Source organism: Pholcus phalangioides, unplaced genomic scaffold (genome assembly GCF_987345545.1).
Source record: "Pholcus phalangioides strain wild (caught in Gottingen) unplaced genomic scaffold, Ppha-v1.0 ptg000024l_1, whole genome shotgun sequence".
NCBI classification, from domain to species: domain Eukaryota; kingdom Metazoa; phylum Arthropoda; class Arachnida; order Araneae; family Pholcidae; genus Pholcus; species Pholcus phalangioides.
Genome location: NW_028301616.1, coordinates 22,415,970 through 22,488,058, shown reverse-complemented (window position 1 = coordinate 22,488,058; position 72,089 = coordinate 22,415,970). Strand labels below are relative to the sequence as shown.

General features: G+C 39.2%; 1 protein-coding gene across 1 annotated transcript; it reads right to left on the bottom strand.

Moving 5' to 3' along the window:
- Window positions 1-39,922: 39,922 nt before the first annotated feature.
- LOC149068999 (uncharacterized) lies at window positions 39,923-70,429 on the bottom strand. Its single transcript, XM_089250333.1, has 5 exons — window positions 70,083-70,429; window positions 51,503-51,802; window positions 47,523-47,629; window positions 46,726-47,036; window positions 39,923-40,515 (listed from the first exon to the last, which is right to left on the bottom strand). The coding sequence occupies exons 1-5, from the start codon at window positions 70,137-70,139 to the stop codon at window positions 39,923-39,925; spliced, it is 1,368 nt and encodes a 455-aa protein (XP_089106459.1). The 5' UTR covers window positions 70,140-70,429.
- Between the last annotated feature and the right edge of the window lie 1,660 nt (window positions 70,430-72,089).

Genomic DNA, 72,089 nt, shown 5'->3' with positions numbered 1-72,089 from the left:
GAAAATACCACTAGCCGTCACACAAGGACTTGTGGAAAGTATGCCCCGGAGGGTTCACGCTGTAATTGCCTCTCGTGGAGGCTCTACCAACTATTGATTTTGAATAAAGTTAGTTTTGCTTTTCTATCACAGGTGTCCAAATACTTATTGGTAGATAGTGTATATATTTTGTTTTTCATATCTCTAGCTTGCAATGAAAGATTGATATTTGGAAAAAATATCAGTATTACCCAAACATCTCTATTAATTTATTAAATAATCACCATGCGGAAAAAATAATCGATATTATGAAAATATTATGAGTAGAGCCCGGATTATATTCACTAAAAAAGAGACGAAATATGCTCTAAAAATATGCACTTAAAAACGTCAAAATATCCACTTAAAATGCCGAAATATGCACTCAAAAATGCCAAAATATGCATTAAAACCCAAATTATATACTAACAATTCATGAAAAAGTTAAAAATAAGAAATTATGCATTTGAAAAAATCACTATGCAAAAAAAGCAGATATGCTTTTAAAATGAATATTTTCTATTTCTTAGTGCGTCTACATTTACAAAAAAATATCCCCACACATATTCGTGCATATGAAAGAAAACTTCTACATATTTTTTATTTAGGCATTTTTGATTTCTAGTTTGTTGTAGCTGCTCAGAAAAACGGAATACCGGTAACAAAAAAAAATTTCAACACTATTTCTAAAAAACTTGAACGCTTTTGACATATCTCTAGAAATTGCCTTAATAATAGAACACTTGAGATGTTTAGAAAATATAAGAACATCATATAAGAACATCTAATGCATATGAGCATTTGCATATAATCCGGGCTCTAATTATGAGCAATATTTGTTTGAACAATTATTTTAGAAAAGTAATTGAGTTTTAATAAACCTGCATAAAATGTGCACTTATTCTGAAAATTCCTTGTTTTGAGCATTTATATGCTAAAAAAAAGGCCTAAATAGGCGAATGCATATGCACATACGCATTCGCATTATCCGGGCTCTAGTTGTTATAATCAATTTCTGTTGATTTCAACGCTATTTGAAAGCTTATAACTCGAAATTTCTCTTCAAGAAATTCCTTAGGCTCCACCCAAAAGAAGCCTTTTTGTGCTCCCTGCAAATGTTGATCCTGTGTGCGCCCCTGATTGGGATTGTCTATCGAGAATTGTGAGTACACTATTCAGTCAGTAACTCAGGTAAATTCGAATTCCAAAGTCGCTGGGGGAAAAAAAGTTCGAAACATCCAAAATTCGAATTATCCAATTAATCTATCCTTAAACTGACTGCAAATTTCGACTTAATCATCAACGTTCACACAAAGGATAATACTTATCAGTTATTAAAATTTTATCATCAGTCTCGAAACTGTTTCAAATAATTTTGATAATTTATAATCATAATTTAATTGATCTTAGTTGCTACATTATTCCTGCTACTCAGGAATCAGCATCACTGTAGAATTTATTGACCATGTTCAAGGCCTGATGTACAGGGTGATTATAAAAAAACTATCCCTACATATGGGCCCCTAACTATCATACCATTCACAGAAACTGAATGAAATTTTGGCATAAGGTATTTTGATGTATGCGCTCAAGATTGGTATGGAAAACAACATTGTCACTCTAACAGTTACGGTTACAGTGAGAAAATTTCGAAAATATCAAATGGCAACACCAAGTTTTTTGTATTGGAATGTGACCTCCATTGTGAAAAACCCTAAATAGCGTTCGAACGGCAACTGTAGCATGAAAATCACCGGCGGTAGATAGGCTAAAAGTGAGGACAACCAATAAGGACAGAGAAGCAGCATAAAATAGTTTCACAAATTTTCCACATGACCTTGTGGAGGACTAATCAGGCTGGGATCTAAGCCGAAGAAACGGTGTGACGAATGAAACGAACATTAATGCTCTGGTGCACGTCCTTTTTACTTTTTCCTTGCCTAGCTCCGGGGATTTTCGTGCTACAGGTGCCATTCCAACGCTATTTAGTGTTTTTCAATATGGAGATCGCATTCCAATACAAAAAACTTGGTGTTGCCATTTGATATTTTCTCACTGTAACCGTAACTGTTAGAGTGACACTGTTGTTTCCCATATCATTCTCGAGCGCATACATCAAAATACCTTATGCCAAAATTTCATTCAGTTTCTGTGAATGGTATGATAGTTAGGGGCCCATATGTCGGGAGAGTTTTTTTATAATCACCCCGTACTTAAACAGCTCATGATCAGCAATTGCGAAATTGTATTCCATATTTTGCTTATAATCATTCTTGTACTATCAAGCAAATGTACTTTCATTAACGTATTACACAATCTGTGAACTTTCTGACACTTTCCATTCCCTTAATCACGTGAAAAACATTCAGATTTTGAATGTTATACCTTATCTATAGATTAAAAAGCACATAATCGGTATTAACTATTAAGTCTCGGTGCACTCCAGCAGAACAAGGATAAAATGAGCATTAAATTATAATCAAAGAAAAATTAGAAGAAAACAGATTATTTGAAACTTTTATTACCATTTAAAAATGCGTTGTTTAACAAGGTAATCTCGAATAAAGCAAAATCTGAGTTCTTGTAGAATTTTTCCGAACTAAATTTGCTCTCATACAAAAATCATGATTTTTTTTCCCCTCCAACTTCGAATTATTCAAAAAGTTCGAATTAAACAAGAAATTTTAACATTAAATTACATGTAGAACTCAAGGGGAGTTCGTAAAAGTTCGAATTATCCAAATTCTACCGTATATGAACGGGCATCATTCTTCATATGTGTGATTACACAGACTGAAAACACTATATTTTTAGCTTGGGGTTTCAGTTTTTATTAATGGATTAATGGATTGGTATTAGACAGTGAAGATGTCATTAAAGAATACTTTTCATATTTTCATAAAGGGTAGTTGGTGTCATAATCATCATTCAAGCACCCCACCCCCCGCACAACTCCGTCATCAAAAGTAAGCAAATCCGAACCCCTTTCCCCAATGCTGACGTAATACTTGAATAGTCCCTCTATCGCCACGGACAATTTACTACCGAATGAGCTGTGAATGAGAAGCGAGTTTTACCTAGGGTTACCAACCGTTCTCCTTTAGGAGGACAAGTCTCCCCTTTTTTGATGTCATTTCAAGCGTCCTCCCGCGTTTCGGAAAATTCGTCTTTTTGTCCTTTTCAAGTTTCCGGAATTATTATTTTTTTTTTGGGATATTTTTTTCTCCACTTTGATACAAATATTTCTTCATTGATATGAGAGTTTATGGTTCTCCCCCCCCCCCACTCCTCCCCACACATTCACCAATAGCCGTAAAAATTTCCATAATTTTTGTCTGTTTCCGCTTTCTTTTAGCGGTTCTGTTTTAGAGTTAGGGAAAATTATTAATGTGGCCGGTTTCATTAGCCGGAATAGTGGCGCCATCTAGTAGGAAAATTGGGATAAGTGGCGTCACTAAGGATGAGTGCGCAGACGTCCTCTTTTTTCAGTCTTCAGACCTGGTAACCCTAGTTGTACAGGAAGTGTGTCCTTGTATACCCAACAGTCTGAGTGCGCACCTAGTGCTGCCACCTATCTTTCAAGATATGAGTGAAGTTTTAATATTTGTACCGTTGTAGGTCTGTTGCTTTCTGTGGAGAAACTTGTGGAGAAGATCGACTTGCGCATTCGCGCTTCGATGTTGGGATCATAGAAAACCAACTTGAGCCGACCAAATTCAAGGGGGACAATTCAAGTATTACGTCAGCATCGGGGAGGGGCCTCAAGGAAATAAAATAGCAATAGACCTGCAATAAATACTCTCAGTCAATCTCTTCTCTTCCATAGAGTTTGCCACCTTGACCACATCCGTTCAAAAAAAATAATAATCCCAGAATCGTCGTCCGTTTTCAGTAACCAAAAGGAATGGCAAGAAAATGTTTTTGGGAGAGATAAATTGTTCGGTCTCCTATAATAAGTCACGTTGGAGCCAAAAACTTGGTGAAAAATGATGAATGATATGTAATGCGATTTGCTGATTTGGTCAACGATAACGTTGAGAAATGAAAATACGCGCTATCAAGTAAGTACAGAGTGGGCACGAAATGCCTTTGCTGATATACGCAGCTCCTAGCAGCCACCAAAATCAGCGAATACGATTCAAGATATAAGTGTTTCACAACACCAAGAATGAGATGAAAAATAAAAACCTAGCTCTCGCGGTTAAAGTTACAGCAAGAAAGTTCCGAAAAATTCAAATGGCAACACTCACTTTTATGCATTTACAAAGTGATCAACGCAGTAAAAATTATAAATGACGTTAGAACGGAACAGTACATCCAGTTTGACAAACCCCGGTGCCAGAAGCAGACAAAGAAGCATGTCCAGCAATCAGTGCAGATCGCGTCACTGTCGCAGTAAATCCCCCACCGAGGGGTTAGCGCACCAACCTCTTCGGTTTCTTCGTCCGCATCCCCTGCTCTCTCGTTTATAGTGATAAAGGTACCGTTCCAACACCATTCATGGCTTCTCACTGATCACTTAGCAATGCATAAAACAGCATTGCATTTAGAATTTTTTTGCAATTTTGATAGTGATCGTAACTGTAAGAGCTGGTTTTGTTTTTCTCTTCATTTTCGATTGCATACTTTGAAACACCTACGTCTCGAATTTCATTCGCGTTTGTTGATTTTTGCGGCCGCTAGGGGGGCTTCGTATATCGACCAAGCTATTTTATGACCACCCAGTACCTCGCCATGTAATCTTGTAATTACCGTTCGCGACTTTTCCCCCTAAGTAATAAGACAACAGGAAGCAATCCTAAACATACACGAACTCGTACATGTAAACCGATGATAAACCATAATAGCAAATAAAAGGAGTCAGACTCCATCATAGGAGCAATAAAAGATCATCCATTGAAAGAAAAAAAAAACAAAATCTACTTCATTTATTGTAGTAACAATAATAAAAACCACAGGATTAACAATGGTTTCGAATGTATAAAACATGTATGATCAATATACGCAGTATAATAAGAGTGTTCTCCTTCAATAGAAGGCATAAGCATTATTCATGTTGCGAAAAGTACACGCATGTAATCACGAAAATCAAACAAGTGCTCGGAACTGAATTGGTAATAGGCTAGAGGAGAAATCAAGTATATATATAAATACGCTGCCTGTTGCTCTCTTGCAGACAGTTAACACTAGTAGTAGTAGTTATGATGATGTGGCATCACAAGAGGAACAAAGGGGGCGTGTCCCGGATGATTTCTGGTTGTCCCGTGTTGTGTAAATAACAGGTTGTATTTTTTTTTTTAACCTTTACTTTACGATAGGAAACGCCTTCGCTATCATATATATCTCATGACGTCTGTTATTAACTTTAAGCCCCTGATCACGGTTTAAAAAAAAGAAAAGCTAACAATGGTTTAAAGCCATTAATTCAAATCATGACCCCCCCTTTCTTATGTGTTTGTTTCTAGTGGGCATTATTATGGTTATATATGTTTCGTACGTGTTGTGTGTTAGGGGGAAGAAGAAGTAGAAAATGTTTTTTTTCCTTTTTATATATGAGCTGTGATTCATAGGAAAAATTGTTTCTTAAGACGTTTACACCTGCTTGCTTCTTTTTCCCCCATCTTGCAGTTGTTTCCGCTGTGTTTCGGATTGAGGAAAAACCCTCACTTCCGTGGAGGTTTTTGTTTGGTGTAAATCTATGGTTCTCACAGGTTTTTGGAAGCCCGCGGCCCGGTAGGATTGTTATTTTGGAGTGGAAGGCCCTGTGGTAAACTGGACTAATGGGGAAGATGAAATGATGAATCGCTCACGGCCCGGTTCGAGTGATTCCAGGGCAAGGCGGTTGAGATACACTGGTATAAACAGTCAAACTTGGTTATAACGGAACCTCGGCTATAACGTTAATAATGGGTTGATTCTCAGGAAAAAATAAGGTTAACACGTTCACTGCGGGGCCTAAATTGCTTGTCGAGTCCGTGGGGCGCATTTTTTTTTAAGATTGAAACTAGTTTTGTACATGACACCACCATGGCGTCATGAGCCCCCTAGCACAAGTTCTTCATGACGCCACCATGGCGTTATTAGGGGCCATTCAAGTATTACGTAAGCAGATTTTCAGCCATTTTTGACCGCCGTCAGCAGCTTAGAGTATTTCATATCTTCAAAAAGGGGTGGTCGATGACGTAAGCAACCTTCAAACCCCCTCCCCCCCCCCGATGCTGACGTAATACTTGAATGAACCCTTAGCAGTGAACGTGTTAATGAATCTTGATTATAACATCCATGAAAACGCAACGACTTCGGATATAACGATTCATTTTTCGTCGCTTTCGCTTCCGTTTCTATGGCATTTTCTTGAGAAATTCTGAGAGTTACAGCTAATCACTTTTAAGTAACGTTTGCCTGTTATTCTACCGCCATCTAACGATGGAAAAAAAGATTCATTACATGCTTGATGCTCTAACTTGCTAATGTGACACGTTAACGGACATTACACACACGAGCCTCGTACATATTCCTCTGCGGAATTTCAACGGATCGGTATATGACGGATCCCTTAAAATTTTTTTTTTTAATTTTGTTTTCAGAGTTGGGGTTTTGTTCCGTGTTCTTGCTTGTGCTGATTTCCGACTTCCATATTTTGAAGTGAAGTTGGTAAATGCTTGAAATCGGATGTTTAGCGAGTCACATATTGGAGGTCTGCCTACTCTCTGCGCCAGATCTGTCTCAATATATTTTAAGAATAATATTACATAGAACATATTAATTAGGACAGTGATTATACTGATGTTGTGTCGCGTGGTTGCGCAAGTGTGTGGCACTTTTAGGTGCCTAGGAGAAAGAAAATCTCAAGTGGCACTCGTTAATCTATATTTCCATTCCCGAGGTGATCTCTCACGAAAAGATTAGTCCATGGGAAGGAGGGGGGGGGCATTCAAGTATTACGTCAGCATCAAGGGAGGGGGGGTTCCAGATTAGCTGACTTTTGATGACAAGGGGGAAGGGGAGGGTTGAATGATTATTACGTCATCTATCACCCCTTTATGAAAATATAAAATATTCCTAATGACTCTAGAAATACCAAAATGAGTCAACAAGAAAAACCTTTACCCCCGTATGTAGGTACGCACCCGAGAACTGACACTCCTATAGATAAGTAGAATCTAGAATTAGGAGAATGTGTAGAATATATATGATGAAAAATCTATTGATTCATCCTTACCACCAAGAGTTCCCTATGTTGTGGAACAAACACCTCCTGGTCACTCGTATTTCCTCAAAGGCACAGTGACTCGTATACAGAAGATGCAATGGCTTCATTTCACAGAGAATGCACTATGGGCCCTTTTCTACAAAGAAAACGAAAGCAACCATCTTGCCATTTGCTTCTTTAACATTTCTGGAATTTAAAGAAACCGCGATGAGTAAGACGAGGGCTCAATGCTCGGCAGTTCTCAACAAATCGCAACAGCGATCCATACCTCTACATTAATTGATGGTCAAACGATTAATTAATAAATTTATGACACAAGCTAAAAATACAGAGCGTTGCGTCTCTATAATTATGTGAAAAATGTTCCCCCGAATATATAGCAAAGTTCACAACAGCAGTGTCTGACGGTGGTGGTCAGATTCACTATATGCTGTATATTCTGGGAGGGCAATTCAACAGGGACGTACGCAGGACCGACCAACGGGGGCAGAAAGCTGAAGAGGGGCGGCACAATGAATTTCTCAAACAGAAATATTGAGCTACTAGCCTACAAATGGCGTTGGAATTCAAAGAAATTGGTTATAATGACAAAAAAGGGCATTTTCTTTCGATATTTTAATTTTAAAAAAATTTATGCATTGAAAATAAATTTTTGATCGTCTTGGGGAGGAGGGGGACACGAGCCCCCCCCCCCCCCCGCGTAAGTCTCTGATCCCAATATGCGCTAAGAAGCATATGCCCCCCCCCCCAGCGTAAGTCTCTCATCCCAATATGCGGTAAGAGGTGGGGTGGGGGGACTAAAGAAATTATGCTGACAAGTGGGGGTGTGGGAGAGTCAAAATAGCTGAAAATCTGCTGATGTAATACTTGAATGGCCCTTAAAGGGGGAAGGATTTGGGGTCGCTCAGAACATGATCGCACTGAGCACGGACCGTTCAGAACGCGACGAAACAGCCTGACACTCACTTTTCATCACACTGTCCTCTTCTCCAGAATTCGGTCTGTAGTCTACTATTCAACGTAAGTATACAGGGTGATTCAGGAAAGATGTTAAAAACTTTAAGAGGTGATAGCGCACACTAATACAAATACAACGCCACAACAGGCAAATTGCCCAACGAGGTGGCTGACTTAAGAACATCATGGATCCCCGAGTCATTTTTTGGAGGCCCTACCTGCTACTGCTACACCAAACATGCCAACCACTAATAAAAAGTGGAATTTTCTACTGACCATTACACCGTTTCTACATATCTTCAAGGGACCATTCAAGTATTACGTCAGCATTTTCCAGCCATTTTTGACCTCCCTTACCCCCCCCCCCCGTCAGCAAAACTCTGACCCCCCCCCCCCTTCTGTCAGCAAAATTTCGTCATCTCTGCCCCGCTACCTCCTATCACGTATTGGTGAGATCAGAGACTGTACACGAGAAGGGAGGGCTCCTGTCCACCCCCCCCCTCCCCCGAAACGATCAAAATATAATTTTTTAAACACAAAAGAATTTTTTTTAATCAAAATTGCGAAAGAAAATTGCTTTATATGTTATTATAGTCAATTTCTGTTAATTTCAATGCTATTCGAAGGCTAAGAACTCGAAATTTCCTCTCAAGAAATCCATTGTGACCCACCCTCTAAGCCATATAATGATAAATCCTTGGACCGCGGACCAAATTTTGCTGCTCCCTCAAACGTAATTTTGTAAAAATGAACTAAACGACACATTTGCAGATTGCTTCGGTGACCGGTGGCACAATTCCTGAGTATTTAGGCGGCCCGTGGCGCATTTTCAGATCACTGAAGTAGGCCTGTGGCACATTCACAGATCACTTAAGTGACCCGCGGCACAGTTCCAGAACACTCAAGTGATCCGTGGCAAATTTAGAAATCCCTTGAGTGACAGTTGGCACAGTTCTAGACCACTTGATCTTTCAGGAAAATCATTTTCCCCGGGGCCTATGACGCTTACGGGTCGGTAAATGTCGTAAAAGCCTTATGACAATTTCATCTGGTTAAAATTCTAGAGAGAGAGTAAGTGTGCAAATTGGTAGGCGCAGATATTTATAACTAAGGAGGGGTGGAGAAAAATTTGTTTTTCCCGGCGGGGCCTATAATGCTGCTGAGACGGCTCTGGGCTTAATTTACGGAAATTGAGCGAAATCTCAACCCGGAAACTGAGCAATAACGTGTGAGTTCTTGTTCGCAATTAGCTCAATTTCTCTCCTTTTGTGTCACCCTCAGTGATGTAACTAGAAACGAAAATTTACATAGTGGCTTGGGAGGGGGGAAAGGTCTGTATATATTTTACCACCCCTTTCACGTAATTTTCAACGGGAATAGAGTGAATTCACCGCCTTTCCTGGTCCAGCGCTCGGAGCACCTCAACCTCCTACCCTCCCTTATATTGCGGGGCCCTGGTCAAACTTTTGATTAAGATTTTCTACTGCACAATCAAGTGCTCTCAAAATTTTAGGATATTTCTACCGGATGGTTGATGCTGAGGAAAAATGTGCTTTCAATCCGAGAAATCCATTCCTTGAAATTTGCGGATTTCTTGATTATTTTCTTTGTTGTGCCCACTTATAAAACAATCGGATATAGCGAATTATCGATTAGTACGATGCTTTTTCCTTCATGAGTCAACGTTTTGAAACTTGTTGTCCGTTGCAATGTATTTCGTAGTGTTTATTCATTAAGTTTTTAATGTAGGAACTGGGGCTGGGCAAATCTGTTGCCCGGGACGGGAAAATTTCGACCATCATGCATTTTTTTTATATGCCAATCGTTCGCTTCGCTCGATATATAAAATTTCCATGTATACAGGGTGCGTAGCAAACAGGTGAGAGGTATGGCATTTTACTGGCGGACCGTTGATCCTAGAGGCGTACGTCCAAATAACGTGCATAAACGTACTCAGATATTCATTCGAGTTGCAAGGGGGTTGTATAGTTATCAAAAAAAAACCCACATTATACAGTCCCCTTTTGAACCTTTGATCCAAGCATGACGCATACTTCATATTAGCAAAAGTTCCCAAATGACGTGTAGTACTCAGATATGTTATTCACGTTTCAAGGGGTTGTAGAGTTACCAAAATAAAAGAAATTAACTTTGCAGTCCCCATATGCCCCAAAACCCAATCAGAAAGTGACTCTCCTGTCTTTCCTGATGCCAACAAAAACAAATTCCATATTTCTAAGTGCAATATTCAGTGAGGTATTCGAATTTGAAAACGGAGGAAATTCAGTGAAAAAAAAACAGCGTTAAATGCGGGTAAAACGGTTTTTCCGCATTTAGAGCTGGTTTTAACCAAGTTTCCTTCTCTTTTCGAATTTGAATATCTCAGTAAATGCTGCACTTAGAAAAGTGGGAATTTTTTTTTTTTTTGGTGGGGGGGGGGGGAGGGGGGTCAGCAAATACAGTGCAGTAACTTTTTAATTGGGTCTTGGGAGCACACGGAGACTGTATATAATTAGCTATTTTTTTATTTTAATAACTATACAACCCCTTGGAACATGAAAGATATCTGAGTTTCTACACGTTACTTGGAAACTTTTTCTAATTGGAAGTACTATACACCTCTAGGATCAACGGTACTCCAGTAAAATGTCATATTATGCTCCTGTTTGCTATGCACCCTGTATAAATACTGCACATTCCTAATCTTTAACAGTGATATTTTCGGAATGACGGGAAACACCGATTTGATTTTTGATGATTTTCCAGTGTTCGCTTTCAGTGTTTCATCAGTGTGTTTATTGGAAACAAATTAATACCCAGAGAAATAAAACGGCGGTATTTTCTTATGGAATATAAGTAGAATTCTCCAAAAAATAACTAAAACTTATCTCGGAAGGAACTTGATCGGGTCACTTTGAATCAGGGATGGAACTGCACAGGGCGGGGGGGAGGGGCAACTGCTCCGGGCGGAAAAATTTAGGGTTGAGCAGTTTTAGGTAGGAACGAAGAACACCGTTACAAAAATGATCGAATTTTAAAAAGTTGTGGGGGTGGCGGAAATCCTAGTTACGGACCTGCTTTGAAGCATTATTGTCATTTTTTTTATGTACAGGGCGGGCAAAAAGTCCGTAGAAACTTTAAAAATTAAAACCGGAAAAATAACCGAAATAGAAAATGGTTTGTAGGGTTAACATAGCTAGGTCACGAGAATTTTTTTAACACAGGGGGAAAACAGCCGATAGGTGGCGCTGACGTACACAAGTCAAAGAAAAGATACGCAAATAACGAACAGAATGCCTCCAAATCGATTATTACAGCAGTGTGTGTTCCACATGACCACCACCACAGGGGATAACACATTGCAGGCGAGTCACAAATCTAGCAAAGTATAAAAAATCGCCGTGACCTAGCGATGCTAACCCTGCAAACCGTTTTCTATTTCTGTTATTTTTCCGGTTTTTATTCATTTTCAAAGTTTCTACGGAATTTTTATTAAAACACGATATATTCAAGAAAACACGATAATCACAGCATTCCCGAAAAAAAACGAAAGCAATCCGTTACAAAAACAGGGACCTTCCTCAAGTGTTACCACATCTACGTACAGTATGTTCATGTAATAAAATGTAACACTGTCGCCACAAATGAGTTTTACTTAAAACAAAATGCAAGTGTTACTTCCAGACAAAAAGAAACGCCGCTTTTTTTTCTTCATAAGCCAAAAATAAAAAGCGTTTCCCGTCGCCAAATCCCGCGCCTCCGTAATGTTCATCATAAATGTTACACACACACATACATACATACATATATATATATTTTTTATCAACATTATTCTACCCGGAATGGGCACCAACATCGTATTGCGATACACCGTCGCAATGCGTCACGCTACGTGATGGATAATTTTGGTGTTCCCGAAACACACACACACACACGCGCAAAAAAAGTGTCGCCTCCAATAACGCCGCGGGGCGCCCGCGGCGTAAAATTGTTATGTTACCCCTGATGGTCTCCTTACATAAGTCTCTAAAAATCGTTTACAAAAGCAATAACCCTTGGTATACAATATAACACAAGCAAGAGAAGAAAAAAAACCCCCAACTAAATATACAGTGGAAAGTGTTGTCGCGGCCGTGTTTTTGCTCCCGCTTGAGCTCCCGGAGGATTAAGTTTTGGATCCAGGAGTAGAATACACGTGTTTCTACACATTCCAGGCATTTTTTTTTCTTTTTCTCTTTTTTTTTACAGTGTTGTAGTGTCGCGTTATTAAATTGTCGTTTTTCTCTGTGTTACGAACCTTCTCCTCCTCATTGTACGCTCCTGGATATGTGGATGGATCGCGTATGTTATTAAATCTTGGCTTCTCTCTCTCTCTCTCTCTCTCTCTCTCTCTACATCATTAAAAAGAAAAAAATCGGATACATAATATCTCCGGGAAGAGAGAGAGAAAAACGTTGCATTTTTTTCGCTGTTTGCGAAGATATTTCGTATTTCTCGATTCATATTTTTGAAAAATTCGTACATTTTTTTCGATCTCGAGATGGGTTTCCCCAAGGTAAGTGAAGACGAACAAGAGTTCCGTCAGATATTTCGGGAATAAAATTTTTCATTGTATTATCGGCTATTTCTGTTGGTCTATGCCAGTGTTTCCCAAAGTGGGCAATATCGCCTCCCCTGGTGAGCGGTGGAATGGTCCAAGGGGGCGATAGAACCTACGGATTTAACGTAGTTGGGGGGAGGGGGGGGGGTTCGCGATGAAAGAGAAGCATTTCTGAAGAAGGAAAGGCAATGGAACAGAGAGTTTTTGGGAAACTATGGTCTATGCCAGTGTTTCCCAAATTGGGCAATATCGCCCCCTGGTGGGCGATGGAATGGTCCGGGGGGGGCGATAGAAGATACGGATATAGCATAGGATCCTATGGGTTTGCTTGAGTTGGGGGGCGATGAGAGAAAAAAGTTTCTGAAGAAGGAGGCGATGGAGCAAAAACGTTTGGGAAACTATGGTCTATGCCATTGCTGGAACTAGGGGGGGGGGGTGAACTGCCCCTGGCGGAAAAATTTAGGGTGGGACAGCTTTAGGTGAGAACAAAGAACACGGTTATAAAATGATCGAATTTTAAAGTTGTGGGGGTGACAAATATCTTAGTTACGGTCCTGCCTATGCACGGCAGTGTTTTTTAAAAGCATGATTTTGGCGACCTGTCGTGTTTATTTCAGTTTATCGATCTAAGGCTGGGCGCACACCGGTTAGACACGACTGCTTGCCCCGGGGTGAAGGAGGCTGCAAGTTCCTCCGGACGTAGGGTGCCCGGGCCTCGAGCCCCAACCATAGGGATCGAGGGCTGGGGGCGACGGCATCCAAGCCTTCCGGCCCGGCGCATATTTTAGGGACACGCGGTATGTCGTATTCAGCATCCGATCATAATTCTCATGTTATCAATCAAAATACAGGGTGCATTCACCAATAGTGCTTTTGCACAATTAGCACATCTGATTTGCATATTGCCAGTGATTTGCTTCCGTGCAGCGCTCTCTATATGCAAAAATTTAAACTAATTTTTTTTTTTCTGTACCAGAAACAAAAATCCTCCCTCTGTGTGAAGAACATTTTCGCAAACCGCATTAAAACGCTTTCAGCGGCAATTATATATAGAAATCACTATTGATATAATATCAATTCCTTCAGTTTTTTAATGGACTTTTTAACTTATTTACGAATTTATTTCACAGTCAATTGAATGAACGACGTTATTTGAACCCAAAATTGCAAAAGGAACCAGCCAGCTGCAACAACCATTTTTGCAAATTTGGGTTCAAATAACGTCGTTCATTCAATTGTTTTATCTAACCGAAAAGGTTATTCATTTTGCTATTATTGAACAGTGTTGTACATTATGATCTTCCGGTGATGGAAATGCACTGTATGCAATGGAAAGCTCTTTTTAGAGACTCCAACGTGATGTAACGCTCATGTTCGTCGCATATCAGGTCTCATAATGAACTGCATTCGATGTCGGTGATGATAGATTTCTTTCCCTTGAATTTCTGCAGGAGCCTTAAATTCGTCTTAGGCTGATTGGAGATCGGTCTCTCCCCGGGATTGGACCGTTGAAGAGGACATTCCATCATTACTTGATGAAAATAATTCCTATAAATATTTCTTTTATATAAACGTATCATGAAAGAAATCGACGACAAAAAGCAGGAGAAAAATCGTTAAGAACCGACTTTTCACAAAATGTACAGAAAAATTTCAAATATCATCTCCTGTGACGAACTAGAAAAAGGCGGCATTTTGATAGGTTTCGAGAAGGCATTGCGATAGCACTAAGAGAGAGAGAGAGAGAGTGAAGAGGGGCACAGATGCCCTCTCTTTCCCCCCCCCTTCCCTCTTCGTTCCCCTTCTCCCCCTCAAGTCCATTATTTTCCTCTCTCATTTTTTATACATTATATTCTGGAAAACAGAAAACACCGCCGAATATCGAATAATACAGGGTGGGCAAAAAGTCCGTAGAAACTTTAAAAATTCATAAAAACCGGAAAAATAACCGAAATAAAAAATGGTTTGCAGGGTTAGCATCGCTAGGTCACGGGAATATTTTTATTACTGGGAAAAAACTCAAAAAACTGCCGATAGGTGGCACTGACATACACAAGTCAAAGAAAAGATACGCAAGTAACGAGAACAGAACGCCTCCAAATCATTTATTACAGCAGTATGCGTTCCACATGGGATAACATATTGCAGGCGAGTCACAAATCCAGCAACGGCAGAGTGCAGCATGTCCGGATGTATACATGATACCTCTCGGCGGATCGCATCTTTGATGCAAGGTGAAGCAACTAGTCACACTGCTACTCCGGTCAAGGCATTCCTGATGCAGACGTCCGGGGAGGACAAAATCATTAGCAGGCGTTGCAGGTCTCCAGATTTGACACCGGCAGACTTCTGGTTATGGGGATATTTGAAATCCCGGGTGTATCGATCCGGTCCATCCAATCCGTCGGAAATGAAAGATGCGATCCGCCGAGAGGTGTCATGTATACATCCGGGACCTGCTGCACTCTGCCGTTGCTGGATTTGTGACTCGCCTGCAATGTGTTATCCCCTGTGTTGGTTGTGGTCATCAAAGTTTTTTTTCCCTCGTCTATCGGTCGATAGATTGCCCTCAAAATTCAAGGGGTTTGGATTCCCATCGTGTTCCCACAACAGGTCGATTACCTTCAGTCAGGACCATCATTTCAACTTTTTCCAGGGGGGGGGGGCAAATCACATGTACTCAATGTATGTATATATACAATTTTTAGTGTATTTTCAAAAGCCGGGGAGGACAAAATATGCATCAAAGGGGGGGGGGGCAATCCCCCTCCCTAAATGACGGGCCAGCCTTCAGTCTAATTTTCGTCATTGTAGGTGATGGAGGGAAGGTTTATGGAACTTTTCAAGCATGATATTCAAGTAACCAGTGATCACACGTATAAAACTTATATACAATTTGGTTGAGAAATTGGAAGAACGCGATCAAAAATGTGTTGAGATGCGCGTGCTAGAAAAAAGAAATGTTTCAATAGCGTCCCCTAGTGTTGATTATAAAAACTAATTTCTGAATAAAAGCATATTATAAGAATACGTTTTCTCTTCTTTTAGGAAAAATTAATGTTACATGTTATTATTTTGATCAAGTTCATTACAATTGGACTCAATTATAGATGAATTTGATGCATTCAATTATTGGTTAATATATATATAAGTACATATTATGATTTTGATTTAGTTGTAGTTTTACATTTTTTCCAGGATTTCTAACTCCGCAGCTACCGAAAATGTGTGTGTGCTGTGTTTGCCTGTGTACACGCGTATACATTGTCGTAAGCATAGGGGGGGGGGGAGTTCCAATCCCCCTTGAGCTGAGATTATAGTGTTATTTTGCAGGACAAAGCGTAAACCCCCTCGAGAAAATTCTGCTTACGCCTATGTACGTATATATCTGTAATCATATGGGTGGTTATATTTTAAGACAAATCTCACGACATCAAATGTGTGACAAACTGGTGGATAAGACAATTTTTCGCAACAAAATGTTATTTTCAGGGCTGGGAATCGATTAAAATTTTCAACTGCTTAATCAAAAATTGTTAATCGAATATTTTTCGTAAGTATAAAATATTAATTAATGCTATAAAAATGCAATTTATTCATTTCAAGCACCTATTCACTAGATGTAAATAAATATGAGAGGTTGGGAACCTATGGTTTAGATTGTGTGTGTGTGTGTGTGTGTGTGTGTGTGTGTGTGCGCTCGCACAAGAATTAAACGCTTTGTATTCCCTAAGACAGCGTTTCTCAACCTATGGTCCGCGACGAAGGCATAAGTGGTCTGTGCTGGCAGACTTGATAAAATTATTCACCCGTTACAATTGATATTAGTAATATCTGCATAGGGTTCAAATAAAATTACTTCCATACTTACGTTCACCATACCCCATCGAGGAGAATGCAGGAAATTACTATTCTAAATGCGGGACACCACTAAATTTTTCCAAAAAAATTTCAAATTTATTGCAAATGACCGTATTTCATTGAGAAAAGTAAAAAAAAATTCGGTTAACTGGGATCTAAAATAATAATCCGTAAAATATGGGGCAGTGTCATCAAAAACATTTTCAGAAATGGGCGCAGTCACGAATCGTAATAGAAATTGCGGAAAAAAACGTTAAAGCTGACAGATATGTGAGACGAATATCATTTGTGATTTTTGCCACGATTATTATACACAATTTATATCAGGAAAACGCTGTGAATTACGACTTTAGTAATTATTACAAATTCAAATAAGTATGGCTTAAAAAACGGGACTAATGTATAAAAAAAATCGAAACAACGAAAATTACTGGAATGTCCCGTAATACGGGACACAAGTGGTCCTTCAAATTGTTTCAGACATTTTGCTGGTCCTTGTTTTCAGAAAGGTAGAGAAACACTACCCCAAGATAATGTATTTGAGTCAGTCAGAAATTTCTTTTTAATTTACGAAGACAAATTACTTCCGTTCATCATCCAAATCTATCTTTGACTTTAGATGACACTTGATTTTACACGTACAAAAATTTTGGAGATATTTTTTTTTGCTTTTTTTTATCATTTCTTTTATCTGAAAAATCATTTAATTGAAAATTTACGGAATATTTGATTATTTTCATAAGTTGTGCCCACATATAAAATAATCGGATACATTGGTTAATACGATGTTTCTGCTGCGTTCATGTGAACTGAACTTTTTTTTACTTTCAAACCGAGCACGACTCAGGTATATCGCAATGGGCAATTTACTACCCAGTGACGTGTGTCTGAAGTGTAAGTGTGTGTACCTAACAGTCTGAGTGCTCTGAACACGTGCTCTGAAAACATTGACTCTTGTTTTTAATGCATTTTCTACCAATCATTAATCAATCATTTTTATATGAAATTATGCAAAAACTTCCAGAAAGAGAAGTCGAGGTACATCTTAACACAGATTCCACGGTGGGCATGCATTAATCGGGCTCGAGCGGCAGTAATTATGACAATGTACGAAAATTCGGCTTACAACATGACTGTGTTAGGTTATCATGCACATCAATATCCATGAAACTGTTCGTAAACCGAATCCGTAAGCCGAGTCAGAAAAATCACTGAAAAAAAAAACTTCGTATTATCTATCACTGTATGTGATTACGGGTACCTTAGCATCATATCCAACTATAGTCGAATCCCGTTATAACGAACTCCAGAAGACCAGAGAAATCACTTCGTTATAACGAATTTCCGTTTTTTAAAATTGTTCCTATGTAAACTTATCTGTGAGGGATTGAAAAAATTTCCGTTGAAACGAGTTTTTTTTGCTATAACGGTATTTGTTAAAACGGGAATTGACCGTATTTCCCGGGCGCTTCTTTCATCACTAATGGACTCTGTACGTGAGATTTTCCAAAAAATGGTAAAAAAAAAAAAATTATATATATTTCCCATGGATATCAATCAGCAACATATAACTAAAAACTGATGAATATTTCATGCAAATATCTCTCAGTGGAATTTCATCATCGGAAAATGATACCTGGAGGACGATTTACCCCTTCGATATCCGGGAGGAGAAAAAATCATCCTGCAATTGAAAACCCTGGAGAGAAAAAATAATAATAATTTTTCTCCTATAGGAAAAAAAAAATTATTATTATTATTTCCTGCGATTTATTTCATCTTAGGGCAGGTCTCCTATATCTTCCACCATTCTCCGTGGCTTTTAATTTGGGAGTGAGTAGTGAGATGCCATCCGTCAGCGATGAGAGAGAAGAGAGTATATATATATATTCTGTGGGGGGAGATTGTGGTCACCACCACCTCGCATGCGGTGCTATAGCTGAGCCCTGATCAGAAACCCCCCCCCCTCCTCCGATATCTCCTCTCAAACTGTGGTGGTGATGTGGTATATACGTGAATATATATATATACGTATACCATCAGCTTACGACGACGTCGACGACACACGCATTCGCCACCGTCGTCCACCATCGAAGAAGTCAGTGGCGTAGCCGCTGGTTAATGATCAGATCCTCCCATTCTGTGTCGTTCGCCTGATTGGTCTACGCCTTTTCCTTGCTCGGTGACGTCACTATGGGTGATAGATGACAGTGGGAATTCCTCCCTCCCCCCCCTCCTCCGCTCCACCGCAATCTCCGGGAACCCACTCTCTCCATCTCCTATCCTGGATAATGTGGTGGCAACTTTCGTGGAAGACAGACGGAGAGAGAGAGAGAGTCTTTTACTCTCCTTCACTCTCTCCATACCATTCTGGGAGAATCCTCTATGATGATGCTGAGTTTGTGTGTGTGTGTGTGTCTCCTCTCCTTTTCGAGTATTTAATCAATGTCCTGGATGCGATCATAACTCCTACCTTTGGTTTTCATCAATCGTTTTTGTTTTTTTTTTGTTGCCCGATCTCCCTCTCCTTGTTTGTTTCCTGATGCCTTTTCCTGGAAAAGATTTCGAGAGAGCCGTGTCTCGTATTCTCTTCTCTCTCTATCGCTGGTGTGAATGCCGATTTTTGTATGGCTTGTCTACTTGTTGTAGTACCTCAGCCACGGGTTCAACTCGCACATGTTCGACTAGATTGCTGACACTCGTGCTTTTGATAACGTGGATACTGTCGGAAACATTTGCGTAGAGAACAGTACATAGCATCAGATTTTAGTATGCAGAAGGCTCTCGACTATACGGACTCCGCACTATACAGCCGAGTTAAATACGATATAACCTACAATTCAATCGTTACACTTTATTTGTGAAGTTTGTTTCATACACGCCCGCACGCACACACATTCCAACATGTACTGATTCGTTGGAAGTTCCGCAGAGGCATACGGACGAGGTGCATGTCTGGTTTAGTAGTAGCCTAGCTAAATGCCGCTGTGGTGGTCGAGTGGTCATAGTGACGGACTCGCATCGCGAGAACCCGAAGCTCACCATGGGCCATGCTCTGTCCCCATAGGGGGATATAAGCTGGTCACCCACAGGGTTTGGACCACTGTGGAAAAGCGATGCAACGTCCGGAGCACTAAGCACCGAGATACCTCCATCGGGCTAGAAGACAAAAAGTTGAGGTTGCATGAGCAAATGCATACGCACGTCTAATGGCGTATGCACCTGCCGTTATGGCCCACGAATAACTATAGACACACACATACATATATATATAACAGATATATAAACATATATATATAACAGATATATAAACATATATATACAAGACAGGTGGCATTGTCCATTGACAGCAACGGGAATCAAGGAACTTCAGTGTCTGTCAGAAGCTTCGCACAAAGACATTGAGAGATAGCTTTAAAATATCTCATCTCATGCCAGAGGATCACAGTCTGAGTCCGATGAAGGGTTGTTATCAGCTTGTGAGGGAACTGAAAAATTCATACTTTGGCACTGTTTTGTGACTTTGATTTTGTCTTCGTTTCAAATGACATATCTAATGAGGTGCTTGATTCTTTCGATTCTGGAGTGTTTTTTCAGTCACTGTTGCTTCCAGGTGGTGTAATTCTGTGGCGTAGTAGAGCCAAAATGAAAGTCCCTGGTATACTCGCATGCCGTGGCATAGTAAAAGACGGTTCCCTCCTCTCCACATTTACACATGCTAGAAAAACCTACTCTTATGAAAACGATGAAGATAGGAGGGGTTGGGCCCATGCTCTGAAAAAAAATGAAATAGCCTGTCTTAACCAGCCATAACTAGAGCATTCAACATGTGGAAGAACTTCATAGATCTTACGACCTGTTTTCGTGTCATTTGACCATCGTGATTGCCATTTCTGTAACAAATCATTTCGCAACTTCTTCATCGCCCACGACTACGGAAGAAAGATAGAGAAATCTGTTCCTGGTCTTTTGGTCGCTCTTTTGGCTAACCGATCAGCTGCTTCATTCCCAGTATTTCCTCTATGCGGTCTGATCCACGAGATATAGATATGCCTATTTGGCAGTAATCTTCCTAGCCATCATGTGGAGTGATGGGGGGGGGGGGTCTAGAACCGTTATAACGAAGAAAGTGCACGGAATGAAATGGAAATGGCGCTTGCCTGTTGCGTAGCTGTGAGCAGCGCAAACAACTCCACCTGAAATACCGTATTTAGATCGTTGTTCCAGTTACTTATCTCCAAGTCATCCTGAAAGGTAACCATGACCGAAGCCACTCCATGCTCAGTCTTGGAGTCATCAGTGTAGATCTTATATTTAGCCTGTGGGTGTATTTCTCCTTTTAGGTCAATGCGGCATTCCTCCACACATTGTGAAGGATGCTGGGACCATCCTGTGATTCTCCTTTCCATCTGGGCGTAGGAAAGTGTCTCACCGTTCCCCAGCGTAACAGGAGTTTTGAAACTGGTCAAGAGGCTGAATTTGGCTTCATATTCTACCAGGAGATTGAGTGGGGGCAATCCCTGTATTACTTTGAGTGCATTTGTGGGCGTAGGTGAGTAGGCCTTAGAGATATATAGCAGATATCCACTCTTAATTGAGTCGAGGCACTTCTGTAGTGATACGGTAGTATTCACGTGGCTCCCCATATGGAGGCTCCATATACCAGAATATGTTGTGCGACCGTAATGTAAAGAATCCTGCGCATCCCCAATTCCTGCCTGCTATGCAGTGAAGCCTCGTGAGTAGCTGATTGGATCTTGTGTTCAGCTCTGCGATATGGTCTTTCCAGTCCAATTTGTCGTTAACATGGATACCCAGAATTTTAATTTTGTGGACTCTCTTTATGAAGTTGTTTAACGAACGAATTTGTGGAGGGCGTTTCCCTTTGGGGGACACCCATACAAAGTTTGTTTTGTTGGTGGCTAATTTAAGGCCGTTCTCAGTTAGCCAGCTGCTGATATCAGCCAGGACGCTGGAGACGTTTTTACCAACTCCCTCTACCGTGGGTTCCGAGACCAATACGATAATGTCCTCCGCATAGGCCTGAACCCGTACGTTATTTGGCCACTTGAGCTGGAAGATGTTGTTAAGTACCAGATTCCAATATAGTGGGCCAGAGCAGGACCCCTGCGGGCAACCTTAAGTTGGTTGTTTCGATACTGCTGCACTGCCACTATTCATTGAAACTGCAAGATTAGAAGGATGTCTGCAGCTATTTTCTTTAGCTGGAAGGAAATTGGAGCCTCATTTAATCTGCTGCGGATAACTGGATATTTAACAGAATCGAAGCCCCCTGAACGTCAAGAGTTATGATTGCCATGTCATGTTTTCTTTTTATGTGTATTAATTTCTTGCTGAATGGTAACCAGAGTGTGTTCAGTGGAAACACTATGTCTGAAACCAAATTGGTGGTCATTGACACCAGTAAACTTTGTCTAACTCAAATACAATTCATTGTGTAATTATCTTTTCAAATATTTTTCCTACAGCCGACAGCAGATATATAGGCCTATACGACTCAGGTAGGCTTGAATTTTTATCTTTTTTCAAGTGGTGGTCGGCTGAAGTTGGTTTTCTGTGGTTCCCAACTTCGACGCACAAATGTGAGCCGATCTCCCCGTTAAAAAGTCGCACCGCAGAGAGCAACAGGCCTACAACGGTATACTATTTCATGCATAGTTAGAAAAATTGATGGCAGATGGCAGAACTACGCAAAACAAACATTACACAGAAACAAACTTCACGGAAGGTTCACTACACGCACGCATTCCAACATGTACCAATTCGTTAGAAGTTCCGCAGAAGAATATGGGCGAGGTGCAAGTCTGGTTTAGTAGCCTGGTTAAATAATGATAATCTTCCTTGATAGAATGAAGAATAATTTACTTTGCCAAAGCGTTTCAACTATTATCAATTTATGCAATCATGAACAGTAAAATAATTTTAAATAGTTTTTTGTAAGAATTCAGCTCATATCTGTGTCTGTAAACATGTAGATCGAAAAGATAGCTCCTACAATGTCCAGTCTGTTTAGTTTGATGTTCAGAGCCTTGCACTGAAAGAAAGCGCGCTCTGAAATCATGTGCGATAACACGTGCTTCCATATCTACAAAAATGTTCGTCAGCCGAATCCACATTGGTTAACAGAGGCAGAAAAATCGCTAAAAATCTTCGTTAGCCGAGGTGCGTATCACTATTTCGCAAGTGCGTCGTTTGCGACAGTGCGGCGTTTCTTCCAGAAATTACTGAAAATCGAAGCGTTTGAGTATCAGCATAGCCCCCCCCCCCCCCACATTTTATACAGCTTCAGTCCAGGAGTATTTTTTTAGGCATATGATATATAATATTCTGCTTCATCTCCTTTCTAGAATTCAGTCAGTCCACCAATTTCGGGGACAGATTATACCGGACAAGACATCCTTCAATCGATCGACCGGTACAGTTATGAATGAAGCACGAATCTGGGATTGCCAATCGCCGTGTTGGGATCGAAACTAAATTACGAATGATTTTCTAAATGAATAGGTTGGTAAATGACTGGAGTTCCTCCATCACGGAGAACGCGAAATCAGAGCCTAAATTGAACTTTCCATTGACGAGAGGAAATTACTCGAGATATAATCGAATTATATATGCATGTTTCAACAGCATAAACCACTAGACATCATAACCAAATTCCCAATTACTATTCCATCCACGTATTTTAAGCTTTCCAATTTTTGTACGGGTACAGTCTTTTTCTGTTATCCCCGCGATTCAAATTACATTTTTATGAAGTGTGATCATTGAATTGTCCGACTATTATGCACTGATTATCAAGGAAATCGACAAAGGTTGTACCGTGATATGTTCTTGCTGTTTTTATCCACGTATCACACGTCCCAATCATTCGAGCAATTTTTTCGGGCTGTTTTGGAGTCGTACGGGGCATATAGGTAGAGCTACCCAACCTATAAATGTCTTACACAGATGACCGAATCATTTCGACGCCGGCGTTTCCTCCAACATACTCGTTTCGTCCGTGGCAAATTCAACCATCAAGGGGACATAATTCATGGTGGGAGACGGTGGTGGTGGTGGAAGAAAATGACCACTGTCCCTCTCTCTCTCTCTCTCTCTCTCTCTCTCTCTGTTAATACGCCGCTGTTACTACTGACTTAACAATAACGGTCTCGGGGCTCTGCGTTAAGTAATATGTATCCCTCCGAAAACGCGGCAATAAACTTAACTCTCAATACCCGTTTTCGGGTAATAGGCCAACTAATCGCCGTGATAATAAAACGGAAGACCACAGAGGCCGCAATGTCCGACCCGGTCGTTACTAACCAACCATGAAACATCATTGAGTTAAAGAGCGGAGAGAGAGGTTTGGAGACTGGCCGGAATCTGACTCTTCGATGGACAAACGATTCTCATGTTAATTGAGCCCCCCCCCCCCCACAACCTCCCATGGACTTATTACTGTGGTTTTTTTTTTCATTTTCTTCTATACTGCCATTATGGAATTAATACAAGATTATCATTTTAAACGTGAGTAATTCATTAGGATTTATGTATTCTGTGTGGTGGAGGTGATTGCTAGGAATCACGATTATTTGATAACAGTTATCCGTCGTGTTTTTTTTTAGCTAGTGACAAAGCCGGGGGGAGAAAAATTATCCAATTAATTAATTGAACTCCTTTTACTTATTGAAGTTTATCGTTTTTCACAAATTTTAACGGAAATAAAAATTAACGAAAGTTAAATGAAAATGCAGAATTAATGAAAGAAATAGCAATAAAAATATCCAGAATTAATGAAGGAAGTAATTTCCGAGATGAAAAATTTTCAGAGTTAACGGAAGAAGTAATTTCTGAGAAGTTAATAAAATTTCAGAATAAACGAAAGAAATAGTTTTTCAGTTGATTAAAATTCAGAATTCACGTAAGAGAACCAATTTCCGAATTGATAAAAATTCAGAATTCATGAAATAATTCATTTCTCAGTTAATAAAAATTCAGAATTATTGGAAGAAATGATTTCTGAATATTAATAGAAATTCAAAATCACAACGAAAGAAATAATTTCTGAATCAATAAAAGTTCATTCATTAAAGATTTCTGAAGTAAATTTACTACGAACAAAATTTTTACAAATAAGGTCGGTACCCAGATCGCTTCGGCTAGAGTCCAGTGACATTCTCTCTTGGGGTAGACCTATGCAGGACCGTCTCAACATCATGGGGGCTCCCGGGAGAAGAAATAATTTTACGAGGCCTCCCCGTACTTTTCTGAAAGTGATTACTTGTATATTTACACACTTACGCTCGTCTATAATCATAGAACACCAGATCTCGACATGAGGTCCACGGCCACGTCGGTATAGGGCCATGCGTTAAAAGAAGGCCCTGGTTTTACTGGGGGTTCTGCTGAATCCTGTAATTAGAGTGGAACCTCGTTTGTACATCTCTGTTTCTCGACTTTCACATTTATGAGACGTTTGGCTTCGGTCGCGATTGGTTCCTATTCATTTTAATGTAAAAATAATTCATTTATTCGATGCAAAACGTATAGGAATTTTTAAAAAAATGTATCCTATGCCCTCTCGAAATTTTCACATACCCCTGGTAATAGTCCAGCTCTGGTTCCTGCATTCAAAACATGACACAGTGGATCCCGCTCATAATGTATTTTAAAAAACTGTCGGGCAAAAACGTTGTAAGCGGGAAAACGCTTTAAATGGAAAATCTAAATAGGAATTAGAGTTGAGAAAACGAAAATAAGTCGTACGAAGCGGGAAAACGTTCTATGCGGGGATGTTACAAGCGGGATCAACTGTAAGCGAGCTCTACGAAATACAGTGCAAAGGGAATGGTTTTCAAACTGGTTCAGGCTCACGAAGGCAGTAAATTAACATGAACATCGTATTAACCGATATTTCCCTTTAACCGATTATTTTATAAGTGGGCACAACTTATCGGAATAATCTAATATTCTGTGTAAATTATTAAATTCATAACGAATTCATTTACAGCATTAAATATCTCTACAATTAGACTCAATTGTTATAAAATTTAACAAAATATCATCCCACAATATGACCAGACCAGAATTCACCTTTTCGGTCGCTGCCCAGCCTTTGCAGGCTGTCTGGCGACTTACAGATCACCAGGGATGGTATGTGAAGGAGAAAAGACAAGTTTGCGCATGTGTGTAAGGTGCGCAGTGTATGTATGTGTAGAGAATGAAATAGCCAGGGGAGTATCGTTTACAAATCTCTGCGAAATGAATGCTCATCGAGATAAAACACAACACAGTCGAAGAACAAGGGGGAAATGTCGTAAGGGAAGTAGCTGATGATGATTTGCTACCCAAAAACCCCAACATTATGAAATTTTACATAATCGAGAGACACCAATCAGAGATGTTTAAATCAATAAAAGATTAGTTCATGACAAAATGTTTGTGCAAATGACATATGTGTAAATGATAAATGTAGTACAAATACAAATACAAATACAATGCCACAAGAGGCAAATTGCCCAACGAGGTGGCTGACTTAAGAACATCATGGATCCCCGAGCCATTTTTTGGAGGCCCTACCTACTACTACTACTATGCACCCCGCCCACACCCCCCCCCCGCGGAACCCCCCCAACGAATCGGTACATGCTGGAATGTGCGTGTGCGTGTAGTGAAACCTGACGTGAAGTTTTGTTGTTTCTCTGTAATGCTTGTTATGTGTAGTGCTGCCATCTGCCACCAGTTTTTCTAACTATGAGTGAAGTGTTATGATTGAATGATTTATCGTTGTAGGACTGTTGCTCTCTGTGGCGAGACTTTTTAACGGGGAGATCGGCTCGCATTTGCGCCTTGAAGTTGGGAACCACAGAAAACCAACTTCAGCCGACCACCACTGTGGGGTTCGAACCCGGATCCTCGCATCGCGAGTCCGTCACTATCACTAAGTATAAATGATAAATGTAGTATAAATGAAATATGTTTGTGTAAACAAGTTCACTCGGCAGTACAGGTACTGTAGAACCGGCATCAGTCGTATAACCATAATCAAGAACGTCAAAGGAAATGTTATAATGAAGACATGACAAACACCATCTCTGTATTGTAATCACATCAATTGCAATATCACATGAATTTGATGCATTATTTGTTCATCCAAAAAAATAATAAGAATAATGAAATTATAACAAAAAAATCTAGAATGCGGAAACTAACCATATTGCTGACATTGCAAAAATAATGAGAAAACTCAACTGCGAGCTATGCACAATTAAGAGAATACAAGAGCAAATTATGACAAAAATTAGATAAATGTGATTAATTGCGCAAAAAACAAAAACGGATATAAATGCCTCTGAATTGCGATCACAGCTTCTGCAATATCAAATAAAACTGATATTAAGTTTATGCATTGTTTGAAAAAAAAAAAAATCATGAAAATGTTCTGAAAATTACACCAATTCGTCGCCCTAGTCCACGTATAGCAAGTCCATTGGCCTAGAGCAGTGATTCCCAACGTGGGCGTTAACGCCCCCGGGGGGCGATGGAATGTTCCAGGGGGGGGTGGTAGAAGCTACGGGTATAAAATAGGATCCTATGGGTTCGATTGCGTTGGGGGGCGATGGGAATAAAAAATTTCTGAAGAAGGGGGCGATGGGACAAAAAAGGTAGGAAAACTATGGCCTAGAGCAGCGGTTTTCGACCTTTTTTGACTCGCGGAGCCCTTTTGAGTAAAACATTCTATGGCGGAGCCCCGTAGGCCCATTTTTTAATTATTCATCAAAGTTACTGATTTATTTTTACTATTTAAAAATATTGTTAATTATTTTTTAAATTTTACTGTTTCTTTTTATTTTCCTCGAGCGGCCGCGGAGCCCCGGTTGAGAACCGCTGGCCTAGAGTGTACTGTGGGGATTCTAGGGTCATAATAGACAATTTCTCTAAGATGCGGGTGTTCAGAAGATCGTAGCCTGTCAAAATGAGCATTTGCAAGCTCCTTGATATAGTCCAAGATTAGTGGTAAGTCAACATCTTTACGGATGTCTTTCCTCTCACATACCCTACAATAATCCTAAATCCTAAATATGACATAGTTAACAACAGATGACACAAATAGTTCTTTTCTTTTAGATCCGGATCAATTGAAACTGTTCAGAGTACAGGTATGGCCGTCTCAACAGCATGGGGCCCAAGTGATATTCTGAGGTCCCTAATTATAGGAATACGAGTATGTAGATATATAGGATATATCTTGATATATAGGGGCCGGCGAAAGCCTGAAATTCGGACATTGACAGAGTCAACTGGGTAGGCCAGACACTACTCCGACTTCTGCAGCGCCCGTTGTGGTGGACGTATTTCATTGAAATTTGGTACGTGTATACGTTATTTGGACCATAGGAAAAAGATAAGTATGATAAAAAGCGCCGCTTTTTCACCTGGTGGTCAATCTATCTTTTATTCAAAATACATCCATCAGAATGGGCGCTACATACGTCTGTGTAGTGTCGGTCTATTTAGAGCCATCCTGTATTTTGTTTTGTTTTTTCCCTCATGAGGCTATCTCTGTAACTTCGAAAGTTCGTAAGTCGGAATGTAAGAGGCTATATTTGTCTTACATGATGGTCTGAGTACCCTAAGAGTCATCATAAATTTATGAAAAAAAAAAAGTAATGCCGGCAGCCACATGCGTACGATCTCTCTCGAAACGAGAAACAACTACATCAAGCGCATGTTAACAGCGATAGTTGCTGGTGAGGAACAGATGCCTCAGATGTTCAGGTTCGTTTGCTCTGATTCCAATTGACATTACGAGAGTATATATATACTGTATATATACATGCTTCGTTACCGTTCCACCAATCTTTCTAATTAATGGTAAACGCCCTTAACGCTACGAAATATAAACGTTTCTTGTGTTATGGCAACCACTCGTACTTACTCTACGTACGTACCCAAAAAAAGATAACATCTAGCCAAAAAAGAAACACAGGTAAGCACACAGGGTAAAAGAAGAAGAAAAAAAAAGAAGCACATGATTCTCGTGGTAGTTAAAGCGAAGAACAAAACATGGGGTGGGAATCTTTAGCTCGTCAATCATTCATGTTAACGATGACAAATCGCTTTGCGAAAAAGCAACACGAACAACCAAACAACCCTCCCTCCATTGCATCTTCCCGAATTTTCTCATTAAAAATTACGAGAAATATATCGTGGGTTTGTTTTTTTTTACTTTGAATTAACAGCATGTTCATGTTATAACATGAACAAACATGATGGTTAAAAAAAATTGTATCTAATTTTATAACTATAACGTAAATTAATAATTACATGTTGGGTATGTTCTATTTTTTGGCAAAAGTTATCGAGACCATACGTTTCGGTTCGAAAGACTTGATCCGGTTGTCCTGGGAAAAGAGGTGCGGACCAAGTTTCATCTGGCGATTTGAATAAACAACCCCGACAGAATGCATGTGTGCATGTTCTGTGTACTTACATGGGTTGGGAGTTCGTTGGCAATCGTCGTACCATGCTGGTACAGGTGTTGGGGAAATCAATAGCCCCGACACATGAATGGCCCTTTCACAACCTGGTGCAGGTTGGCCAGATGAGATGCCTGAGAAACCGGGACACATGCTGGTATTCCTAATTAAAAACCAGGACAAAAAAAGCATGGAAAGGCGGTATATATATCCATTAATAAAAACCGGCGCATTTTAGAAACCCTTTTTTGGGAGCATTACAGTATAAAATTGTAAACTTACAATTGTATTACGAAAATATTATCACACTGTCTACACAAAGACAGAAATTTTTCGGGAATTTTCCAGATGGTCCCTCAGAAAAATCATTTGGCCCGGAGGCTCATGCTCTTAGGACGGCCCCGCACAGAGATGCCAAAATGAGTAAAACATCAGGATAAGGCTATTAACGTCGAACGTCGTTCCCATAATCTCCTTCCATAGGTCTTACCAGCCATGACACACGGTGATTTATTTCAGAGGCGTAAAATTAATTTGGAACTGAAAAGGGACTTCAGATAAATTAATTGAATCAATTAACAGGAAGAATATATTAACTTATTGCAAAAGAGTGTCGACAACCCGTGGGAAAAAACTACAGAATGACAGGTAACGGATGCCAAATAATAATTGAACGCCAGCTAATAATTAAACGCCAACTAACATTCAAAGCAACCTATTTTTGATAATTACGCACATGCACGTTCTGACACTGTTCAACATATTCAACACTGAAAAAAATAGCGAGCCGCTCCTCTTAAAACTCTCTCAAAACGCCAACCCCGAGCCCACATACTGTTGAAAGTTTTCTTCTCCTGATAACATGTATTTCCCTTTTCCCCCGTCCCGTCCCGTCAATCAACTGCCAGTGGGCGGAGTCAGCTTTTATTCAAAGTCAAATAACAGAAGGGGGAGAGAGGCGATGTTTCTCTTTTCCCTTCGAGGTAGTATAGCTTTTTTTTCTCTTCTTTGCTTTTTATTGTTATTATTATTTTGTATTGGAAGGAAAGCATTTGTCAGCTTGCAATCGGGGGAAAAAATCGTTATTAAAAATAGAGGGCAATTTCCAGAAGGTTTAGTGATTTCCAATGTGGCAGTTTTTTGCGGATCACGAAAATTTTAAAAACCGCTTAAAGGGTTAAAACGAGAGATGCAAATGATGACAAGTACTTGATCCTCGGCTGAAAATCGCTGCCTACTGTAATGATGAATACTAAATTATGAATGTTCACTCTTATATATATAGACATCCCCCCCCCCCCAAATCTCTCATCGTCTAATATTACTGAATAGCTGAAATCTGTTTGTGCAATTAATTCTCTGCTTCCAAGCATATTGAAGAAAAAAAAAATATCTTACTAGAATAATCTATTTTTCTCATCGAGCTTATATTACTGGAGGGAGCATCCAACCGTCGCGACGGCAGCGACATCAAATGCAAGGAAATCACGTGACTCGGTGAAAACAAAGTTCGGGCCTGGCAGTTTGCCCATAGAAATGTACAGTTCGGTCTCTAAATATTGCGTTTCAAAGATGAAAAAAAAGGATAGAGAATTCATCTATATAAAGATGAAAAAAGATTAAATTATTTATTTCATTAAAAATGGAATCATTTCTTTCATTAATGCTGAAAAATTTCATAATTCTTGAATTTTCTTCATTAATTCTGGAATTTTCCTTCATTAATTCTGGAATTATTTTCTTCATTAATTCTGGAATTATTTTCTTCATCAATTCCGGATTTGTTTCTTTCATTAATGCTGAAATTCTTTCTTTTATTAATTCTGGAATTATTTCTTTTATTAATTCTGGAATTATTTCTTTCATTAATTTCGAAATTATCACTTTCATCAATCTGAAATTATCACTTTCATCAATCTGAAATTATCACTTTCATCAATCTGAAATTATCACTTTCATCAATCTGAAATGATCACTTTCATCAATCTGAAATTATCACTTTCATCAATCTGAAATTATCACTTTCATCAATCTGAAATTATCACTTTCATCAATCTGAAATTATCTTTCATTAATGCTGGAATTATCGCTTTCCTAAATTCTGGAATTATATCTTTAATTAAGTCTAGAATTTTTCTTTCATTAATTTTGGAATTATCACTTTTCCTTAATTTTGGAATTATCTCTTTTCCATAATTCTGGAATTCTTGCTTTCATTAATTTTGGAATTACCTCTTTCCTTCATTCTGGAATTATCTTTCATTAATTTTATTATTATGAGCTTTTCATTAATTTTATTATTATGAGCTTTTCATTAATTTTATTATTATGAGCTTTTCATTAATTTTATTATTATGAGCTTTTCATTAATTTTATTATTATGAGCTTTTCATTAATTTTATTATTATGAGCTTTTCATTAATTTTATTATTATGAGCTTTTCATTAATTTTATTATTATGAGCTTTTCATTAATTTTATTATTATCAGCTTTTCATTAATTTTATTATTATCTCTCATTAATTTTATTATCTCTTTCATTAATGCTGAAATTATCTCTTTCATTAATTTTGGAATTATCACTTTCATTAATTTTGGAATTATCACTTTTTTATCAATGCTGAAATTATCTTACATTAATTCTAGGATATTTTCTTTCATTAATTCTAGAATTATCTAGCTAACCTGCTTTATTAGAAGGTGTTGTCTCAGCATTGCCAAGGCTGACGTCATACTCTCTCCAGTAATAATATAAGCTCGATGATTTTTCCCCATATTTTCTCATGAATTTTGTTTTCGCTTTTGGTGAATCTTTACATGGAGGAAGAAATGGGGGGGGGGGGGAATGCATTCCACTGAAAGGAACGAACGAGAAGAAAACATTGGAGGGGGTTAAATCGGTCTGGGTAAAAATAATCCGCGTCTAACACCCCTCGAATATACGTAGAGCGGCTCTTGGACTGGGCGACTCGTGCGGCCACACGGGGTGACACTCGGAGTGAAGAAAAAAAAAGTAATTGCAGAAAAAAATCTGAAAAAAAAATTCTCCTGAACAATTTACACTATGAATACATTGGATGGATTAATTTGCAGAGAAATCTGATGCACCAAAAAAGATGTCTCGTACGGATGAGAATCTTGTCTCGAGTAGTCCCTGACGTACAAACCAGAGCCATAACTAGATATTTTGCTGCCTCCATCACTTTAAAATTAGATCATTTTAGATCCCACGTAAAACCAGCCACCCCCTTAAATTTTGCCACCTGGGGCAGTTGCCTCCCCCTCCCAGCCCTCGTACAGACCAATTCATCGTATGCGAATCGCGCAACATTGCCCCACTTACCAATAACGTCAGTTTAGGAAAGATATCAACTACATCGCTGTGCACTCGGGCTGAAATTGGCTGGTGCACGGGTGCAGATATTGCGAAAATTTCATCTTTTCTAAACTGACGTTATTGGTAACACCAAAAAAAAATGCACTTTTGAATATTTCCCTTCCGCACAAATTCGTATTTAGTTAGTTGATTGATAAAATTAAGTTATATGTCATTTTCCAGCCCTTACCGCACTGCACTCTTGAGTGTTATATGCCAATTTCATCCATAAAATTAATATAAAAGAATTCATATGCGAAATAAAACATTTATTCTCGAACACGGTGTTGTACATATTCAATGATAATTAAAAATAAACATTGGCAATTAATAGGAATTTTCTAAAAACGAGTGACATTAATTAAGCGTATATATTGCACAGTCTTTTACACTTCAGAGGCACTTTCTTTTTCACGTTTCGAGGTACAGCAAATGAAATCAGTTGCGAAAAGCGCCACAATTTTTACGTGTAATATTATCACAAACATTTTGAAAACTCGTATAATACATATAAAGTGACGACGCCTTACAAAAATGACCGGTAGGTAGCGCAAAGCAATGTGAACACTTCTGATATGATATAAACTCCAAACGAATATTGTGATATTAAAATGCGTTGTTGTTTTAGTTTTCTATACAGTGCGTGGCTTTCTTAACCAAGCTCACTGGCCACTCTGGGAGCCTTCCAATGAACCCCGATCCCATGCTCCTGATTCTCCAATAGAGAATTCCAAAAAGCCCTTCAAACAATATTCATGGTCTAGGGATTGCCTGGAAAATATCCAGGATCCTATTCCATTTATTGAATTGTTGTTTGAGTAAATTTATACTTATAGAAATTTTATTTTTAAAGTAAGTTCGATCTCGGACCCCTACCAAAGATTTAGTGAACCTCTCCCTCTTGTGTGGGGGAGGGGTCTATGGGGCTATCTCCACATCATGAGCCCGGTGCAAAGTGAGGCTCTTGAGCTCCGTAATAAGCTGGAAATTACAATCTTGCACATCGGAAAGCATGGCACCAGACCTTGCCATGTAGGTTTCCTATCCACATAAGAACCCCAGATTCATAGCTGGACGTTGAGATGGCCCTGGGTTTTATATGGGCGTTGCAGCTGGAATGTTAAAAGACAGAAGAGTAGTCGCAATTTTCCTACAATATTTCCTCTAAAAAAAGCTTTATGTCTTCACATCTGAATTTTTCTCACAGGTCTCTTTAATCCCCTTAGCCACCTGTCATGACACCCCTTCGATTTGAGTTTTACCCATGCCCGCCCTGTGAAATATCCCAGGACCGCGAGGGGTTTATATGGCTTCCAGGTTGAGAAACACTACTAGAATATCCTTGAAACAGTAACATGTTTTAATGAAATACGTGAATAAAAAAAACAGCACGGGAATCCCAATTCGCATTAGGATAACTACTTTATTCGTAGTGCTCTTAAGAGGTATTGTTGAAGAAGCTGTCGTTTTAGCCCGAGACACAACCACGTCACAGTGCCGTCTCAATGCATGGGCAAGGCCTAGGCGGGACTCGTGAAAATTAGATTCGGGTGCTATGAGAGAACGCACTGAATTTATAAGCAGGTACTTTCAACTAATAGGGTACTCCAGAATATCACTTTGCACGGGAGTCCATGGTACTATTGAAATAGCCCTTCCCCGTCCTTCGGGACACTGTACTGAAACTACTTTAGTGACTGAGCATGGTTGTGTTTGGGTTTATCCCCGTCGAGGGCTGAGATGTCGCTGACTGAAGTATTGTCGAAGACGCTGTGATTGAGTGAGGTATTGTCAGAAAAGCTGTCGATGGCAAAGGTAATTTTGAAGAAGCTATGAATCTAGCTTGAGTGCTATTTTGAAGAAGATATTATTAGCTCAATTTTAATTGAAAGAGCTCACAGGCTGAAGTATTGCTAAAAAAATATTATGCTGGTTAGAGTATTGCTTCGAAAACTATTGTCACATGGCATCCAAATAGCTTACCTCACTATACTAGAGAGGGAAATTCCGTCTATATAAAGTGAATTACATCAGGCTCAGATTTGATGGGGTTGGCAACGGAGAAAAGCCATTCGTTGGTTCTCGTTGGCAACGGAGAAAAGCCATTTCGGATCAGCTTTGAATTCCGCTTTCCGGCATAATCAGCCCATCCTAAAAGGCACCAGGCGAAACGAAAGATCCGGGAATTTCTCCTCAGACACCCTAACGTCAAGATCTCCTGGGTCAAAGCTCACGAGGGCACGTGGGGCACTGAAGAAGCTGCTCATTGTGCAAAAGCCACTACCAAGGATGACAGCCCCCGTGCTGCGAAATCCAGACTCTAGTGAGAGATGCTCCTCGACTGACAAGGTAAGTGGGACGACCCAGAGGTCTCTGGCAAACCTACCACACAAGGTAATTCTTCGGATCAAGATTCTAGGACCAGAATGGTCCACTAATGACTTTTCTGTACCAGCAACTGACCCAGAGAGGCCGTTATATTTGCAACGGGTCACAGCCCGTTCTCCGCCAACCTGAGAAGGTTTAAATCAACACCCCCCCCCCCAACAATCGTTGCGGCTGTGGAGAAATCGGAACCAAGCTACATTACGCCACCACTTGTCAACATGCAAAGGAATTTTACAGCCGAGCCCCATTAGGAGCTCTAAAAAAGGAATGGATGCTAAATGTCTTAAAGCGACTGGACTCCATCAAGATATAATAAGGCTGGTGACTTATAAGGCTGGTGAAATTTGTGGAAATTAACCCGGAGAAAGTAAAGATGATCGGACCGGATCTGAACTAGGAGGGGACCCAGTACCATTCCAGTAGAGCCTAGGCCAGCTTTTCTCAACCCCCAAAACTCCGACATTAAACTTGGCCATGAGTGGTTCACCGTTTCATTGTTACTAGTGCTCGGATTTTTATGACCTAAAGATGGAACGTCACTGCTGATCGGTCCAGAAATCGGAAATCCCGGTTTTTTAACCCATCAGCAACAATGTTTCATCTATAGGTCATAAAAATCCGAGCCCAAACTATTCCCATCTATTTCCCATTAGTAGTGTATACCAGTGTTTCTTAACCTTTTTTTGCCCGTGGCCCCCTTTGAACCATATTTTTTTCTCATGGCCCCCCTGTCTTACCCAGAGTTTACGACCCTCATCTAGAAGCAAGATCCGTTATACGTATTGAATTGATTTTTTCACTGAATTTATACTGAACGAAAATTTTGCAAATAAGATTGGCCTCCAGACCACTGGCCTATAATTTATTGAGCTCCCCGTTAGTCCGAGTTCTATTCAGGGCCGTCTCAACATTATGCCCCCCCCCCCCCCCAGGCAAAGTGATGCTATGGTAGTCTCATAGTTAGCTGGAAATAAGCAGCCTACATATTTCCTACTTATTTTCAAAATTTATTGTACTATACAAAATATCATAAGGTGGGATCCACTTATGGACATGAGACCTCCGGGCATGACCCCTCACAAGAGGGACTGACAGAACTGCAGCCTGGAACCTGATATGGTTTTCATAATTTTTTGTTTTTCACACTACAATTTAATATAGAAGAGGGGTCTGTGCAAAATGTAGCCGAGGGCCTGCAAAAAAACCCCATCCTAGGGATCCTGCTGCAAAATGTAGGCGTGAGGCATGGGTGGGTCCATACCCTAAGACGGCCCTGGGTTTTATGGGTGGTTTTGTTAGATTCTGTAAGTGAATAGTCACCTTAATTTTTCTTCTCAGCATCCCTCCAAACCACCTGTCATGCCCACTTTCTACATTTTCTTCTGTGGCCCCCCTGAAGTATCCCAGTACCACTAGGGGGCCATGTGGCCCCCGGTTGAGAACCACTGGTGTATACGATAACTGAGTAATTCGCAGTTTCATTTTTCTCATTCATTTTCTCGGTCAGTCTTACGATCCCTCATAAGCCCCGTTCACATGTGCAAGATTAGGGGACGCTTTGGTGATAATTACCGGCATGACAACTTTTTTTCCCCTCGTAGAGAAGAAAAAGGTGGGAAGCACAATTCCGGTCTATCGTCATGGGACAATTTACTACCGAATGAGTTGTGCCGGAAGTATGCTCGTGCACCTAACAGTGTGAGCGCGCATCTAGTGTTGTACATGGATTTTTAGTGCGGCCATCTATTTTCAAACTATGGGTGAAAAATAGATCAGTCTCAAGGCGAATAAATTGCATTCGGTGTCGACAGCCTGATTCAAACCCCACCGTGTCGCCACAGTGGTGTGTATGACCGGCTTTTCACTTACGCAAAAGCGATTTACGCGGGCTTCCAGAGGTTGAGAACCACTGGCCTAGAGATGATCGGCCAAACTGAGGGGGAAAACGGCAGCTCCTTCTTGCTGATGCCTCCGATTCTGACTAGCTACAAGTTCTACGGAATCACGCATTGATTACTGTCAAAGGATTCCGTAAGGGTACCCCCTCCCAAAAAGAATATTTTGTACACTACCTTCATTTCTTTATCAGTCGACTCGTCTGCACATTACCCGATGATTCATATCATTTCGCAAAAATGTTCTAGATTTTATATGTATCTTATCTGTGTATATTTATGCTATTTGTAAATTGAGAGAATAAATAAAAACTTTATCATCAGGGTGATCCGATGTGCTTAAATTGCGCAAATTGCAGAGCCTGGTCTTGTTCGGTAAGCAAGTAAGAAAGTTATAATCAGCATTTTGGCGCTGAAAATGATCCCCCCCCCCTTTCGGTGCAACAAATATAATCAAATAAAAGTGACAATTTAGAAAATATTTCCATAATCTATACGATTCGCTAAACTAATGTGACTTATCCCGCCGTCGTCTGATGAAATTTTGTTTATCACCAAGTGATCCGTTAAATCATTATTTGTCAAATTTGTAGCACATGTTCATTACAACCGGAGTTTACAACTCCTAAACTATTAAATCAAAAATAGACGTAATTTCAATAGCATTTTAACGCTTTCGGTGGCATTGACGAGATATCTCGCCTCCTGAAAAGCCTCTTATTTTAGCATTGATGAGATCAGACATTTTATAAAGTTGATTTCTCTCAATGGAACAGTTTTTTTTCTATACCCCCCCCCCCTTAGTTTGCACCTTCTCGAAATTTGAAGAAAACCTACTTCATTTAACAACATGTGAAGTTTTAAAGGAAGTTTGGTGATTTCTTCTCTGCCGTTTAAAAGGTTAACGAAGGGGTGGGAAAAGACAAACACACGGACACCAAAAAAGGCATTTTCCACGCGCGTTCACCGTGCATGGCAATTTTAGAACATTAAGATCTATGAGCCGATGAGCTATTTTTTTCAGAAGAAATAGTCATCAGCCGCTACTACCCTTGTGGTGGTCAATGGCCCAATTGCCGAGACCAAAATCCATGTGGATATTTAGCTCCGAAGCTAACCAAAGGGCCCTCGCAACGCGTATCACCTTCATCAGATATAAATTCTGATGATTGAACATTCTTAGACAAGGGAAACCCCCATAGCGGACACTTCCCGTTAACGAACACTTTTTTTATGGTAAATTACGTCAACGGACGTCAGTGTATTTTGCTACCCTTTAACGGACGAGATCCTAATATTTCGCCCCTGGTGCCTTTCGTCCCCGGTGCATTTTACCTCCGGAAATTTCACCCTGGATATTTTTCCCCCGACATTTCGCTTGCCATAACTGCATGAGTGACCAATTGAGTGGCCATTTTCGTGATCAAGTTAGTTACCGTATGAGTGACCAAGGGAGTTCCCATACGAGTGACCAAGGGAGTTCCCATACGAGTGACCAAGGGAGTTCCCATACGAGTGACCAAGGAAGTTCCCATATGAGTGATCAAGGGAGTGAAGGGATCAAATTAGTGACTGTATGAGTGACCACACTCACTTGAGTGACACTCACCCCCTTCAATTGGCCACTCATACAATCATTAACTTGATCACGCACACAGTCATTCACTTGATCACGCACACAGTCATTCGCTTGATCACGCGTACAGTCATTCACTTGGTCACTCATATGATCACTCACCCACTCACTTGGACACTCATACGGCCATTCATTCACTCACACGGCCAGGGCAGGTGAACTGGAATGGGCGAATTGTCGGGGGCAAAATGTACCGGTGACGAAACGCGATAAGGCAGAAATGTCGAAGGGGAAATTTTCGTAAACCTTAACGGACAACCCCTGTAAGCAGATGTTTTCGATCCCAAGGAACGTCCGTTATTGAGAGGTTTCATTGAGATCTACACAATTGTTGGGCATGTTTAATATTTAAAGGTATCAGATAGTAGTTGACTGTATGTGGCCTGATGTTACACAATGTGTCAAAAGTTCGTTGTAACTTTGAAAATTAATTGCAAAGAAGCAAATGATGACAAAAAATTTGTGATTTACATAAATCCGAAATCAGATGGAGATAGGAGGTGGATGAAAGGAAATAAACGAAGAAAATTAATTTGAAACTTCACAATAGATGGCACTGCAATGCGTCATTTGCTGAAGTTGGTTTTCTGTGTTTCCCAACTTCGAGGCGTGAATGCGAGCCGATCTTTCCATTACAAAGTCTCTCCACACAGAGCAATAGGCCTACAACAGTACAAATATTCAATCAAAAAAAAAGTTTGAAAAAATAGATGGTGGCATTACAAACATTCACGCACAAGACTGGATACGCCGTCTAACTGTTAGGTACACACAGTGCCGTCTTAAGGCAGGGGCCCACCCGGGGTCTCAAGCAAAGAGGGCCTCACAAAAATGAGATCTGGTTGAAATTTTCGATAATTTGCTTGTTAAGGCCTCAGAAAAATTAATTGGCCCGGGGGTTCATGATACTCTTAAGACGGCCCTGGGTACACATGCACACGTCTGGTGGTGCAACTCATTCTCTCGGAGTAAATTACCCCATGGCAATAGCTCGGTTTGAATGAATGGAATGATTCGGGTAAAATCTGCTCCATTTTAGCGTCATCTGTCGTTAAATTTTAGAACAATTTTTATCTATCTAAAAAAATGAATCGAATTTTCTATCACACGCCTCTTTTATTATTTAAAGAAAAAATATTTTAGAAATTTATTTTTAGCAATTTATTTCACTTATCTTGTATTGTAGTTTAAAGTTCAACTGTGATTAAAATTAATGTGTTATTATTAAATAGTTTTGAAATTAAATTTCAGATTTTGCGTCTATTATGGAATAAAAATTTCAAAATTGGAGTCAGTAGTGTCGGCTCTACATAACACGGATGATGCGAGCTGCGCCTTGTACTTGTTTAGAGTTAACTGTATTTCTAATTATAATATTCTGGTTTTCGTTGAGAATACTCAAAATGAACGCGTATGTGTGCACACTGAGGAAACATATACCAAGATATAGTTATACTTTGAAGATCCGTCCAAGACCCTGACGATTGAATCATCCAATCAGTTTATTTTCTTCGACGCAAAATTCTCGTTGCATTGTTTGTGTTTTGATTTTGTACTTAGCTGTAGGAAGGCGTCGCCTTGCGAAGTCGGTAGAACGAAATCGAAGGCAGCAGAGTCCGTGGTCTCTAGATCCTTGGTGGTGGTGTGGACATTAGTGGCGGGGCTGGAAACTGCTGTAACGTCCGAAGAATTCGTCGTGGGTCTCCTCTTGTCGGCGGCTGTACGAATCGCTGCGAAATGTTGCTGCTGCTGTTGGTGGTGGTGGTGATTATTTGGACGGAGATGATCGGGAAGTTGATACGCTGGCTTGCCGTAATCCACCGGCTGTGGAAGTCGACCAGCCAACAACCAATTGGATTTATGAACACCTGCGTGTGCAGAGGACGAGGTGGCAACGTCACCCGCTGGACACCGATACAGAGAAGTCGAATGGTCCTTTCTGTCTCTCTCGCTAGAAGTAGCGGTATCCACTATCGACCATATACGGGGTTTGCAGGCGTCACCGCTACCGAGACCTAGTTTGGTCAGTCGCACGTTACTGTCCTCATCGCTGACGCTGCTCATTGGTATTGTAGTGGTTGAAGTGGGACCTGTAATGTTCAAAACAGTAATTATTGAAATCGTCAATAACTATTCCCCCTCAGCTGGGGGGGACATTTCAAATACACTCGAAGAGCTGCTGAATTTTTACGAAAGATTAAACATGGAGCTTCTGATTGTACAATTTACACTAGTCCCCATAATTTGAGCGACAAAAGTTATTAACAATAATTTATTCGCCTAAATGTTTGTCAAAATACAGGCTGTCCCATGAATTCGTAAATGGTTTGAAAATTCATAAAAATTGAAGGTATTGGTGTATTTGAATGTAGTTTGTTGCGAATTCGCAAAGGGGATATTTTTGTTACGAAAAAAAGAAAATTATAGCTCAAATTTTTGTCTATAGAGGGCTAAGGAAACCAGTCCGACAAGAGTGATTGGACATCAACATTCCTACAATCTCTTCTGTTTAAATCATTCAATCATAACACTTCACTCATAGTTAGAAAAACTAGTGGCAGATGGCAGCACTACACATAACAAGCATTACAGAGAAACAACAAAACTTCACGTCAGGTTTCACTACACGTACACGCACATTTCCCACATGTCCGATTCGTTGGGGGGTTCCGGGGGGTGTGGGCGGGGCACATGTGTGGTGTAGTAGTAGTAGTAGTAGGTAGGGCCTCCAAAAAATGGCTCGGGGATCCATGATGTTCTTAAGTCAGCCACCTCGTTGGGCAATTTGCCTGTTGTGGCGTTGTATTTGTATTCGTATAATTCGCCAAAGAAAGCCAAATCTTTCGGTTCGTAAATCGAAAAGTTATGGATCGGACGTTCGTAGATCGGGGAGTGGCTGTTCAGATGAAAGTGGGCAATATTCTGGATCATTTCTGGATTCGTACGGATCATCTATACAGAGTGTCCCACAACTCGAAAATAAGAGTAGTAATAAAACGTCAAAAGAAACAATTTTCGCAATGGAACCAAGGGTTGCTAATGTTTGTTGTGCGTGCGCGTGTGTGTGTTAACATGAAAATGAATGTCAACGAATGCTAACATGAAATTGGCACCATTGACGTCAAGAAAGTGAGAAAAAAAAATTACTAAAATATTCTTTTCTTGGGAGTGTGAGGGAGAAAACAATTTCCAGACATGCATAATAGAAAGAAAAGGGGGCAATATGTATAACCTCTCTCTTTCGCTGTCGCTCCTCATCATATGAGCAAGTTTTCCATATTTTGGCGACTTAAGTCCCCAAATGCACGTATACCCCAAATAAGTCGGTTTTTACTCTGAGTTTCATTCGAAAATTTGTTTGTCTTAACGCGTACTATTACCCCAATCGTTCAGGCGGAAGAATTCTGGGACACCCGTTATTGTGCACGATATCTTCCCTTGTGGGGAGGGCGATGTCTTCGACCAAGATGCGGTTAAAGCTACAAATACAATATGGTATCTACTCGATGGGATGACTTTAGAAAAAGAGCGGTAGAGGAAAAAAAATTCAACAAGCCTTCGCTTGTTATTTTGAGGCACTCTGGTCTATAAAGCTACTGCCGCAATTGGCGGTAAATTCTAACTACAGAACCGGACATGCACCTCGTAACAATCAAACGCACACCCAAAAAAAAAACAAAAAAACAACTCTCAGGCATTGATCGTATACAAGCAACAGCGACCAAACCCGGCTTGGCGGATACGAATCGAGAGGTGGGTAATATGAGAGAATTCGTATGACCATCCATTTAACCGGCAAACTGTTGTCATTAGATCAAAAGAGTCCAGGCAATTTCCGAACACAAATCTACTCAAACAACTGCTAATTCGCATCAATCCCCCCATCCGGTGCTTCATCAGAGTTCAGCAAACCTTAAGGAGAAGGGTAAAACGAGGCCCCGCAGATACCAACAGAGCTTTTAATTGCTCTTCTTTAATCACAACTCTTAAAAGTCGTCGCAGACCAAAAAGAACGATCAGTGGCTGGGGGATTCCAACCAATCAGCTATCGATCTTTTCGGCTTGTTACCAACATTAAGCTACCGCACCATTAACGTAAATGGTCTTTGCTTTTCTCTCAGCTCGCTCTCTGTCTGTCCCTTGGTATATATACCACGCACTTAATTAATTGAGTACATTTTCACTCCTCCTTAACAAACTTTGAACAGTCCGTGTGTGTAATACCTGTACCGAGAGGCGTTCGCGCTCTAATCACCTTCCATTGTTCATTGCATTCAAACTATTCCGAAGGAATCATAAAAGAATTTACGATTCTCTCTTCTTGGTTTTGTGTGTGTATTCTTTACTCTACGAATCCAGTTGTGCTTTTAAATGTCGCGTGACTTCTCGGTAGCCATTGTTTCCCCCGATAGAAACGCGAGTTTTTGTAGCCGAGATGTGTTTCGTTAACCCATGCAATTAGTTCTGATCTGGTTTATTTTAGTCTGTTTTTATATTTTCTCGCATCACTTATCTAAAGATACAGCAAACATACATTTTTGTAACCATTATTATTATTATTATTGCTGTAGTTGTTCCGAGAGGGGTCAGTGCCATAACGTAACTAGTTAGAACACGGTTCTTTTCTTTAGGGCGTTATCATGGTCCTTACCTGTTAGAAATATCTGTTTTCTTTCTATCGTGAAACTGAAGGCTGGCTTTCTTATTCGGAATTTCGGACACATGTATCGTATACCTTATTCGTTAGTGATATTTCGATAAATGTTCGTGGAACAGTGATTTAACAGGTTCGGACAATAGGAGGGGTAACTATCCCTTCGTGCGCATGCGGATGAGGTGAGGAACATTGAGAAATGGTTCAGTATCTTTGCTTCGAAGTTGAAGCTGGGATTTCTGAAGTTTAGACCAGTGTTTCCTAAAGTGGCCAATTTTCTCTAGGAGGCGATAGAAACTATAGGTATAGCATAGGACAATGTTTTTCAACCTGTTGTCTGCGGTTCGTGAGTACTCTATAAGGGAATCTAAACAGAGATTTTTGGTGTTCGTATTTTTTGTTTATAGTTCCTTTGTAGTTTATTCATTAATGCTTAATTAAATTTGAGGAATTAGGAGAAAAAAGCAGAAATCTCTGTTTATGTAACGTGAAAGGCCGTTGAGACCAAATAATTAACTCCATGGATTAACATTTATCTTGTAGAGAAAGGTGCTTGAGCGGGGGGGCCCCCACATTAAAGTTAATGCGGGGTGGCAACTCAATACCACACATATGGTGCAAACATCTCAATTCACTGGATGTACATCCAAAGGGACATTCAGCATCAACTAAATAAAACCAATTCTATTGATGAGATTGTTTCTTGCACAATTAATGCATGTGTCTCTGACTTGCGTGATGTTGTTTAATAGTTTACACACTTTTATTCTTTCACAGATGTAATGGGATGGGCTTTGTTAAAAAAATCGAGCGAACTCAAAATTTTAAAGAATAAAGTAATAAATAAACTCAATGTAGCCCAATGATATCTATGTTGTTGGTACAACCAACATCTATTACTATTTTGAATTAGGGGCATAGAATTCAAGGCTTTACACCAAAAATATTTACTCTGTTTTTTAATCGGGGAACCCTAGTGCCACATTGTAATGCATTGAAAATACTTAGTGCAGTTTAGCTGAATGCTAAATTCAACTCCCTGCATTTTTCCGCAATTTTTTTTCCAAATAATTCCTCGTAATACGCAGGTTTTCTTTGTGTTCAAAAGGATTCGCAGGTCTCCTACGTTTTCGCAAGGTGTACTTGAAGAATTACAGCAAAAGTTGAAAAGCACTAAGTAGATTTTACCCAGTGAAGGGATGATATACCGCTTTCACCTATACAGGGCAAAATTGGAGAACGCTGAGCCATATATAGACGAATCAATGGGAGCTCAGTGTTTTTCTATTGAGTTTTAATCCAGAACATCACGATAGCTGTTGAAAAGGAGGAATCAATTCACCACGGTCTCGTGTATGATTCGAATTTTTTGGTCTTAGCGCATCTGACAGAGGTTTGCATCAAGTGTTTAGAGCGATCGACGATCACATTCCGGTGAAATTGTAAATTATTTGCATTCCGCGTACACAGTCAACTCTGCCACAAGAATGACGAGTCTCAACAGGCATTGTCTGAACAGAATCAACCACGACATCAGGACCCTGAAGAAAAACCCGCCTCCAGGGATATTTGCCGAACCGGACGAGAACGACGTGACCAAAGTCCACGCCATAGTGACCGGTCCATCCGGGACCCCGTACGAGGGCGGATTCTTCTACTTCGTCTTGGTCTTCCCGAAAGATTATCCGATCAGCCCTCCGACCGTGAAACTGCAGACGACGAACGGCAACACGACGTCGTTCGTCCCTTACATGTCCGACTTCGGTAACGTGTGCCTCAGCATCCTCAGCAGGTCGAACTCGATGCCCTGGACAGCTGTCCAGACCCTGAGCAGCGTCCTCATATCACTCCAGTCACTCATGACGAAGAGCATTTACATCCGCAGCGAGGCAGCGGTGACCTTGACGATGAGTGTGGCCGTGTGCGGCATGCTGGAACGCAGCAGCGTCGACTCTCGGGGAATGCCGAAACCCTTGAGGAAGGCCATGGAGGACTCTTTCTTGCAAAACTACCAGTATTACTGGGATACGTGCGCCAAAACCCGTAAAGGAACAGTTGATTGGGTGCATCTCTACAGCTTTGGCTCACCTTCGCCTCCGAAGATTTCAAATCTGATGTCCCGACTGGAGAAGATCAAGTCGGCGTTGGACGCGAGCCTCACCCGATAATGGTCCTTGGCTCAGACTACCGTTACGCTGCCCGTCCCTTAACCGGCGAACCCTTTGAACTGTGATCTGAAGCTGCTCCAATATCCAGTCCATACACAGCCAACATTGCACAAAATTCCAAACTGCGGTATTAAATCGAACTTTGATTCTTTTTAATTTGCATCTTATTGAATGTACAGCTGATTTAGTTGCCTGTGGCAAGAACTCACTAATTCCTCGAAAACAAAACAGGGCTACCAAATTGGTTAGGTTATTGCGGTCAAAATCATTATTATGTATGTTGCAAAGGTTACCATCCTTGCCATAAGTTACTAACCTCGGCCCGGCGAATATGATTTGCCACGCGGTAGTTCTCCGGAGGGAGCATTTATTCTCTCAATGCAAAAAAAGGGGGGGAAAAAGATTTGCAACCTGCCCCAGGGTGAGCACCATTAACTTCTCGCGAGCAGCAATCACATTTGTTCAACCTCATAGCTCGCGGGCCAAATGTGGCCCTCGGAGTCATCTTATGTGGCAAGTGACCTCAAACCTTAATGAACTAGGCGGCACTTTCCCAGATAACTTGAATGACCTACGGAGGTGTTCGAGATCACTTATGCGGCCTGTGGCACATTTACAGGTAGCCTACTTGAGTGACCCGAATTGCTGTTCAAGATCACTTCAGTAACCTGGGGAGTTGTTTCGATCACTTAAGTAGCCCGCGACACATTCACAGATCACTTGAGTGGCCCGCTGCACATTTCCAGATCCGTTAAGTGGTTTGCGGCACAGATCCAGATAACTTGAGTGTGTGAAGTGAACTGCGGGCCAAGCCACTTAAGTGGTAAACGAAGGGCCGTAACTAAGATTTTTTCCACCCCCCCCCCAACTTTTAAAATTCGATAATTCTATATAACCGTGCTCTTTGTCCCCACCTAAAACTGCCACATCCCCCCAAATTTTTCCGCCAGGGGCAGTGGCCCTCCTGCCCCTCGTTTAGTTCTGGCCCCGGGTACACGACATATTTTCAAACCAATGAAGTGGCCCACACTCTCCATCAAGTTGAGTACCCCTCTCGTGCTATATCATAGGGATGGGAAGTTACCAAACTCGCAGTCGATAATCAGGCCAAATTTATCACTAAACAAAGTCACCAAAAAAGTTGGCGCTTACCCTGATCACTGGCGTACGCAGGGGGAGGGGGGGGTTTAGAAGCCCCACCTCAAGAAAATTGTGCGTACGCCTATGGTAGTATAGTAATCATAGCCAATACTTTATCTAGCATAGCGCAAACATTTTTCACAAATTTCAAGAAAAGTTCCGGCTAAATAAAGAATGTAAAGGATTCTCTGTCGCTTAGAGCACAACTGGGATGTGTATACTCTCACTTTCAATGTATATATTACAGTCACTACTCCAGATTTCGGACATTGGCCGCAACCATACTGTATGCATGTGGGAATTGATCATACACATCAATATAAGAAAGGAGTGCGTACTTTCATGCCTCCTGGACTTGACAGCTTTCACGTCGTCATCGCCGACGTCATCGGAACCATCGTCGCAATCCTCATCGCATAGGTTCCTAGGTTCCCAAGTCATCTTGTTCTCTTTCTTGAGCCGCCTCCTGGCGTTCGCGAACCACGTCGAAACCTGTGTGAGGGTCATCTTGGTTATAATTGCCAGCATGATCTTCTCGCCTTTGGTCGGGTAAGGGTTCTTGCGGTGCTCGTTCAACCAAGCTTTCAGGGTGCTCGTGGTCTCGCGAGTCGCGTTCTTCCGGCGGACTCCGTTCAGATCCATGCCGTAACTGCGAATATAAAATATTCATATATTCACTATGTTGTAAACTGCGTCAGTACCGAACACAATACGAAAAAAATTTATAAGACTATTTATTTTCTTGCTAGATTATACAGTAGTACTGAAAATGTATTCTTTGTATGGGAACTATTCTTACGTTCGGGCAACTGGAAAACGACATGATTGTAAAAAGGCTCGATTCACGTGTTCGAGACAGTGACACAAAAGGCAATAGTCCTTGAGCTTAATTAATGGACATCAAAAATAATACAACAATCGAGAATGGACACGATATTCAACGCGCAAAACAATATCGGTGCATTTGTTCGCATCGCTCTGTCACGTCGCTGTTTTTTGTATAAGCGGTGTTTTCCACCGCATATAAAAGGAACATTTCATCACAAACAAAAAAGCGAAGGTAATTCAATACAATGTCAATACGCGGGCGGGCATATACAGTAGTAATAAAGAATGTTCGAAAACGCACACAAACCTCGTAGCGAAACCGTATCCAGGAACATCGTACGGGTAATAGTACAGCGAGGCGTACGGCATCATCCTCCATGCATCCAGAGCATCCTTCGTGTCCAAGCAGCCATTCTAAGAGAATATAACATTGAAACGTATATACACAATTTCTCATCAAATAACTCATAATAAAATACAGTAGTAAGGCCGGGATTACACTATAAAATTTTGATAAAAGATCTTTTATATAAAACTGGAAAAATTCAACCAATAAGCGCATCGGTTACATTCGAGCAAATGCAACCGGTGATCTTATTATATATATTGGTTGAATTTTTTTGAGTTTTATCAAAGAGCTTTTACAAAACTTTTAGAGTGTAATCCCGGCCGAACTCCCAAATCCGGACACATATTTCAACCGAGAATTTTTGATGTTTTTTCTTTATGACATGAATGTCACTCTTCACTTGTTAATACAAGATATACGAAAGACTGGATGTTGTGAAGATATTTATTATCTTCAAGTGAAGAGCGACATTCATGTCATATATATAGCCATTTGGTGGCTCGTCGTCCATGAGCTATTGGCTGATCGGTTCACCGTCCATTGCACGGTTCCGTTCGGCACATATATACGCTCTAGCGAAGGAAAATCTCCTCTGTAGCTTAGTGGTCAGAGCACTCGTCCGGCAATCGAGGGACCCGGGTTCGACTCCCGGTAACTAAAACCCCGCCCAGAGAAAATTCTGCGTACGCCTATGATGAGTTTTTAATACTTTTCGTCATAGAGAATGTGAGGATTTTGAATGAATGTGGGGATTGAAGTACAGAAAACCGCGTACTTAATTTTTCAATTCAAACATCTTAAAATTTTTATTGAGAAAAACATATTGGGATAAATCGAGAAGCTCTTCATTCTTAGATGAGACAGCCATAATTTCTTTTGGTTTTTTTTTTGGGCAGTATATATACAGTCGTATCCCGTTATAACGAACGCCAAGAGACCGGAGTAATCACTTCGTTAAAACGAAATTTCGTTATAAAGGAATTCCAGATTACCTAGCATTGTTCCTATGTAAACTTATTTGAGGGATTACAAAAGTGTCGTTAAAACGAGATTTTCGCTATAACGGTATTCGTTAAAACGGGATTCGACTGTATATTTTATCACAATTATTGGTTTTTATTGCTGTTATTGGGTTGCTGTATTTTACATATAGCATAGATATACAGGGTAAGCAAAAAGTCAGTAGAAACTTTTAAATAAAAACCGGAACAAACCGAAGTAAAAAACGATTTGCATCGATAGATAACGGGAATTTTTTTAAGACAGGAGGAAAAAAATAACAAAAACACCCGATAGGTGACACTAACGTACTCAAATCAAAGAAAAGATACGCAAATAACGAACAGAATGCCTCCAAATCGTTTATCACAGCATCTTGTGTTCCACCACATACGATAAAACACTGCAGGCGAGTCACAAATCCAGCAACGGCAGAGTGTAGCAGGTCCACATACACGGTTTATAACGGTGAAACTCGTTGTGGATAAGGAGCGCAGTTGTTATAACCGTCTCATTTGCATATTTCCGTCGAAGTCGCTCGTACCAGCGCCACCTATCGGCTGTTTTTTTCCTGTCTTAAAAAAATCCCCGTGACCTTAGCGATGCTAACCCTGCAACCCGTTTTTTATTTCGGTTATTTTCCCGGTTTTCATTCATTTAGCTCTTATTTCAGTTTTTTTTCCATGTAATATAAATCTAGTTTTTAGATAGAGATTATGTATCTACGTAATTAGATTACAAGATTAGGTATCTATAGAAATCACATTATATTGCTGTTGTATGAAGCCATAGCGTTTGTGCAGACTTAGTTAAATGATTACTTTTCGTTAGCGCCCTATAGGGGCAAACATTAGGATGACTTGGCAGGGGCAAACATTAGGATGACTTGGCACGGGCAAGTCAATTTCGGGAACAAGCAGATGCCCGTGTCTGACACGATTCAATCACTTGCCCGTGTCAGACTCGAAAATTACCCTGCGTTCAAAAATTTCCCTGTACCAGTTTTGAGAGTGAAAATACAGTGTGTAACAAAATGAAAAATCTGAATTTTTATGTGGTCCCCTCTCCTCGTCCTTTAACTTCCAATTAGAAAGTTGTTGTCCTGTGTCTCTTGATGCCACCAGAAAAAAATTCCATGTATCTAAGCGCGAAATATTCACAGAGATATTCGAATTCTAAAAAATGGACGAAATTCCGGAAAGAACAGCGTTAAATTCGAGTAAAAAAGGTTTTTCCGCATTTTTAGAGCTCTCTCTCTGTTTTTCCTCAAATTTCCTCCGTTTTTCGAACTTTATACAAATACAAATACAACGCCACAACAGGCAAATTGCCCAACGAGGTGGCTGACCAAAGAACATCATGGATCCCCGAGTCATTTTTTGGAGGCCCTACCTACTACTGCTACACCACACATGCGAAATAGGTAATACTTTTGCTCGGCAAGTCCAATCGGGAGCATTCACGTATAGTAATTCATTGATACTTGCGAAATGCATGTTATTTATTTGATATTTGGCCTCGTTATTAAACTATAATATGTATGTATACCTGTTGTTTATTTAGTTCTTTCTTGCGAAAATAAATGCAATTTTTTATTTTATTTTATTATTTTTTCGAATAAATGCAAAATTCTTAACATTTTTGTTTATTTTTGCGAATAAATGTGAAATTTCCGATTTGGAAACTTCTTTTTTGAAAATTTGAATATTTTAATAGCGAAATTTACGCATTTGTGTAACTATAAGATATTTTTAATAGATATAATTTATGACCCGAAGGGGGGACTATACGTTTGTGTTTGTTAACTTTTAACGTTTGTTAACGTCTTTGTTTTTACTTAAACGGCTTTTAGGATAATATGAGAGAAAATTTGTATATCTATATACCTAAAATTGATTTTCTCTGTGTGTGTGTGTCCCATTCCCAAATGGCACCCAACTGAACGATGAGCTACTTTAAAATTTCGTCAGAGCAGGGCAAATGCCCGAAATGGGCAAAAAACCATCGGGCAACAATGGTTTTTTTGGGCCTCAACAATCATTTCCGGAAAGTTTACTTCGGTTACAGGTGGTTCACTAGAAATGCGTTTCAGACATGTATATGCCTTTACAATGGTTTGTCACTTCTTTAACGCTATCAGTATATGTAATGGCTTTTTATAATGGTTTGTCACATTTTCAATACTCCCAGTAATGAGGCTTTTTGAATAGACGTCATTATCATCATCAACATCGCTTTGAGGGTCAGGAAAAGATTGATCCCCATAGAAATCAGTGTTAAAATTGCCGATTTTACTGTAGAAATGCGGAAATTTAGTGGTTTTCCCACCACATCAATAATTTTAAAAATTGTATTGAATTCTCGATTTTTGAAGTATTGAGTTCGCTTAGAGATATACGAAGCCTATAGAAAATTAAATATAATTAGCCGGACCTACTTTTTTGAAATTGATATTCATGCAATAACATTGATGCCAACTTTTTATATTTGTATCTTCTCAAGTATGAAAATGAATGCCTCATATTGTCTTTTGATATTCAACTGCATAAATTCATATAGTTCAGGATGTTTTAAAATTAATTATAGGCCCGTAAAGTAAATCGAAGAAATTCCACAGCTTTAACCAAGCATTTTTTGAAGCAGAAACAGGCAGAGATGGATAACTTGAAGTCCGGGGGAAATCGAAATACCTAGCGCCCCTTGACAAAGGAAAAGATATATATTTATTTCTACGTTTCTTTAAATCTAGATTTGTTTATTTCATGTCGTGCAGGAAGTCGCCATATTGGTTCAACTTGAACACGGATTGCATGTCCCTCAAAGAAAGAGGGAGATATCACGTGATCCAAAAAAGCCTCATTGAAGAAAACCCGGGCAGCGACGGATATTATAGCTAGTTTTAATTATAATAATAATAATTAATAATAATCTGAACCTACGGGACTCCCGTACAACGGGTCAGCCGAACACAGCGCAGCACGGTCGGACGCTTGAAGCGTTGTCGGAGATATTCCCCTGAGCACCGACGAGGCTGTATGGTATGCAGCTGGACCAGAAGCCACGACAGAAGGGCAGGTCTGCCTACCCTGCTGCTGCTGCTGATAACCATAACTTAAAGGCACGACGGGGACGTCCAGCGTCCTGCAAAGCACATCCGAAGCCGTGTACGGACTTTTAGGCAGTGGCGAGTTCTCAGCGTCTAGAGTCGCTGGAGGGCTGCCGGTAGTTTGATTAGCAGCCTGAAAAAAAAAACAATCAATTATTTAGTTTAAGTTCGATAAAAACGTTCATATTAACTTATTTTACATCCATAACATTCTTTATTTCAATGTTAATGCATTTTAGTGTTTCATTTCAGTTCATACTCTCTCCAAGTCCTACGGATTCTATTATAAACTCAACTAAAATCAAGTTAAATTTAGTATACTAGCCATATACTTTATATCAGTATCGTAGTGGATACATTTGATGCTACATTGACCAAATATACAGGGTGCATAGCAAACGGGGGTATAGCATTTAACTGGCGAACCATTGATCCTAGAGGCATACTTCCAGTTAGAAAAAGTTTCCAAGTTACATGTTGTTCATGTTTCAAGGGATTGCATAGTTACCAAAATAAAAGAAATTGATTATGCAATTCCCCGTGTGCCCCAAAAATTCAATTAGAAAGTTGTTGCCCTGTCTCTCCTGATGCCAACAAAAAAAAATTGATGTTTCTAAGCGCAATATTCACTGAGATATTCGAATTCCAAACGATGGATTGACTTTTTCTAATAGGAAATATGCGTCATGCCTGGATGAAAGGTTCGTCAGTAAAATGCCATACCCCCCTGCATACAGTCTGAAATTAATTTAATAGCATCTCTTTAGTGTATATGTTAACATAATAATGTGTAGAAAACATTTAAAACATTTTCCCCCCAATGTCTATCGCAGGGGGTCATGACCCAAAGGTGATTCGGAGGGGCTTCCGAGATGGGCCGTTCAAAATTTTCTAACAGCCAGAGACTCTTGCTTTGCGGATCCCGCCCCAAACCATAATCGCAGGGAGTTTCGAGAACAGTCATACGAATCGAATCTATTTACGGACAAGGATTTTTCAGTTATGGGTCAAGATCCAAACTTGACCCACACGGACGTCGTCCAAGATGGATCGTACAAATCCACTTACAGAAAGGAATTCTCGATCTATGGGTTTTGCTCTATCAGGCTATTAATTGTAGATTTAAGAAGTCGTCTTTCAGATCTTTTTTTTTTCGAAAATCAGCAAATGAACTGAACTCTACTTGTGAACTGTATTTTTGTTCTCACGACAGTTGGTTCTCTAAGATATTTTTTTGCATAGAATTTTGTATTCTATGACTTGTAATGGATGGATTCCTCTAAAAGACATTCCTTGTGTCTCTCTTCCCTCAAGCCTTTTGTGTCTCCCCCGTAGGTCGATTGTGCGTACGCCCCAGAACTCCTACACACATGAATATCCCTCAAAAATATACAGGCTTTCCCGAATTGTTTGCACAACAGATATCTCTGAAACCGTTGACGTTAGAAACGTACTTTCCGATACGAAAGTTTCCAAATCGCGTGCGGTTACTTGAAATCGCAAAATTTGTTTCAGGGGCGATGTACGTGGAAAAATGAAGAGATGTTACTTTTTATAAAGTTCCAATAAATAAAATGCCAATTATAAAGTTTATTAAAACTTCCAATTATTGAAAAGTAGATCTCGCTTTGGGAATTCATTTGCGAAAAATGTCATATGTGTTTAAATGTGCAATACTTATCGAGAGATGTTTAATATATAAAATCACTATGTATTGGTAGCTTTTATCACCGTGTAAGCAAGTTTTCATGGGCTCAAAAGTTGCCATTTTTAGTTGCCAAATAAAATGAACTCAACTATTTTATTTATTTTATTTTTTTTGTTCACAATTAATAGCAATTACATTTTTTGGCAATTACAGAATTTTTACAACTTTGAATTCAATTCACGTTTCGTAATTTATGAATCACGCTTAATCATTGATGATAAATGCTGAAAAATTCAACGTCAAATATCTCCGTTGATATTGCATTAAATGATTTCGCATCGCGGGGGCGTTCGCATGATCGACCTTTGTAGGGGCAAATTTAAATTGTTTCTCCCCCGAGAAATTTTGAGGCACCATCCTTCAAAAAACAATTAAATTAACAGGAATTTGTTAAAACGGCTTATAAAAAAATATTTTCCTTCGATATATTTTAATCCTTTTTACAGAAATATTATTTTTTGTAATTTTTGGTCGGCTTGGAGGGACATGGGCTTGCGAAAACTTTTTTAATTGGAATAGAAACATACTTCAGTTTCTAAAGTCAACGATTGCAGTGACATCAGCTGTCTAAACAATTTGGGACAGTCTGCCGTTATTTGTATTTGCAGTCGAATCCCGTTATAACGAACTCCAAGAGACCGGAGAAATCTCTTCGTTATAACGAAATTTCGTTATAAAGAAATTCCAAGTTTTTTGCATTGTTCCTATGTAAACTCATCTGGGGGAATTAGAAACGTGTTCGTTAAAACGAGATTTTCGCTACAACGGTATTCTTCAAAACGAGATTCGACTGCACAACATTAATGAAAAATTTCACAGCTCTCGCAAAACCCTTGCAAAAGTTCTTGCAGAACCCCAGGGTTCGACGGAAAAACAGTTGGACGCCTATGAAATGGACCAGTGTTTCTCAAAATTGGCGTCGCGGCTCCTAGCGGCGTCGCTAGACTTTGTCGGAGGCATAGGCGTACGCAGAATTTTCTCGAGGAGGGGGTTTTCAGATTTTTTTTTTTTATTCTGGGGCGGAAGGGTTTACGTTTTTCCCTGCAAAACAACACTATAATCTTGGCTCAATGGGAGGGGGGTGTTAGAACCCCAACCCCCCCCCCCCCTTTGCGTACGCCAATCTATATCGCGACCTGGCGATATAGATTTCTTTGCCTATTTATGCTTTGAAGTACCTCTTTTATATAACTGAAGATGGCATGTAGGGCCGTCTTAAGAGTATCAAGTGCCCTCGGGCCAATTGATTTTTCTGAGGCCCTACCAAACAAATTCTCGAAAATTTCAACCAGATCTCATTTTTGTGAGGCCCCTCTTCGCTTGGTGCCAATGCCTTAAGACGGCACTGCTGGCACGGACAGTGGGTCTACGTGACTATACAGACAGCCACCAATCCAGCGCAACGTTCCTTCGAGAAATCTATTTTGCAAAGTATAAACGTGATGAATCATTTTCCCCCAATCCCATCGGACTAATGTAACCTCCATCTGTGAGTTATTTAGAAGGAGTAAAAGGGGTGTTCCATCTCTAAAATAACACCGAATATATACCGGAACCTGTACTTCACGGGTCCGTAAGCATGTATCTCTCATACAGAAAAGATACGAGTATACTTTTTTGATAATGATAACTAAAAATAATACAGAATAGAGAATGTATCTGTGGGGGGGATGGTTAAAATATCGCGCAGAGAACAAAATCCCACATCATATTTCACATCAGTTGTCAGATCGGATCGGCAGCACACATGTCGTATCGCTACCCGAATTCGAGAACAAAGAGTTCTTATTGGCCGAGAGCAAAGGCGATAAAGTCGATAACAGTGGTCAAGCACAAAATAGGTAGCCAGTGGGTGGATACGTATGTGTCCGAGCACGAAAATAAAGAATGTACGAGCAGGAATTCGACCCCCAGGAATCGTGTAACAGTTATGAATCATTAGTAGATAAAACCTCGAGTGTCCATCCCGATTCGCTCGTCCAGCTTTTTACGTGACCCCATAACAAAATAGTATTGAAAAATAAATAAAATATAATACACACAGTGTGTGTGTGTGTGTGCGTGTAACACGGATATATTTCTGAGATTGTAAGTAATCTTGTGCCTACACGGATTTCGCTTTTGTAAAACAGGGGGACGAAGCAGTAGTTGGAGCAGCTTTTTTGTCCGAGCATGGATGAGAAATGGTAGCTAATCGGCCCCGTGTTCCAACTTATCGCTCTTTTGGAGGGGCCCAATCCATGTATTTTTTGTGCTTGCCCGTCTCTTTTTTACCACCCGCCCATGTGCGTGTATGTATGTGATAAGCGCTGTTACATGAGCGAACGGCGGACATCGGAAAAGAGACAAGGATTGGAATTTCATGTATTTATACGCTCTCGTACATAGATGAGGTTTTTAGGATCATTTGATATCGAGTCTAATTACGTGCGATGAAAAATCATTTTTTGAGAGTGGATTTTTCCTTTTCTTTGGTCTTGGTTTTTGTGGCGCCGTTTGCGTGACCTGACCGGCGCCAAAATATGAATTCGTACGATAAGTTATGATAATTAGATTTGTTCAAATGTGCATAGTATGAAATCTCTATAGTGGAACCTCGATTCAACAAATCAAATAACATGCAAACTAATCGAAGAAAATCGTTATATCGGAGTTGGAATCAATACAGATATTTGCACAGGGATTTCAGAAAAATTCGTTAAATCGAGGAATTCGTTAAATCAGAGTTCGATATTTATCGAAGATTGTATAAAAATTTCTAGGCGGTAAAACACTCCCCTCAAAAAGTAAGCACTAAATGCTCATTCTCAGATAATTTTATAGTTCGTTACAATACCTCAGCCCACAGTTTACTTCTTCAACAGTACCTCAGCAAACAGTTTACTTTATACAACAGTAACCCAGCTAACAGTTTATTTCTGCAACGGTACCTTAACCAACAATAGCTTCTGCTGAATTGGCCATTTTTGTCAGCCAACTATAGTATCTGCAATTATACTTTCACCAATAACTTCCACTAAATTGTTTATTTTTGTCAACCATTAATAGCATTTGCAACCATAATTTCACCAACAATAACTTCTGCTACATGGGTCATTTTCGTCGATTAACAATAGCGCCTGCAACTATACTGTACATGTACAGTATAGTTGCAGCTAGAATTGGCTACTATTCCCAACGTTTCGATGGCCAAAATCAGTCGTATTTTTGCAACCCTGGATAAACTTATTTGCGAGAACAATTAAAAACATAAATTATTCATTGAATAATTAAGTTCATTTTTTAAATGTCCATCCTATTTGAAGTGATTTTTTTCAAGACTGGAAAGATGGCGTATACCCACAGAGTTAGAATAATAAGAGTCTATGCGTATACCCAAGCGTTACCCTGGAAGTCTAAAAGTTATGCAGCTAAGACTGTTTAGATGCAATTAGATCTGACATAAGCTAAAGGCACAAGCTGTAGATAACTTTAAAATACCTCGAAGCACCATTAACAACAAACTTAAAAATGCATTTTCTCATGCAAAATAAGTCAAAGTTTTTAGTGCGGATGAAGAACTAGCATTTGATGGTCACGTTGACGAAATAATTATGTGCGCATGATAATCAAGCCTCCAAAGCCTGTTGAAAGAGGTCAATTTGTAAGACACAAAATTTTTAAGTAATAATTTCACAAAAAAGCATGTAAATATTGCTATCTTTTTATGATCAATGCAAGTTGAAATATTTGTTGTTTTTTTCAAAAAAATTGAAGATTTATAATACGAACTCATTTTAGGCTTTAAGATAGGAAGGGCCAAAGTTGCCGACATACAAGGGTAACATTGGCCCAAAATGTTTTTTATTCTTTTTAATTAGCTTAAGTTAAAAAATATCCGTTTTTCATTTTCATATACATAATATAAGCCTATCGATATGAATAAGGTTACTATAAAACTTAAAGATAGTAATAATACTTGATTATTGGAAAGTGAAATTTGAAATTTTTAAAACATAGTAGCCTGCGCTACTGTATTAGCTACAGATTTATCATAACTGTTTATCGTTCTTTGGTGCGTATCAGGGCTGGACAAATCTCCAAAAATTTACGTGCCCGACCGAGCATGTAACTTGAGAGATATTAACCTCCGGCTTGGCAAATATAATTCGCCAGACGGAGTTCCCCAGAGGGAGTATATACTTTCGCCAAAAACTTAACTTAAAATAATAAATTCCCGAATCACACACAATATTTTACGTGGCCGAAAAATGTTACCACTGGATTCCCGTTAAAAAATTTAAGAAACAAATGGATTTACAGTGGATCCCGCTTATAACGTTTCTCTAAAAAAACCATCATGAAAAAACGTTGTAAGCGGGAAAACGCTTTAAACGGGGAATCCTAATGAGGATTAGTTAGAGTTGGAACCACGAAGGTAAGTTACATACTAAGCGGGAAACCGTTCTAACACATCGGTTTGGAACCAACAACCACATTATTTTAAGAATTATGAGTTATGACAAATAGTTTTGCTTCTATTCGATAGACGGCAGCAGAAGGCCTCACGAAAAACTTTTCCAATTCGACCAATATTTATATGCATTTCTCTCTCTCTATACGTAAATTATCGGTAAGGAAAAGCTAGCAGAATTCGAGCTTATTCATCAATGTTAAAGTCATGTTTTCAATATTTTAATTAATGTAATCAAAAATCAATCACCATTTCATACAAAGTATTTGGTTACACACTTTAAAAATTGATGAACTGTCCTAATAATTTCATGACTATTCTTTAATAGCTAACTATCTTGCAGATCCGCCGTCATCAATTCTTTCCCTCTTCAACATCCAACAATAAGTGAGATTTTTTGGGGGTCTACGAGCGGTGCGGGCAGGATATTTTTAGTCCCAGGAACAAACATTTCTCCGCTTTGGCCAAACTCTCACAATCCAACGCTTTTGCTTTGCCCAACTGTCCCACTCACATAGAAAGCAAGGCATTTTTGTGTACCCAGCTTGTTGTCCTAATAGTATTCCTATAACTTTGGAATCACAGATGAGCCATTTGTGTAACGCATACTGAATATTTCTTAACAGCTCCGTCATGTTCGCAAATGTCTCTTTCATTTGAACTGAATGGGCCACAAGAATGGACCCATACACATTCCCATTATGCAGTAACACAAACACACCTTTGAGACTCGGACTCTCGGAGGAGTCAATAAAAAGTCACCACTCAGTAGGATCATGTTCAATACCATAGAAGTGCATCAACTTGTTAGTGTTATTGCAGTAAACCAATGAATCTTTCTTTGAGAATAAAGGAAGTAGTTCTTTTTCTCTGTGTCTGTACCAAGAAAAATGTGTTCCTGGTGCCATAAGATTCTTGCTTTTAAGCCGGGAGCCAAATAGTTCTGTAGATTCCTTAGGCAAGTTCAGATCACGTACTAGATCATTAAGTTCACTTCTGGTAGAACCGTTGTGAATTATGTCACCTTCAGGCTCATAGATATCATCACTATCATCTTCGGCGATTGCAGCATGTTCACATTCAACATCATCTGCCACGTTCTGTAAAGCAGCTGGAGGAACAGGGGCAGGCAGTTCTTGTCCATGTGGAACTGGCCCAATGGCTGAAGGAATGCTTAGATACACAATTTTGTTCTTATTTTTCACATTGCGCCCCTGTACGTTAATTAAGCAGAAGTAACAGTCATTAAGGTGGTCTTTAGGCTCCCTCCACACCATAGGAATTGAAAACGGCATGAACGTTTTTTCATAACCTTAACCTTTCAACACAATAGCGGCAAACTTTCTTTGGCGCCCATGCCTTATCCTGATCACTTAGTTTTATTTTAAAATAAGCATAGTAAGCTTTCTTCACAAAGTCTGTTACATCCATCCTTTGCACTACAAAATTTCCGCAAATGTAACAGAAAACATTTGGATTGTTCACACACTTGCGTGTAGCCATTGCAAAATAACAAGACAAAAAATGAGAACAACTTGTGGAAATGCAAACAGAAAGAGAAATAAACTGGAAATGTGAGAGTCTGCCAATTCATTCTCGCCAATCAGACTGTATTCTAAAAGTGGTTCGATAAGTTAGCAAGTATCCAAAAGTGCACTTAAGTTATGTGTGACAAACACATAATGCTCTTAGCGGTGAATCTTCAAAATCGACTCGGGTCGAATTGAGAACGAACTGTACGTGATAGAAGAAAACTAACAACAGTTCTGCAATCGGCATAAAAAAGTGAGCTAAGGACAGTTATTAGTTTTTAATCATCTGATATCATACAGACTAGCGTTATTAATAGTGCACGGAAATTCAGGTAATATGCCATATGAATGCCTTCCATATGAAACATTCCTTTTTCAAACTTTTCCTGCCATAAATGTTTACTCTAACAAAGTTTTAAGTTTATTAGTGAATTTCACAGAAGCCGTAATCTGCAAAACTTGATATTTTGAGCATTGATGACAAAAAAAATAATTGCCTTTTTTAAAATTTATTTTCCAAAACTCGCACTATTAGAAAGCACCCCCCCCTGCCCCTTCAAGCCCCATTTAAACGCTAATAATTGATCTGAAAGATAGGGGAACTTGTGGTGTTGTCATGCATTAACTTTGTTCGCTTTGACCGGATGGTGTTAGACGTGAATGGATTTTGTTTTGGATGAATAACGCAGCCCACGTTATACAAGCAGAGGAAAAATTATGAATTTGTTTCGCAACAAGGCTTCACACAACATGTCTGGCTCAGGCGCTGAACTGCATTGTACATGTATAGCTGACCGATGACTGTCCGGAGAGGTCATGAATTGACGTCATGGCTCACACAAGGCGTGGTAGGAGCTGACGGGGCTGTGGAGTTATATTGTTTTGACTTTATTTATTACACCATAAATGCACTGCAAACAACCATGGCTATTTATTTCACACATATGTTTAGTATTCGAGATTAAATTGACTAAACTCACCTTCAGAGGTGTGCGATAGATTTGGCCACACAGGGCCCCACACTTGAAGGAGTCCCGCATATGTGGTAATACAGAAAAGTTAAATTTTTTTACAACAATAGAACAAGGCAGCTATGTTCCAACCAGAGAAATATATGATAAAGATTTCAAATAATACAACAAATAAATGAAAATTATTCTCAACTCGAAAGATATTAAAAACATGGCCTCCCACGAGGGTAGGGCTGACAGGGCTCCAGCCCTGGGGCCCGAGACGATTCACATCATTTCTTGTTTTTTCACGCTATAAATTGACTATAGTGGGGGCCATTAAAAAGTCTGGCCAGGGGCAGTGCCGTCTTAACGCATGAGCCCACCAGGGCACGGCCCGGGGACCTGAAGAGAAGAGGGGCCTCAAAAAACCCCTTGGCCCGCGGGCCCGTGATACTCTTTAGACGGCCCTGGTCAGGGGCCCGCTAAAGTTCGCAGCCTAGAGGCCCTGCTGCAGGATATGGTTGGGGGGCATGCCTCAAATATCATTTTTCTCTTCAGTCTCCACGTCTGATAACGGTGGCCCTGGAATTCACATAATCTTGAGGACCCACTAACATTCTATTTTGGGCTTCAAGTCAATTTAACTTAGACAATAATATATGTGCACTCTCTCTCTCTAACTATGAACTATAATTAAAACAGTAGATGGATTAAGTACAACCAATTTTTCAGACGGGTTTTGGACCTTTAATACCTTTTAGTTTTTAGTCATATTTTGCCTCACTTCCATAAATTATAAATGCCCTTTTTAAGTGATATTTACCTGCCTATTTCGACCATTTTTAGTGCTAATCGTTATTGATTTTTTCCCCTTAAACTGCCCAGTTAATTAATTAATACTGAATCCATGGCAAATTAAAGGCTTCGTAAAAATTAAACATTTTCCCACGGCCCAAAAGAGAGAGACTAACTATTAATTTAAAGCAGCAATTTCCCATCTCACGTCACACCCGCTAAATGCCTGAACAACTAGGAAAAGGCGAAAATTCACTATGTGAGTGCTAATAAGAGAGGTGTGTTCGTAAAACACTTAAAATTTTAACTAGTGTATGGCCTTGAAAGTTGTAAAAAAAAAGTATTAGCGCTGGGAATCGATTAAAATTTTTAACTGGTCAATAAAAAAAATTTAATCGATTAATCGGCTGATTAATCGAATATTTTCGAATGCTATTATTTTATAATAAGAAAAACTTATTAAGCATATCCTTTTTGTTAATTTATGCTACAAAAATATATTTCATCCATTCACTCACCTATTCACTAGCTGCAAAGAGTTATTGGAATAGATTAAAAAATTGTGGTTACAAGCTTGAAGTACTGCTAAACATTTTTGTCAAATCCTGTAATTTCTTCACTAAGATCTTGTCGTTTTTTAGAAAATCGGTGATTTTAGGTTAGTCACTTATTTCGAAAAACCACTTTCGATCTTAGTATTTGTTACTTCTCCCCCCCCCCCTTATAAAATGCTCCAGAGGGTGCTGGAGGGGTGAGGGCTGATGTTCCCGAATACGAAAACTGCTGTTCGCAATGAAGACAACAAATATTTTTGTCTTGTCTTCTAAAAAAAAACTTTCATCAAACCCAATTTAAAACTCGAATCATCACCCCAGTTTTTATTGAATAGACTCGTATTTCCCTTATGCCGAAAAATTTGAAAATTTTATTTATTTGCAATATTGTTGGCTATTCAGGACGTATACCACAAGAGGTCGCGGTAGATTTGTACACATATGCTTTGTAACATTTGACAAGAAATCGGAGATCGTGGGGGGGGGGGGGGAGTTAACAATAGTAAAAGGGGAGCTTGTGTTCCATTCATCTATGGTATTGGGAAAGAAACTAAATTTAAAACAATCTGTAGAGGCAAAAATAGGTTGGTGGTTAAATCAATTGGGGTGATCTATTGAAAGCATAGGAAGGCTTAGTCAGAATACCGGTGACGTATCGAAATTTAAATGACCCATGAATAATCTTGTAAAGCGTAGCTAAGCGGGAGATAAGTCGGTGAGTAGCGAGTGGGTGGAGATTAAGTTCGAGTTTAAGATCGGAAACTGAACTAAAAGATGACCAGCAGTCGTGAATAAAGCGGGATTCAAGTTTGTCGATGTTACTAGAGGTGTGGAGGTCCCAGCCCTCAGCTGTATAAGAAAGAACGGGAGAAATATAAGTTTGGTAGCAGAGAAGTCGGTCGTCACGAGTAGAATGTTTGAGGTTGCGGCGAAGGAAAAAAGTTTGTTGAGAGACATTTATGGGTAGACATAATCGATATGATTATTCCAACAGAGAGAGAGAGAGATCAGCCGAGATTATGACTCCCAGGTATTTGAATTGAGAAACTTGGGATATGGTTACGTTGTTGATCGAGTATGAGAATTCGAGGGGAAGAGTTTTACGAGTAGCTCTCATGAAAATTGTTTTAGATGGGTTGATAGGCATACGCCAAAATGAACACCAGTCTGAGGTGGAAACAAGATTACGTTGGAGAGTTTCTTCATAATTTGCTTTAATTTCTTTGACGAAACCGATTAAATGTTTTAAATTGTTCCTATAAATGACATTTGAGGTAAGTTTTTTTAAAATTTATGACAAGTCTGATCAAGAAACTCTCCTCAAATGTCATTTATAGGAACAATTTAAAACATTTGATCGGTTTCGTCAAAGAAATCAAAACAAATTATGAAGTTATTAAAAAAAAATTAATCGAATTTTTATCGGATTTATCGAGTCGATCAACTCAACTAAAATTTTGAACTGCTATCAACAACTGATCGATTAACCGACCCGAATAATGGAACTCCTAGAAGATGCGCCACTAGATATTTTGCAAAATAAGTAATAACAATAAATTACCACATAAAGGTATTTTGTAATGTAATTACCGAAACTTTTTCCAATAAAGTAACAGAATGAATTATGATAGAGTATTTATTTATTTGAAATTAAATCCAACGCGTCTCCCCAGTGTCCTTTTCTCTCTCCAGCGTTGGTCCAACCCCTCGGGGTAAAGGTCTTATATCCCTCATGGGACATAGCCTGGACTACGTCTGGTCCTACAGTTACAGTGTCCTTTCCTCGAAAAAGGAAAACGAAGCACGTATGTTGCACCAGACCCAAAAATTATTGAAAAAATTTGATTTCTAATTTTTCTTCCTTTTTTTCAGTTCTTGAATGGTGTCTGAAAAACTGAACGCAGTGACGAATTTTAAATTAAGCAAATGTTCCATTTCCGAAATATGCTATGTTTCGGAATCTATATTGAAAGTTATCACATATAGACAGAGTGTTGGCCTGGTTGATGAGATAAAGGCCTGGTTCAGCCTTTATCTCATCAACCCTTCGTCGTAGAGTTTCACCTCAGAGTTCACCCTGAAAATTTGTTCAGAAAGCACTCTATATACAAGTTTCAAGAGTGAATATACAATCTAAATTTCTATACGACCCCCCCCTGTTCTGTCCAAAATGTCTGGAATTTATAGCAGCACATCTGCCAACGTGAAGGAGAGTCACTATGCTTTGAAAAAGTCAAAAGAAGCACTACTTTCGTCTTTTTTCTCCGAGGTAGAAACGGCCCACTATTTCACTTCACCAAACACCAACTCTGGCCGTATCGCAATTTACTGCCATGAATGAGATGGGTTGGAAACGAAGGCGCTGTCTATCGGTGGTCACCTCAAGTTCCTCCCTCGGATTTGAACCCGGGACCGTGACCGCAACCGTCACGGTGGTAGACGAGCATCTTACCATCACGCCACACCACTCGGGCGCACTGCTAATAACCCAATGAGATGAATGATGGAAAACAGTCGTCTTCGTTTATAACGACTGGTTACACAACGACACATAGGCTATAACATCAATAACTGCTGGCCCGAGCTGATTGCCACAGTTGAATAATGTTAATAAACGTTGCTTATTTGGGCACATTAACGACATATTTTGCGTCGCTTTTGCCCAAGTTCTTTTTTGTTACGCGTCTTCCCAAAAAATTTCTAAAATCAGAGCTCTCTTCACATAGAGACAATCTTCGGTTGTTTTCTATTGATACCAAACGTCGAAAAAACAGATTTATAAGACATTATAAATCACAATAACTTATATTACGTTGTTTGACGCCTCGATTTGCTCATTGACATGATTCTTATACGGGATATTCCCCCCTTATTTACCTTTTCTACATTTATCTTTCGTTTTACTTTATAATGTATAACTCTACCGCATATTAGTGATTTGCATCATTTGTAAATTCTGTTATAATGAATACGACTATATTCTTGAGGGCCGGAACTAGAGGGTGGCAGTATGCGACTGCCCCGGGCGGCAAATTTAGGGAGCGGCAGTTTCAGGTAGGAATAAAAAAACATTGTTATAAAATGATCGAATTTTAAAGTTAGGAGGAGGGGCGTCAAAATCGTGTTTGTCCCGGGCAGCAAAAAACAATTAGACTGCAAACCTAGTTACAGTCCTGTATTCTGTTATAGTGAATTATGACCTCATACAGTTTATGTTAGCCACGTTATGTTAGCCATTTATGTTAGCCATGTCCTTATATTTTTCCCAACAAACACATGTTAGGGGGACTTGCTGCTTGACAGTAGGACTATTTCTCGCTAAGGGTCATATTTTAACAGCTTTTATATAAAAAGAACCAAGCGCCATCTTTAACGTTTTTGAGATATATACCGTTTTTTTATTTAAATTGAACCAAGTGACACATAGGCTGTGTGCACTTGGACCAACTACCAAATTGAAGAGATAACTGAATCGAGAAGATAACTTTAAATAGCTTTTTCTCAGTTTTGATTTAATGGCGCGTGGTTCCTTTTATATAAAAGCCGTCCATTATTATATATTCCTTATATATAAGCAGTATTTTGCAATTTCACCGGCCCTTGGCAAATTATATTATGAAAACTGTGTGCATTCATGACTTTGGTAAATACATACTACAAATTCAAATAGGCGTCGACAGTGGCGGATTAAAGTCGGTCGAGAGGCCTCAGGCACGAAAGAAAACATTGGGCCCCTTAAATTAGGAAAAAGTATGAAGTTTGGGTTTTTTGAGGCCCTTTCGAAGTCGGGGCCTGCCGTTAAATCCGCGGCAGGGTGTCATTGTAAAAACGGGACAAATGTATTAAAAAATATCGGAACAACGAAAATCACGGGACACAAGACGTAAGTCATACTGTTTCAGACATATTAATGGTCCCTGTTTTGAGAAACGCTGCTCTAAATTAAAGCCGCAATTTGTAATATAGCTTTTAAAGTTAATTTTCATGTCTTGTGGTTAATTCCAAAAGTTGCGGCCTATCCAATAACTTTTTTTTTTCTGGCATTCTAATTTCGAGGGATTCTAATGAGCATTTCCATGAAAATTTTTCACTCCAGGACAGTATCTAATGTTTAATCAGTAATATTATGACGTTCTGGAAGGAAACAAAAGGTGAGTTGAACGTACAAAATTGATTCACATTGAAGTTCTTTTACGTATTTTTTTAGTTCTGGAATGACAATTACATTGCGTCTTGTACGTACGCGGCTGCGGCATTTCTACGGAGATTTCGTTCCGCAGTTACTCTTCTGGATGAGGCTTATTTGCCGCAAATTTATTACCAACACATTTCACTGCATCCCTGAATCTGGATGCTGCGGTAGAGAAGGACATTTGAAAAATACAGTAAAACTTCTCTTTTGATCATCTGAGGGGGTGTTCGTTAAGAGGGTATTTTACTGTATTTAAATTGTTTAAAATACAAAATTTCATTTTATTTGTTTTAATATAAAATTTCATTCTATTTATTTAAAATATTTTAATATAAAATTTTATTTATTTAAATATTTAAATTTTTTTAAATGAGATCTTTAATTGCAGGATTGATGACCGAAATATTCTATGAAATGCAATTCAATGTTTAGGATTTTCTGGGATTTTTTTGGGTAAACTTATGGCGAGCAACATGCGGAAATTTGTAGAGCCGTCACCATATGCCAATTTCCATCCTAATTTCTAATGATTTCAGACCGCTGTCAAAATATTCTAGGATGTCAATCGTTATTAAACGATGTCCAGGGAATTAGTTAATTAGTCACCAATGTATCTATTTTAGAAGATTATTAAAGAAACAGCTAATATATTTGGTATTGGCAGTTGAATGGTTCGGCAGTGATTAGAGAATTCGTTTGTTACTCAACCGAATGTTATTATTAATAATCTTTTGTGTGTTATTAACTTTTCAACAATCGTTTTTCCAGGGGGAATCAATGCCCTTCAAATCACTCAGGCTAACGTGCGAATTAGAATATGAAATTAAGAGCTGATGCGTTATGATAAATTTCTTTTTATGATAATTAAGTCTTAACTAATTATTAAATAATAATAAAAGTCTTTTATTGATAATTAAATCATTTTGCTGCTAATATGCAAAAAAGTTGTCGATGTGGTAAATTTTTATGCCAGTTCTTTCTTTGACGATAGAAGAATTTTGTTGTCAAATTTACAGGGATCTCGATCAATTACAGACAATGATTTTACAATGAAAGAAACTTTCTTGCCAACTTGGATATTTTTATGTCAGTTTTTCCATTGATAATGAAAATATTTTGCTGCTAATATGTTGTCAATATGTGAAGACTCTTCGCTTTTTGATAATGAAAATTTTTTTTTGTCAATATGCAAATTTACATATTTTTTTTTGTCAATATATGTAAATTTCTACTTATTTTTTTATTTATTTATTTTTATTTTTTGCTGTCAATATGCAAATTTCTGTATCAAGTCTTTTTATTTATTGCCGATATGCAAAGGATCAGTTCTTCTTTGATGATGATTCCTACAACAGTACTTTCATTTTTAATAAAGCTTTAAATATTTGTTATCAATACGTAAATTTCTGTATCAACATCTATCGTCGAGAAAATGGCTCCGGGCAAAAGAGCTGTGGCCCATTGGAACTTGAGCTCAGCCTAGAAATGTCTTCGTATTAACCAGCTGTTTTGGTGAGTTTGATAAATTTCACTCCAATAGATATTGCGAGAATTTGTCACATTTACCCGGTAATTATGTATGATCTCCAGCTCGTATTGGTGAATGTGATAAATCATCAACGAATTAATCATCGTCAAATTTGCTAGACATTATGCTTAAAATTCAGTCTAGGATGACGAATTCAAGATTGGTAATGTTTGCTCGTGTTAATAAATGTGAAGAAAGCCACCATTTATAAGCGTAAGAGAAAGTTTTATGTTTCTATCATCACATTTATTTTGATTCATGGTAGCACACTTTAAGTTTTATGTGCGAAGTGCGTGTGGGCTACGTATCACGTGCTGGCAAAACCGTAATAAGTGATATCTTCGCATGATTTTTCTGTATCTATCAAATTTCCCAACCTCACTTGTATCACCGATAAAAGTGATAAATGTAGTGAAATTCATCACACTTAACTGAGACGATTGTTGATTATGCATAATCACCAGTTCATCACTTTCACCGTAATAACATATACATGCATATTGATAGAATCATATGTGAAGCATATTATTAAACATTGTATTAAAAACTTCAAGATTTTTGAAACTTCTGTCAAATTTGATTTGGAATTTAAAGTTATGATAAAATTCCATTGAGCATTACTCGTTTCATTTTTGTAATTGCCGCACACGGGTTAAATTACCGCAGGGGATGCAATTACCACAAAACTGGAATCTTCAACTCATGATTCGCGGGCCACATGTGGCCGTCAAAGCTTTTCCTAGAGGCCCGCTGACAAGAAGACATATAGTTTTGGAATTTATAGAAATGCTGGGAAAAAACCTTGATAAAAAAAATGTATTCTAAAATTTTGTTAGAAGTAAATGCAAAATTACTTTTTCTTGAAGATATTTCAGAACCAATGAGAGGAAAAATTTCAGAATGATTGAGAAATAGAAATTTTTATCATAATTATTGAAGAAATAGTTCCGTGATTATTTGAAGAAGAAATTTTTCAGAACTAGTAGAAAAAAAAAAGGATTTCGCTAATTAATGAAAATTCGTCATCCACGGAAAATATTTCCATAATTATTGAAAGAATATTTTTTTCAGAATCGATGGAGAAAAATTTCCAGAATTACTGGCTTTTTTTCAAAAATTTAATAAAAAAATATTTAAAGAATATTACAGAAAATTTTTTTTCTCGGAATTATTAATGAATTGGAATTTATGGAACAAATTGTTTCGGGAACATTGAAGGAATATTTTTTCAGATTAAATGAAAGAATTTTCTTCAGAATAAATGGATTTTTAATAAATGAAAGAATTTTCTCCAAAATAAATGTATTTTTAATAAATGAAAGAATTTTCTCCAGAATAAATGGATTTTTAATAAATGAAAGAATTTTCTTCAGAATAAATGAAAGAATTTTCTTCAGAATAAATGAAAGAATTGTCTCCAGAATAAATGAAAGAATTGTCTCCAGAATAAATGAAAGAATTGTCTCCAGAATAAATGAAAGAATTGTCTCCAGAATAAATGAAAGAATTGTCTCCAGAATAAATGAAAGAATTTTCTCCAGAATAAATGAATTTTTAATAAATGAAAGAATTTTCTTCAGAATAAATGAAAGAATTTTCTTCAGAATAAATGAAAGAATTTTCTTCAGAATAAATGGATTTTTAATACATGAATGAAAGAATTTTCTTCAGAATAAATGAAAGAATTTTCTTCAGAAAAAATGAAAGAATTTTCTTCAGAATAAATGAAAGAATTTTCTTCAGAATAAATGAAAGAATTTTCTTCAGAATAAATGGATGAATTTTCTCCAGAATAAATGGATTTTTAATAAATGAAAGAATTTTCTTCATAATAAATGAATTTTTTCATAATAAATCAAAGAATTTTTTTTAGAATTAATGAAAGGTATTTCCAAAATTATAGAAAGGAATTGTCTCAAAAAAAATGAAAGCAATTTTTTTCAGAATTAATGAAAAAATTCCAGAATTATTGAGTTTTATTTTTTTCAAAATTACAATAAAAATATTTCCAGAATCACCGAAAGAGATTTTTTTCGGAATTATTAGTGAATCGGAATTTATAGAAAAAATTGTTTCGGGAATCTTGAAAGAATTTCAGAATAAATGAAAGAATTTTTTCGGAATTAATGAAAAATGTTTCCAGAATAATTGAAAGATGTCTTTTTTTCCCCCTTCAAAATTAATGAAATAATACATATCCACAACTGATAAAAAGTATTTATAGAATTCATGAAAATTTCCAATCAACGAAAAAATAATAATTCCAGAATTTATCAAAATTCATATTCAATGAAAAAATTATTTTGTAGTTGATGAAGATTCATTTTTAATGAAAAAAATCTCAGAATAAACAAAATTGAATAATAATATGGGGGGGGGGGCACATACAGCCTTAGGGCACAATATAGCCTTTTTGACTCGGAGCATTGGGTTCAGAGATCCCACTCATTAAACAGGGCCGTCTTAAAAGCATAATGGGCCCCCAGGTCAAGTGGTTTTTATGAGGCTCTCTACATGGTAAATTCTTGAAAATTTCAACCGAATATCATTTTTGTGAGGCCCCTCTTCTCTCAAGGTGCCCGGGTGGGCCCATGCGTTAAGACAGCACGGCGTGTGAATACCGCAACATGACTTGTTGGCCCGTCGGGCTTCACGGAAATTTTTTTATAGCCCGATCTATATAGAAAGATACTCATACCTGATTATCGTAAGATCCAGTACTGTGACATCTATACGTGAAAGGAAGCTGATCCATCTCAGTCCTCACTCAGATGCAGTCCATGCTGTATCAATGTGCTGTCTCCATGTACTCAACACATGTTACACGGTGTGGGAAAAAAAAAGATCCATGTGTCATATTTTTCACATGTTTTACATGAATTTTCCAACCTCAATTCTCACATTTTTCCACCGGGAGACTACTTCAACGCAACGTCAGTTCTTTCGGGCGGGAAAATGCCGATTATTACCGCGCGCACACCCCCATCAAAAGTGTTTCTATGCCGTAAAAGAAGAAGCAAGAAAAATGCACACCTTCGCAACACTTTTTTAGGCGGAACATGTGTTTTCTAACACCTCCAAGAAAAATCGGTGCCATGCGCACGGAGAGAGAGAAACACGAAAAAAATAAAATAAAACAAAACAATCTCTATACGAAACACAAGCAATTTTTCGTCTTTTTTTCGCCAAGGAATTTCGCCAACAGTTCAATATAAAACAGTGTTTATTTTCCTCCTCCTCGGGAGAGCAATCCTACAGATGTTCGGCTCTTTATTCTTCTTTCTTGAGCCACGCCCAATCTTTACGCTAAGGCCAATCGTCTTCCCCCCAGGGCTCTTCTCAGCGGAGGCGTAAATCTTTTAGCCACGCCCACAAATAAAAAACAATAACACTATGTAGGACACGTGTATTCAGTGTGCGACTCCGACGTTATTACATCACCGGACACGGGATAATGGCGTCAGTCGAAGGAGTTCTTGTCGGAAACCGAAGTACAGCCGACGCGCGTTATATAACGACCCCCCCCCGTTATAACGAGCATTCTATTGTATAACGATCAGGTCCAAGATAGTCAGTCCAGTGCCGTCTTAACGCGTGGGCACACCCGGGCACGGCCCGGGGGCCTCACAAGAATGAGAAGTGGTTGAAACTCTTCAAGAATTTTCCAGGTAGGGCCTCAAAAACATCACTTGGCCCGGAGGCCCATGATGCTCTTAAGACGGTGCTGAGTCAGTCCCCTATTTCTCTCTCGCTGCAGAGCCGTAGCGTACCTTCTCGGGGCTAGGGGAAGACCTTTTTTTCTTGGGCAGTGGTTTTTTCGACGCTCCGCGGCAGTGCCGTCTTAACGCATGGGCTCACGCGGGCACGGTCCGGGGGCCTCAGAAAAATGAGAAGTACAGTCGAATCCCGTTTTAACGAATACCGATATAGCGAAAATCTCGTATCAATGAACACTTTTCTAATTCCCCAAATAAGCTTACATAGGAACAATGCATAAACCAGGAATTCCTTTATAACGAAATTTCATTATAGCGAAGTGATTCCTCCGGTCTGGTGACGTTCGCTGTAACGAGATTCGACTGTAGTAGAATTTTTCGAGCATTTGCTTGTTAGGGCCTCAGAAAAATCACTTGGCCCAGGGGCCCATGATGTTCTTAAGACGGCAAGAGATCACTAAAGTGGGCTCTGTAGGGGACTTATCAATAGGGAGAATGTTAGTTCAGGTGCCCAATAACTATCCAAAGGTTTTTTCCCGGTTTAGCGCACCGAATAAAATGCCATTAAGAATATTTCATATCTTCATAAAGGGTCGTTGATGACGTAAGCATCGTCCAAACCCCTGCCCCCTTGTCATCAAAAGTCAGCCAATCGGAAACCCCCCCCCTCAATCGATGCTGCCGTAATACTTGAATGGCCCCCCCTAACCTCCAATACTTAATTTTCAACAAAAAAAACCCGCATTTAAGAACAGCTTGAGAGCCCGATAAAATAACATGACATCCATGAAAACTGAATAAAAAATGATTCAAAATAAAGAAAACAGTTCAGTTCATAAAATGATGAAAAAGATTTGAGATCAGGGGCGTATCCAGAAATTTCGTTCGGGGGGGGGGGGGGACCAAAGTGACAGAACAATGGATTTGGCCATCTTTTTCCCTTTTTTAGTCATTTTCTCACATGTCGGGGGGGGGGGACCAGACCCCCA

Coding starts and splice junctions, on each gene's coding strand:
- LOC149068999 (XM_089250333.1), bottom strand. CDS start 70,139: ATGGATCAGCTTCCTTTCACGTATAGATGTCACAGTACTGGATCTTAC. Junction 51,803..70,082: donor CTGGATCTTACGATAATCAG/GTATGAGTATCT, acceptor TTTTTTTTTCAG/GCTGCTAATCAAACTACCGG. Junction 47,037..47,522: donor GGATACGGTTTCGCTACGAG/GTTTGTGTGCGT, acceptor TTATATTCGCAG/TTACGGCATGGATCTGAACG.